At 33.3% G+C, this 72,089-nt stretch overlaps 3 protein-coding genes across 3 annotated transcripts; all 3 read right to left on the bottom strand.

Annotated features, from left to right (window-relative positions):
• Window positions 1–21,806: 21,806 nt before the first annotated feature.
• Window positions 21,807–38,449, bottom strand: LOC139481668 (tissue alpha-L-fucosidase-like). Its single transcript, XM_071265122.1, has 8 exons — window positions 37,092–38,449; window positions 33,733–33,839; window positions 32,811–32,941; window positions 26,350–26,483; window positions 25,759–25,856; window positions 24,683–24,815; window positions 23,690–23,860; window positions 21,807–22,437 (listed from the first exon to the last, which is right to left on the bottom strand). The coding sequence occupies exons 1-8, from the start codon at window positions 37,442–37,444 to the stop codon at window positions 22,161–22,163; spliced, it is 1,404 nt and encodes a 467-aa protein (XP_071121223.1). The 5' UTR covers window positions 37,445–38,449; the 3' UTR covers window positions 21,807–22,160.
• A 751-nt stretch (window positions 38,450–39,200) lies between these two features.
• LOC139482896 (glycoprotein-N-acetylgalactosamine 3-beta-galactosyltransferase 1-like) lies at window positions 39,201–46,940 on the bottom strand. The gene is made up of 3 exons (XM_071266926.1): window positions 46,556–46,940; window positions 41,765–42,417; window positions 39,201–39,556 (listed from the first exon to the last, which is right to left on the bottom strand). Exons 1-3 carry the CDS (start codon window positions 46,860–46,862, stop codon window positions 39,440–39,442), a joined length of 1,077 nt encoding a protein of 358 aa, XP_071123027.1. The 5' UTR covers window positions 46,863–46,940; the 3' UTR covers window positions 39,201–39,439.
• A 9,314-nt stretch (window positions 46,941–56,254) lies between these two features.
• On the bottom strand, window positions 56,255–63,651 carry LOC139481667 (glycoprotein-N-acetylgalactosamine 3-beta-galactosyltransferase 1-like). The gene is made up of 3 exons (XM_071265121.1): window positions 63,321–63,651; window positions 56,972–57,630; window positions 56,255–56,685 (listed from the first exon to the last, which is right to left on the bottom strand). The coding sequence occupies exons 1-3, from the start codon at window positions 63,586–63,588 to the stop codon at window positions 56,545–56,547; spliced, it is 1,068 nt and encodes a 355-aa protein (XP_071121222.1). The 5' UTR covers window positions 63,589–63,651; the 3' UTR covers window positions 56,255–56,544.
• Between the last annotated feature and the right edge of the window lie 8,438 nt (window positions 63,652–72,089).

Here is a 72,089-nt window from a genome sequence, read left to right as displayed (position 1 = left end):
TCTTTAATTACCTTTTCTGATATCGAATTGGCACTACTATTTTACTGAGTGCTAAATGTAAGTATTGTTGTGTGTTGATTTATACCACATCAGCTAAAGAAATAGTGGTGGATTGAGATCTCACAAAACCATGTTTATCCCCACAGCATTTTTGCGCCTGTCCCAAGTCATGAACATCTGGCTTTTGGTAGTCGTGTATTTTTTTACCGTTTTGTTCATTTTTATTTTTATTTTTCTTAATATGTTCATTCGTATTTTCATATGAATCCGAGTTTCCTCAGACACTTGTCAAAAACAAGAAGATCAAAGAAGTCAGATTATTTAATTTCACTTTCAGATATAATGATGATGTTCTTTTCGTTAACAATCCGAACTTTTCTGATTAGGTTCCATTAATATATCCTCAGGAACTAGAGAAACAACAGACACGGCTTCCTCCGCCTCATTTTTAGACTTATATCTCGAATTTGACATACACAGTCATCTCAGTACCAGAATCCATGACAAACGAGACGATTTTGATTTTGAAATTATAAATTTTTCCCACCTTAGTAGCAATATACCAACTTCACCTGCATATGGGATATACTTTTCCCAACTTTTTCGATATTCAAGAGCTTGCAGCTACTACTCAGACTTTGTAAAACGTCACCAGTGTCTGAGCAGAAAAGTAAATGAACCAGGGGTATGCCAAAGAACATATCGTCCTTTTTCTAAAAAAAAAGTTCATCGGAAGGTACCAAGACCTTGTTGATAAATATTCTGTATCAACTTCACATATAATACATAATGGTCTTGGTGTATAGATTCTGTGTACTGACGTTGTTTATAATGTTAACTACGTATTATAGTGTTCTTTTATTTGTCTTTGTTCTATTATTAATATATCTTTTACTGTTTTGTCTGTGTTATATGATATCAATTTGACGTGGCTCGATACTTTTATAATTTGTTTGTATTATCTTTCATTTTTGCTGGTGTGTTTTGTACATGTATATGCGACCTTTTGTGTTTCCGTGTTTCTTATAACGTGACTCTATATTTTTAAAGAGTTCGCATTATGTTATTGTTCTATTATATGTCATTATGTTATTGTTCTATTATATGTCATTATGTTATTGTTCTATTATATGTCATTATGTTATTGTTCTATTATATGTCATTATGTTATTGTTCTATTATAAATTTGATAATACTTTGAACGACAAACGACAAAATTATTTCATTAGCGTAGTAGTATTAACCATATATGCTTTCTTAAAAATTCTAAAGAAGTGCTGGATAATGTTTAACCTCTGTCTGTTTCTGTAATAATTTATAGCATAACTTTTGATTTTATAACCTTGCATACCACCATTCTCCATGCGAAATTATAAATTTTCTTATTAGACATTGTACGAAAAAAAATCTTTTTTGTGACGTTTGCATTTTCTGACGCCCAACACACGAAACAAGAAATGTGTTTTTTTAATTTAATAGACGCTTTTTGTGTTTTTGTATATGTTTGTTTGTCTTAAGATTGTAACACAGTGATGACTGCTGTAACCATATTATGACTATTTTACCGATTATGTCTGTTTTGTTTACGCATCGTCGTAAAAATAACGGAATTTGATGCGACTGTCATTACAGTGGGGGGTTTAGTGCTATAAAACCAGGTTTAATCCACCATTTTCTAAATTTGAAAATGCCTGTAACAAGTCAGAAATATGACAACTGTTGTCTATTCGTTTGATGTGTTTTATCCCTTGATTTTGCCATTTGATTTGACTTTTCGTTTAGAATTTTCCTCGGAGTTCAGTATTTTTGTGATTTATCTTTTTATATGTTTCGAAGTTTAGTGTGTTTAACATTTTCGCTAATATAGTATACATTATGATAGGTGTCAAATGAAGTCTGCTTCCGTTTTCATTAATTTCTCCTTGTGTTCAAGACCCACTGGTTGCCATTGGATGGTATTTGCTCTTTGGTGGAATTGTTGTCTAATTTGCATATTTCGTTAACATTCTTTAATTTAACGTCAACTAGTTTTAACAGACATTGTAGTTTTCGAATCGTGAACACGCAAATGATATGCTTAGAAAAAAGGAGGCATAATATGTACGTTGGGTGCCAAAGCTCTAAAATATTTGTCAGATTTAAATTTTCATTGAAAAGATAGTCACCTTCAAGATTTAGGACAATGCACTTAAATCAATTTAAGTCGAACTATATTTTATTTTGATTTCGTAGACAGCTAACATCAAGTGCATGAATATTAACCTATTACTTTGTAACTAAAGAAATATGTTACGTTGCAATTCAGTTACAAAAATATGTCAAATATTTATATGCACTTAACCATTACTCAAAATCTGCAGATGCATTAACCTATAACAAGACAAATGTCAACCTCTACTTAACTACCCACATCATTTGCTTTGCAGATTGGAAATTATTAGTTTTGAATCATGATATCATTTCAGTAAAATAAATTGGTATAATTTAAGCTCTTTCCTATCGTATTTTATATTTTCAATGTATTGAATATTATTACGTTTCATTTGCAAGAAAAGATCAGCACTGTACATTTGATTATAAATACATCGCTATTCTAACAACGAAAAGGAATACGAAAGATTTATTTGGTTCCGTTCATTTATAACAATAAACACATATTAAGCTTTTGGAAGCTTTTTACCGATTACAAATAACATATACATAACATTAAAATACAGAACATGCAGATACGATTATTTTAAATTCATAGATACAGCACAGGCATAGTGAAATACATGCAAAGCTACAAAACACGCTAAACTGCATAAATAAACATTTCAAAAACTTAGGCACAACTTAAATTGAAACGCAACTAAACTTCAAGTACTTCAAGTACGAAAAAGCACAAATAGAAAATAAAGCACACATGAAAAATTTGAGGCTTTATGCAAACATTTAGATCTCTTACTAAGATAGATATGAAAGGCGTATCTAAACACGCAGAACAACGGCATTCTGCTCCATGTCAGGACGGTATAAGGCTCATAAATTGAAAAAAAACACGATTTTGAAATGGTCAGGTAGACTGTTACACAGAGTAGCAGCTGCAAATCTATATCCTTTCTTACAAAACTATCTTATACTTACATGTGGAATATACCAGTATATATAACTTTATCTAAACGATAATGTAAAAAGACGGGTGCCAATTTATTAACTATATTGGCAGTTTCAATTGCCATTGATCATGTTGATTGTTTTCTATGCAGTGAAGGCAAATAGTATCCCCAAGCAACTGTTGATAGGAGCTTGTATGATCTCCATAGACGGTTTTTTTTTCTCTGTACAAAATGCCATGCCAAAGGACAGAAATCGAAATCGCTAAAACAAAAATGTACATAATATAGTTAGTTTACTAAGCTTTTCGAAATAAGTTCCTAAACGTTTCAAAATATTTAGTTGCTGAGACATCTTCCTGTATATTTTATAAATATAAGAATGACAATACAGTTGATAGTATATGTCGATGCTGTGAAGTTTGACAGTTAACTCTCACGAACAATCAGCACTTTGAATACGTATACATTGATTTGTATAGTACTTGTTCAAAATTGAGATGAGGTGTGTGTCAAAGAGACAACGACCCGATTAAAGAGCAGAAAACAGCAGAAGGCCACCCATGGGTCTTCAATACAGTGTATGTCTTTTTCCTAACATTTAAAACCTGAAATAAGTCAGGCTGTGTAGGATGGAGACAAACGTTATTGACTCTAGCGGCTCATTCAAAGATTTTCTTTAAGCGTTCCTTAACGAGTATACGCAATATCATGCTGCCTAGTCGACACATTGTTTACTGTTTAATATCGTATATTGTCACCTGAATGATATTGTGTCGTTTAATTGATGTCGCATTTACGAATGCTATACATTTTTTTACAATATAGATTAGCTATTTTGATTATGTTCAATTACTTCAGTAGTAAATACAAGTAAGACTTCTCAGATCCAAACTCTGGCCCTAAGAATACTCTGACATTTGATTATCAAAACCAGTTTGAACCATTATGACAGTTTATACTTTCAAAAAGAAGCAGGTTAATAGTGCGACCAATATCTTACCATGGTGATCGAAATGGAAAAGAAAGAAAATGACCTATTCAGTCAACTTCCAAAAGATTATTCAACCTCATTTTACACAAACCTGTATTTGCTGCAATAACACATGTACATCACAATCACTCACAAATAAAACACCAGACATATATTGTAGGTGGGATTATAGTGACCTCTTTCACAAGTTCTTGTGAACATTGGCAAATTGTTTAACACTCTTCCAAACAAAAAGGCAACAAACCTTTCATCTTATCTTATCTACGTATTTGGATAAACAAATTTCGTCTTAACTTGAAACATGCTCATTATAACACATAAATAAATAATACAAGTGATAAACACATTTAATTATCATTACATAATATAAATCATCTCTCTACTTTATGAAAGGTGTACTATTGACCACATACAATGTAGAAAATAAGTGCATCTGTATCGAAGGAAAATGGTGATAACAACAATTGAAACATATTCGATCAACTTCTGTAACCTTCTCAGACTTAAAAACGGATTTTGATAGTTTGGTAACCACAAATTATCGAATTTGTATCTTCCTTAGAGTGTTAAATGGTCTCTATGAAAATGCCATAAATGCTGTCGTAAGTTCAAGGGAAGTGTTCGTTGAGTTTCTGCGGTTACATGTTGTAATGCAATATTTATTTATATATTTCTCTGTACTTAGTGTTCTTGCGATTGTTTGTATTGTAATCCTGATATGTAGAGTTGTAATGTTTAGAGGGATATTTAGCGATGCCATATATAAGTAGAAGTTGAGCTAGCCATAAAACCAGGTTCAACCCACCATTGTTTTTTAAATGTCCTGAATCTGGCAGTTAGTTCAAATAAACCATTCCTTATTTTGTTTTTTGTGTGTGTTTTGCAGTTTAAAAGTGTTTCTGTTGTTCTGGTGTTTCCCTCTTATAACTGCTTTGTTTCCTCGGGTTTAGTCTGTAACTCAGATTCGTTTACGCTTAATTGATTTATGACTTTACCATTGATATTTTTATTTATATAACTAAATTGTTGTGTTGTCAATTTAGAATTTAACTTGCAAACAAAAAGCTGCCAAATTAAGCTTTTTTCGAAATAACCGACACATACACACTTAGGATAGTGATTGTTGACTTGTATAGGTTCATATTTTTGTGACGAGATTAAACTGGTAACATGTATTAAGGTTACGAAATCAATAAAATGTGAAACGAGAGAGAAAAAAACTGAAAAAAAATTACACGAAATTATACCATAGTTACTAGCATAAGATAAATGAAGCTTTACAACTCAGTAACATTGAATTAAATTATGTCTTTGTATTTTTGTTTTCATTTAAAAAGTCAATAAATTGTTATGTAGCATTGAAAAATCTGACACATAAAACTACAATAACACATGTCGATTGGAAAGCATGCACCATTTTCAAGGTTAAGATGAAAATATATTCATGTCATGGCCTCGAGTACAGTTATATACGTTTCAGATTGACACGTTTGTCTACTTCGTTTCCTTTTTGGTATTTTTAAATTTCAAAATAGTTTGATTTTAACTGATGAAACATTACGTGTCAAATTGATACTTTTATATGGTTTCGACATAATTTTCTCCTGACATTGCATGCCTTTGAATTTTTAGATGAGCTTCCTATGTTGATTTCAGTGCAGCAAATAAACAATAAAGATATTGTTACGTTGAAAAAATAAATTGAACCAAAAAAAATTTCACTGCAAACATGCACACGAGCTATTTAATTGGGTAATATTTTCATTATCAAATTGTATGGGATACCAAATGGAGAGATGACCCTATAACAAGCACCGGAAAATACTACCAGTACACATCTTTCTAGCGTTGGATAGTCTTTGAAATTGCACCTAAAAATGCGGTTTACTTGAATGAGGAAAATGGCCATTGTTATGTTATAGTTAGTTTCTGTGTGTGTGACATTTTAATGTTGTTTTCTATTCGGTTATATATAGTTCTCTTATATTTGATGCGTTTTCCTCAGTTAGTTTGTAACCCGGATTTGTTTTGTTTTTTTCTCAATCGATTTATGAATTTCGAACAGCAGTATATAACTGTTGCCTTTAGTTATACTTGACTCAGGAACAATTTTCAACTGTAAAACCTTTGATGAGACACCACAAAAGACCAAGTCCATGCAAACAAAATACTGCGAAACAGTCACAGTATTTAGGATTAAAATTGCACTACAAGAGCAATATCGTTACTTTTATAAAATCATAATTGTACTGTTAAACTACGCTCTTCAGGTACACAAAGGGAGAGGATTTTACGCCAACAAACAAGACAAATGCTGCAACTTTTGTATGTAAATGTCCCAATTCTGAAGTCTGTAATTCAGTGGTTGTTGTTTGTTTTTGGGTAACATATTTGTTTTCCGTTCATTATTTTGTGCATAAATTATTCCCTCTCGTTTGGTTTGTTTTACATTTGTAATTTCGGAGGCTTTTATCGCTAACAATACGGTATTGGTTTTGCCCATTGCTGACCTATAGTTGTTAGTTTTTGTGTAATTTGGTCTTTTGTGGTTAGCTATTTCCCTGGCAATTAAACCACTTTTTCTCATTTTCATATAATTGCTCAGGAAAATTAAACCTAACAAATATTTTTTTTTAAAAGCATATACATGTACCTATGAAAGTGTTATATTAAATAAGCACAATTTGTATATTTCAAGCCAGTTATTGTGACATGTATTTAGAGGTTGCTCAAAAAGTTAGATGTAAATAATCTCATACACACAAATTGAAACTTTTCAGGAATTACCTCACTATTCGCTATAGTGTTGGGTCTGTTTGTTTGTGGTTTTTTTTTGTTCATTAGCTGCTTTTTAATTTTATATTTGAATTCAAATATTCAACTGTGTCATTTTCGTACAGCTTCATGACTGCTGCTCATTTAGAATTGCTTAATCTTATCAACTAAATCAATGTTTCTGAAAAGCAAAATATGAAGAACAGAAAGTACAAATATTTGATATTCCATAATCATAAGCATTGTCATGTCATTTGATAACCTTCATTTTAATTCAATCAAGAAATTATATAACTATTACATATTATAGAAGGATGTTTTCGAATAAATGTCTTCAATATAACGGTAAATTGTGTCAGAGTTTAACAAATGTATTACAGTAGACAACGCACATGTTCCCGCATCATGTTGAGTTTTGTCATAAATCAATAAAAGTCATACATTCAGTTATACTTTCTAATAATCGTGTCGTGACCGTATTTAGTTTTGAATGAAGTTTACCATGAACTTTCTGCTTCATTTTTAAACAAGGCAACATCTAAGTCGCACCAAGGCACGTCGCCAACTAAATTCTTCAATGCACATAACTCTTTTGTGATACAAGCTGACGAACTATTCATGTATGAAGTAGTGCTAGAAAACGTTCCCCACTGAACCGTAATATTAAAGTTTAAACAAGAAATCTTATTTTGATTATATAAAAACTTATTTCAAATTAAAATTGAAGAAACTTAGACCACACATTTGAGAAAAAAGACAAGACTAATAAGTGATTGAATTTATAAAAAAGGCAGTAGTATAACGGTTTTCAAATGTCATAAATCGACAAAGAAAGAAAACCAAATCCGGGTACCAACTTAAACCGAGGGAAACACATTAACTATAAGAGTTACAAGAAACAACTAGGAACACTGAAGTGCAAAAAACACCAATATACATGGAAACAATTTGATAACAACTGCTATATTCCTGAGTTGAACAGAATGGTGGATTGAACCTGGGTTAATGGCTAATCAAACCCCTCGCTTTATGACAGTGTTGAAAATATTGCTCACATGACAACACTGAGTACATTTGGTAACAGAAAAACAGCACAGACACAAATACTATTACTGTAGTATTGTTGAATAGTTTTTTTCTATTGACTGCGTTTGTCAAAGCATTAACACACATTTTCCCGGCTTTTAATGTACGAATCAAAGGAACATGTGACCATATCATAACGGTTTTGTAAATAAGTTAATGCAATGCATTTCTTGTTTGAAGGAATACAAAAAATATTATACATGTTTGTTCCTAATTGCTTATACAACAAACCCGGAGTGAGTACTCAGAAGTATAGTATATTTGTTATTTACTCGAAACGCATCACAATGCATTACCATGTAAGTTATAACTAAATCTGCTCTAGCTCATTACTCCAAATCGGTTAAAACGATTTCGATCTACATTGTGAAATATGTCAACCTCTTCTTTATTACAAACATCATTTGATTTTCCCATCTGATATATTTAAATTAAATTATAATGTCAATTCAGAAAATAAGTAGAGCCTCTTGTCTGTCTTTTTCATAGCCTGCGTGTACTGAATATTATTGCGTTTTTAACAATTAGCTAAATTTAGAACCTGACCATGGTACATGTTGATTGTTTGATGCTTTCTAAAAGATCTGTGACAAATATTTAAGTCAAATTCAGATCACAAAAATAAAATTAAATTGAATTTGAATTCAATAGGAATGTTGACTGCAAATGTGTAATGGTTTTTTTTAGATTAGAGATGTGGTATTATTGTCAATGAGATAACCACCTGTCAAAGCTAAGGGTGCTATAAACAGTTCCGTATAAAAAAAACTAGGGGTTATTCCCCGACTAAAAATAACCATGGAGGGAAACCCCTGTTTATTTACTCAATTGGTGAAAAAGTATCATGTTTGTTGTATTTGATTGTAAAAATTAGTTAATTAGCTTTCAATTAAAACAGGTTGAATGATTGAAATAATTTTAAAAATTATATTAACTTCACAGAAAGGCCTAGTAAAAACCTACAAATTTCATACAGTTTTGATTATGTAAAATGTGCTTGGATCATGTCTTCATGGGTGTGCACATGACCTGGTTTCAAGTTTTTTATGTTCAAATTAGACATTTTTTTCCCCATGTTCATTGGATGGAATATTTTTAATATATTAAAAGTACACATTATTTTTATTTCATTATACACTAGAAAACATTCTGATTCCAGTGATATCTAGTTTTATACAAGTATCTTTATTAATCAGTCCACCACTAAGGGTCACTTATGCATGGTCCCTCAAAATGAGACGTCATAGAAAAAACTGTTGATTGCACCCGAACATGAAGAAAGAAATAGCAATTATAGGCAAGCTATGACCTTCAAAAATTAGTAAAAAACAATACCGTAAAGTCGGCTATAAAATACTCCAACATAAACAGTATGAAACAATTAAACTGAGGAAACTAACGGTCATATGTATGTGGGATACGATCTGAAAAAAAGCTATCTATGGACCACTGAAAGAGTTCAGGTGTATTTTAAAAACCATTCATATCGTTAAAAAGGTGATACACTTATGTAATATTGTTAGTAAACATGTTGTGTTGTTGATGGCATTGACTTCTTGTCGTTTTTCGCGTTTCTTATACTAGCGTAGGCTTTACATGACTTTACAAGTATGAAACACAATGCACTTGAATAAACCTATCTTTCTATTTGACACGTTTTTAACCAAGTCTTAAATCATCTTAGATGATAATAGACTGTTTCATTTATTTGAAAATTGCCATGATTGCAGTCTTTTCTTTATTTAATGTCGTTGAGTATTAATAGGATTGTCTAGCTGTGAAGAAGAAGAAGAAGAAGAAGAAGAAGAAGAAGAAGAAGAAGAAGAAGAAGAAGAAGAAGAAGAAGAAGAAGAAGAAGAAGAAGAAGAAGAAGAAGAAGAAGAAGAAGAAGAAGAAGAAGAAGAAGAAGAAGAAGAAGAATTGTATATTATAGTGCAACCTGAATATAAAGTATATCGTTACATTAAATACATAATATAAAACTTCAGCCAGCCAAATAGGCTTATGATGCACTGTTTGAATCGTTATTTAACATACATATAATTAAGAGACTTTATCATTGTTCATAAAATTTAGTGTCATGTTATATATATATATAAGCTGTGTCTAAGTAAATTTTCAGGGTATGTATACGATTGGTTTATTATTCCAACACACTTGTTAATCTTCATTTGTAAAAAGGCTGTTCGATTTTATTTGCGACTCAATCAAAGTTTAATTAAAATCCATGAAATGTGCCCTTTCTGATACGTCTGGCAAATCGATAATTTAAATTTAATCATACTGTTTGTGATTGGTCCTATTAAAATATATTGGATCAATTTATATTAGCGAAATTTAAATTGTCTTAATCTATATGACCTCAGTTCATGTTTGTATTCAATTAATGTCTTTGAAAATAGATTCGGTGTTCCTAGAGTGGAAGTCTAGACGTCTATAAAGTGAGTCACTTAATTATTGTTTTATAGGTCTACACAGTTGGAACATTTGCAAGGACTACTAAAATCATATCACAAGTAATGCACAAATAATTTATACTTAATTATAACAATGTCAGTTAATTTATACTACCACACAGTGTGATAAGCCCACTGTTTACAAGTGACATTTGTAACTTATATGCACTTCCTTTAACGGATAAAATGAAAATTCATTTGAAGATTTTCTGAGCATAAATTTGTGCACACAAATCATACAATTGAAGGAAATTTTAAGTATACACTTTTGTGTTGGATTTGTGTGATTTTTATTATTTTTTTATTCGATGGCAGCTTTATTATTTCATATTTGCATTGAATTATTCAACAGTATCCTTTTCGAGCGTTTATTATGACTGCTACTCATTAAAGGTTGCTTTATCTTATCAATAAATCAACGTTTTTTTCCAAAGACAATACGAAATTCTAAAAGTTCAAATGTTTAACATTACAAGATCATGAGTCTTGGCAAATCATTTAATCACCATCATTTCAATTCAATTAAGGAATAATATTGATATTACACAGGTCGGGACCACTACCTTATATGGAAATGCATAAATTAGCATACTTATGTTCTCGCACATGTAATTGTTTATTTACATGTGACGCAATTTATTTTTACCTAGGTTTTTGACCAATCCAATAAATGAGTCACAATGCATGATGGACTACTACGTGTTTACAATCAACCAAGAGCACGTGTTATTTACTGAAATACAACACATTTTTTCGTGCAATGCGGGATTCACAATTTCGCTTAGTTTTTCATTTTGTGTATCCTCATTATAGTTCGTGATATAAAGTATTACTTCCATGCTCAGATTAACGAAGAGTTGTTTCTATGCGACGAAAAAAGGGTTTGAATTACTCGATATATAGCCATTAACATGTTTGATGATGGCACAGAGATTTCATGTATTTGTCCACCAGAAGCAACGAAACAACAGCGAAAAAAACACAATTACCCATGAGACAAACTTACTGGTGTAAAGTAAGCCGTCGATAACAGCCGCTGCTGATATTCAAGAGTACAGCAATGTTCGTATAGATAATTAAAGGCAAATGTGGGATCCTTGAATTTTGTGTTCGTAAAAAAGGCGAAGAAATATTTACATGCATGGCAGTGTTAACAAAATCTATAAGTATTTTTGTTGGTCACATTTCAGTATATGGGACTTCCAAACTGTTCCCTTTTTTTAAGGTAGTGAAGTCAGCAACTGTAGTTTCAGTTTGTTCGTTTTTTAACGGGCTCGGACATTTGCCAAACTGAATAAAATCATTACAGCTGATTTCTTAAACCTGCAAAGTAAAACTTTGGTTGGCTTGCTTGCTTTGTTTGTATAGTTGTTTATACAAGCTTTGAAAATAAGATTGACATCTTTAAACAATATATATATAGGCATAGTTTAACTTGTATATTTTATATTTTGTACAATATACAAACAAAGCAAGCAAGCTAACCAAAGTTTTGCTCCACATGCATAAGGAAATAAGCTGTAATGATTTAATCCATATGTATGTGCGACAAGGTGGAAAATTTGATATGTTTTGCAAAAATTGCAGCGTTGGATCTATAATAAAAAAAGAAGTTGTGGTATAATTGCCAGTGAGACAGCTGTCCACAAGAGACCAAAATGACACAGAAATTAACATTTATAGGTCACCGTACGACCTTCAACAATGAGCAAAGCCCATACCGCATAGTCAGCTATAAAAGTCCCCGATATGACAATGTAAAACAATTCAAACGAGAAAACTAACGACCTTAATTATATAAAAAAAAAAAATGAACGAAAAACAAATATGTAACACATAAACAAACGACAACCACTGAAATACAGGCTCCTATACAATATATTTTTTGTTGATGGGATAGATTTCTTGTCCTATTATATATTTAATTGGGCCGGGTTTTTTTTTTTTTTTTTTTTTTTTTTATTTGGATTGTTTTACACAAGTAGTTTTTTGGGTCATTGATAGCTTACTTTTCAGCATTGGACCTATGACTGCTTACTTTACTAAATTATGTCTTTATTGGAAAGATGTCTCATTTGGCACTCATACCTCATCTTCTTATTTCTTTATACAAAGCACGTTTTAGAAATAGGTAATATGGCACCCACTATGCCCCAGAGACTTTTAATATTGGAGATATTTCACATATTTCAACAGGACAGCAGCCGAACGTTAAAAAAACCTCTGAGGTATATTTTGTGATAAAATTAGCAACAAACGGATAATATCGATGGATGAAACTATAAAAAAAAATGTATTGAGCTATATACCGTCCCCGCTCAGTGACGGATCCAGGGGACGGGGGTTCAAGGGGATGGACCCCCTTTTTTGGACGATCACTGCATTTAGATGGGGACATGTAGTTGGAACCCCCTCCCCTTTTGTCCAGGGTTAGGACCCCCCTTTTTAAAATGGCTGGACCCGCCCTTGCCGCTTTCATAACACTTCTTTTTAGCATACTGAATATTATGATGTTCTTACTATTAGTTCAGGTCCTGATAAAAAAAAATACACATTCAGTACAGAAAGAAGAGTTCAAAGAAAGTTTCTTGTTTTTCTAGGCAGAAATGATTTTGCAATGACATTATACAGGTTTAAAAGAGCTCAAATAATTTTCTTACTGGACAGTGGTCACTTCATTGGATATTTCACTGTGTCATGTCGTGAAATTAATGCAGGTTCAATTCATAACAATGCACAAAACCGGTTCAACTACTTTTGCAAGGCGAAAAAGAAAGTCGAATCGTGAAGCCAATAAACAATATTTTTTTAATCTGAGCATGCAAATTGAAGATTACGTTATATATTTTACATTATATATATTTGCAGAATAAAAACTTTGGTAATGAGAGTCCCAGACAATATATTAATTGACTGTTTTCCCGCTAATTCCACGTGTTTTAAGTAGTAGTTTACTCGTAGTAGCCCACAATGCATTGTAGTTCATTGAGTCGATTAGTCAGTTTTTCAAGGCCAAATTGGCCTTGTGTTTTGGAAATTACTATGCAAATATATTCTGACGTCAGAAAATCTAGAGTTCTCGACCTGTTACATATTATGGAAGGATAGGTTGAGGTCAAGAAAAAATATAACTATTCAATATTATAAAAAGATAAGTTTGTTAAAATTTCTATAATATAACGGAAATTTTATCAGAATATAACAAATATTTTTCAGTAGATATAGCACAGTTTCTGCATCATGTGGATCTTTTTTCTTATCTCATTACAGTCATTTATTCAATTATACCTCTATTAATCAGACTAGTGAAGGTATCGAATATGGGTGGAGTTTACAAGGAGCTCTAGGCTTCATTTTCAAACACGCAGACTCCGAGTACGCTCTAAAGGCACGTCCCAAACTACATCATTCGTTGCACATATTTCTGGCTTGTGATACAATCTTATGATATTGTAGTTAATATTTGCTTAGGCTTTACATGCCTATAAAAGTAAAAGAAACAGTGCATTTGAGTAACCTGTGTTTGAATAAATGCATTTGATATGTTTGATACATCAAGTCTAAAATCATTTTAGATGATACTAGGTTGTTTTATTTATCTGAAAATTGCCGTCTTTTTTTTTTTTTTTTTTTTTATTTAACGTCGTTGAGTATTAATTTGATTGTCTAGCTGTATCTAAGTAAATTTACATTTTATGTATACGTTTTATTTATTATTCCGACACACTCATTAATCTTCATTTGTAAAAGACAGTCCATGCTTGGAGAAGACAGACGTTATTTGCAATTCAATCTAATTAAAATCAAATTTTTCTGATACGACAATTAAAATATTTCATTTTAATTACACTGTTTGCGACTAGTCAAATTGACGAAATACTAGATCAATTTGTGTAAGTAAATTTTAAATTGTCTTAATGTATATGACCTCATTTCATGTTGCGTATCTATAATTGTTGTCTTTGGAAATAGGTTCATATTTCCTAGCTACGACGGCTAGACGTCTAGAAGGTCTGTCAGTAATGATTTTTCAATAGATAACATAGTTCAAACATATGTAAGATCTCCATAAATCTTGTCACAAATAATAAGGAAATAATTTATACTTAATTATAACAATGCAATTTATAAAACACAGTTATACATACTACCACACAATGTAATTAACTCATCATAAACAAAGGATGAGTACATTTTTACCTTATTTGCACTTGGTTTCATAGACAAAATGTCAATCGGATTTCGGTTGATAAACCTCTGTTTATGAGATTTTGTAGGGAATGCATAGTTTACTTAGTTAACATTGAACGTCGTGGATTCGTTCCCAGCCAGGTCACATCAACATTCTTACATCTAAAGATTATCTTAAAATTTCCGTCTTCTGTTTTTCAATTTAATGTCGTTGAGTATTAATATAATTGGCTGCCTGTATCTTAGTAAAATTTACATGGTATGTTTCTTATTCTGACACACACATTAATCTTCATTTGCAAAAGACAGTACATGCTTGGAGAAGGCAGACTCTATTTGCAATTCAATCTAATTAAATTCAAATCCTTTAATTGCTCCATTTCTGATACGCTTTGCAGGTCAATGATTTAATTTTAATCATACTGTTTGTGACTTATATGACCTCCTTTTATGTTGCGTAAATCATTGTTTCCTTTTGGAAAATGATTTGTCCTTCCTAGCTACGACGGCTAGACGTTTAGAATGTGAGTCAGTAATGATTTTTCAATAGGATAACACACTTATAACATACGTAAAATATCCTACACATGAACAAGTGATGAAGACATATTACCTTATGTGCACTTGGTTTCATAGACAAAATGTCAATTTGGATTTTGGTTGATAAACCTCTGTTTATTAGCTTTTGTAGGAATTATATACTTAGTTGACATTGAACTTCGTGGATTCGTTCCCAGTAAGGTTGCACCAACATTTTTACATCTAATGATTCTCCACTTAATCCGCGGCACTTAGGAGCAAGAGCAAAACTGGTCTGATAAAAGTTCGGACAGTATGGAATGTTTTCATGTGGACTCTTTAGTACGTTAAAACTTCGCCTGAGCGTTTTGGTCTAGAATTATTGATATTCGTACTCCATCAACGATAATCAACAGGTTATCGTCCTGAATATGCGTCCATGAATATACGTCCTTTTAAAATGAACTCTAGGCAGACATTTAACGGCATCATCTTCATAAATGAAATGTCATTTCGGCATTATTTCGATTGAAAAACTTCTTTTCATGAGATTTATTATTTTTGAAAATTGTATCTACCTTAATTCAAGCCAATGACACTTGATATACATCGAGAAAAAATAATCAAAGAGTATTTGTCGTGGACATATTGCTATCTTATCGACATATCGTCAATATCTTTATTTTAAAAAAAATACCTCTATTACAATCTATCCTATGTTAAATGCTATCAATAAATGTCATTTAAGTGATATATTGTTTTACGCAGAGATCAGAACAATAACGTTATGACGTTCAGAATTGTTTTAACAACGAGCAAACCTGTCAATAAGTTCGATATAAAAAGGAAGATGTGGTATGATTGCCACTGAGACAACTCTCCACAAGAGACTGATGTCGAGTACCAATTGATTTTTTCTTTAGATCTCCTTCATACCAGCACTTGCGGATATCACTTTCAAGATATAAATAAACAATCGATTGGGTAGGTAAAATCAACGTTATCGACAGTTGTGGAGAACCGGCGATGCGCACATCCACACAATACAAGATGATGTTTTGGTTAAGACAAAGCATCTACCGAAATCACTATGCGGTGTTTTATAAATAGATATCAATTAAAAGCAATAGTATGCGGCTGTTGTACAGGTGAGAATTTGAGTTCACTATTTAACCCGGTTGTAATCCACTATCTTCTACTTCATGAAACGCCTTTACTAAGTCGGGTATATGGCAGGTTTTTTTTCCATTTGTTTGATGTGTTTGAGCTTTTGTTTTTGTCATTTTACAAAGGATTTTTCACTGAAGTTCGGTATTTTGTTAGTTTACATTTTTCCGGTATTGTTGTATGTGCAAATCATTTTCTTCATAATTAGACATCGGCTTTAAAAGTGGGGCGAAAGATACCAGAGGGATAGTCAAACTCATAGATTGAAAATAAACTGACAACGTCATGGATAATAATAAAAAGACAAACAGACAAACAGTACAGAAGACATTACATAGAACACTAAAGACTAAACAACACGAACCCCACCAAAATTTGGAGATGATCTGAGGTGTTCCGGAAGGGTAATCAGATATTGTTCCACATGTGGCACCCATCGTGTGGCTTATGTTATTACAAATCTGGCAAATAGTCTAATTCGGTAGGTCACATTCGTGATAAGGGAAGAGAAGGTTATTGTAGTTTTGACATAAAGAACATATCCGATATCATCTGTGAAACAGTTATTCCATAATGGTAAACCAACTCGTGATAGCGTCCGTAAAATTTACGAAGGAATGATTTCAACTTCACCATTTGGAACTTTTGGTTTAATAGTTTCCTTGTTAGCAGCAATCCACTATCAATGAAATCATGACAAGAAACACAAGCCCAGGAATATTGTATCAATTGGGAGATAATTACTCCGTATGAAGGCGCTGCTGGAATGTTGCTACATTTAAATCACATTAAGAAAGAAAAACAAACGGACCTTTAAGAAACGTAGTGATATTTTTGTAACCCTGTTCAATTTAGTGGTCATTTAAATGATGATTTGCTTTGAAAGATCCTTAGTTGCATTGTTAATATGAAAAGTAAAAGTTAGTTTTCCTTGGTTAAATCATTTGTTGTTAATCAAGTAACGAAATATTAAAAATATATATATATTAACTACTAGTTCGTTTTAGCATTTATCAATTGAATTGCGTTATAATCAACTGTTGTCGGCATCATGGACATACGCTATCGTAAAAATGAAATTAAATTTATAACCTAACAAAAGGCAACCTGGATTTTCACTGGTATCTGTCAATAAGAACCATTTCTTATTGTACTTCTAGTATCCTTAAAAAACGACAGGGCAATTAAATTTAATTAATGTAGATAATGCAGATATTAAGTCAAGTTGACTTATCAAGAGGTTTTGTACACTGAGTGTTCGATATTACACGTTCAGTATGCACGATACATGAAATATAGTGTCTTTCGGAAAAAGCATTTAGTTTAGGTTTATAATTTGAATATCAAAGTTCAAATGCCCTAACCAGAACAACATTAAACCATTTTGTCTGTTACTTGGTTAATTGAAAAGAAGATATATTTAAAATTTTCAATCCTTTTTCAAACAGTGTTCGGAAATTACAGAATGTTCTCCGTGTGAAATAACCAAATTGATAAGTTAAAACGTAATAATAAAGCCAATAGGAAATAATCTGAAAATGTATTTGAATTTTATTTATTGAAATGTCTCCTTTGAAGTGTAATATCAGATAGGAAAAGTTCAAATGAATTACGGAACGTGCTGAATCAGGTGTTGGCGTACTTAATATGATATTAACTGTATAGTGACTGTTACACACTCAGTGGGTATGATCGTCGCAATTGTTTCGTTAGAAAATGGAACAGTTTGTAACCATTAACAAGAGGCCATTAATTGCTATAGTGAAGGCATATAGGTCATCGATATAGATATTGTTCCAAAACATAGTCTATCACATTTAATTAATAAAGATTAAAGCAATGTTTTGTATTTTACTTTTGATCTTTTTAGTGACAATTTTTCAAATCATGCTATTAGCTTGTGATGAAAATCATGACAAAAAACTACGACCGAACATTTTCATACGACCGAACATTTTCAATGTAAATATAAACAACGTCAAAGGCAGAAAAGCGATAAATAGATTATCAATGGTCTGTCATAGTCGCATCTCTAACTTGTCGCCATTCGACCAGATTGAAGCTAAGATCTATATTGTCCACTACTGCATCAAGTGTGTTTATGATATGTTTTCACTATAAACAGTTCAATGTCAATATTAAAGTTCAAATATTGTCGAGATTTTTGTATAATCAGAATATTACTGTTTAGAGTGGATAAATATCCTACTATACGTCAAGCTATAACGGTAGCACTTGTTTCTCAAATGATTTTTGGACGATATGTTAAACAGGTTTATTCTTTCCTCTCCAAGATATACTGAAATTTGTGAACTTCAGATGTGATGTCAAAAAAGGGGACAAAAATACCAGAGGAACATTCATATGTCGAAAATAAACAGACAACGCCATGGCTAAAACTAAAAAGACTATGCCATAGACGAATAAAAGTACGCAAAACAAAACAAAGAAAACTAAACACTGAGCAACACGAATCCCACCAAAACATTGGAATGATCTCAGGTGCTCCTGAAGGGTAGGCAGATTATGTTCCATATGTGGCACCCGTCGTGTTACTCATGTTATTACAAACCGGGTAATAAGTCCAATTGGTAGGTAATATTTTGGCAAAGACAAGACAAAACAATTTATTACAACTTAGGCACACGTGGTTGTAGTTATTACATTACGAACATATGTAATTATACATTACGTAATCATCTGTGATACGGATATTCCATAACCTTCAACAAATATTCATAACGTCCATAAAACTTGTAAAGGGAACTCTTCAACTTCACAAACTCTTGGTTCATTTGAATTCTTGTGAGCACAAATTCCCTATTAAGGAAGTTATGATAGAAAAAAATGGTACTACCACTGGAGCATCGTATTAACTGGCGCTGTTGAAATGTTGCTACATAGAAAGTTGATCGTGATCATAAATGTCATACAATACTGTTTTGATACCATTGAGTTATTTGACGAAAAGTTGCAAACAAACCTTTTTACTTAATTTATTTTAATCTTTAACGAAAAAATAAGCATCCATGTGTTAAATTATGAGCTAAATGGGTTCAAAGCTTTCGGTTTCTTGGACATTCCTATTCTTTTGACATGCATACTTAACTTTTTTTCAACAGATAAACACATGCCGATAATGTTGTGTGTTAAATAATTTTGCATTATCTTCTTCATTAAAGTGTGCACTTAATTTGTGTCATAACTCTTGTAAAATGATCCGTCTTTGCTGCATATTTATCTAACTGTAAACAAAATGAGAAAACTAAAAAAATCCCCATACAGTATCACGTCATTTGTCCATTTAAAAATAGGGGTTTCTGTAATTATTTTTAAGCTTATTATAAAAATCCCTTAAAAAAACTGAATCGTTTCCAGATATGTCGCTGTTTGATGGATGGTTTATTACGTTATTAACGTTTTTACCTTGCCTAGGCCTGTAACTTTATCGCATGTCTGTAAGGTTAAACTTTTAGAACAGCATCTACATTGTTTCGTTGGAATAATCAACCATTATAAATATCTGTACAAAATATCACGAACCTCGGAGTGACAATTAAAAAGTTATGCTAAATATGTATATATTAGGTGGCCTGGGTGGGGTTTTACAGAATAGAAGACAATGTTCAAAACGTTGTTGAATAGGACACAATTTTACAAAAAACTAAAAAATAGAGAATCCTTTAGTCAAAAGTATAAAGAATAACTGTGGAAAATTATAGTTCTAGTCAATATAATTCTGACGAGAAATGAAGGCTGCCCAGAAAACAAAACAAGTGTTGTAACAGATACATTTGTCTATTAAGAAATCTGTAAGAGAGAATGATAGATAATTTTAATGATAAAAATAATTGTTAAACATATAGTGATATAAAAAGGATCTGTATGCGACGTCAATACAATCTAGATGCACTATATAAAGGATTGAACAATCTTATTGCTCAAAACCATAATTTGAAATATGTATACATTGAAGACCTGTTGGTGACCTTCTGCTGTTTTCTGTTCTATGCATGGTCGGGTTGTTATCTCTTTGACACATTCCCCATTTCCATTCTCAATTTTATAGTTCATATACCTCTTTTTCTCGTGTACCCGTTTATCAGATTATATATTTTGTTGTGTTCGTTCGTGAATTTTTGTGTAGATTCCAATTTGTTTTCCGTTGTCAAGGTTTGGATACGCCCACTACTCTCTTGTTAAACAATTTAGCTTTTACATCTTGTGAATATATCATTTAAATTATAAAGGAAACGTCCATTGTATGTTTGGTTTAAAGAAACAATTTTATTAGATGAGCGGAACCGGACTTTCACCAAAGAATTAGTTTTTCAACAATGGAAGTTTCTGCTGTTTGCACTTGTTAGACAGTTCAATTATCAACAACAAAAACTCAGTGACATTGTCGAAAGTATGAATTAATGGATAAAGTCATAGTTCCGATGGCGAACAACAGATCTCCGGCAGACATACTGACAATCCTTATCAAATATGATCATAGTCGATCACATCGTGCAACGAGCAGTCTAGTGATTACTTTATACAACTTTCAAACTTTCCAGCATAGCCATGATACTCTTAACCTGATGTTATATTTTCAGTGGCATTGTTAAACGCAATGTACACAGCTTCACCTGTGCGTCATATATTTTTACAGACTAATCGTTATCTTTGAACTTCACTTTACAGTTCCACATGAACATGAAAGTATTGTATCAAATTGACTGCTTGCATAACAAGAGTGATTTGTATGGAAATGCATGCATGTCAATGAGTTCAAACGGATTCTATATCAACATATTCACCGTTATAAACCTTGTTGTTGTTAGATTATACTAAAACAAATTAACATTACATATTAAAATCTCTTATTATTTGCATTTTCAGTTATTTGATTAGCATCTACAGTTCCTTTTTATTATATAACTGGCTTAACTTGACGCCAAAACAACTCTACTTTGTACGTTTCATTTAAAAATCTTATTTTTTCGTTAGCGTTAGTTGAATTTCAAAGTGAAATCATTTTAATCTAAGATAAACCCTTGTTAGTCTGTGTTTGACCTACAAAATATGCAAATCTTTCTGACAAAAGGCCAATGTTAGGTCTTAGAGATAAGTATTTGTAATGTTAGGTCTTCATGGTCTTAGAGATAAGTATTTTTTATTCTTTATTGTTATTTAGTGATTAGTATGGTGATATTAATTTGTATTTAAGAGTACTTTCCAAGTGCCTGATTTTTAGTCAAACTTACTTTGCTACAAATTGTATGTTAAAAATCATGGGAAATACAGTTCTTTAAGCTAAATTGTATCTTAACTAGATGTTTGAGTCGGATTTACTACAAAAGACATTGTCTTATTTCATGACAAGTTTGTGTTTATTATTATATTACATTTTTTACTATGGTATTCCTTTTAAGATTTTAGTATGATTTCTTTTAGACACAATTCAATTTAAAAGACAGCGTACACAAGCAATTTCCTGACTGCATGATTTGTTTCTGCGAAGAAAAAAAAGTCAAATGAATTTATTTTAATTTTATTATAATAATTGTCATTATATGAAGGCAGTGGCAAAAATGCACATGCATGACACAATTATTTATTTTGCTTATAAGACAATTTATGTAAGTCTTAGATATTGAATTAAGAAATAAATACAAACACACATTTGTATTATGCTTTTTTAAGACAAGAGTGGTCCTAATATTACCATGATTACATCATAGAAAAGTATGAAAATAAGTGTGACAATATAAAATACAACATAAACAATTTTTTTCAAAAAAATAACAAGCACTATAAAAATATGAGATTCAAAAGTTCAGAAATCAATCAGTACAAAAAGTATAGCTGTAAAAAAATTAAGGAACACATTTAGTTACGTTTAGAAACGTTTTTCAGTCCTGATATTTTCAGTACCCATGCGTCAACACTAGGCATCAAGTTGAAAGGTATTGGTGGTATGGTAACGTCGATTCCTCCATATGCGTTTGGTCTCCAGGAAAAGTTACCCTTGTATCCTAACATGCTAACGACTGTTGTACTTGTTGTCATGATTGTTGATCCAAGTGATACCGTGTTGTTGTTCCTTGGCCATGATAACAGGATTGCATACACAAACACATCTTGTTCGACCATATTGGAGGTGTACCTGTAAATATATTGACACGTATATATGCGACAGTACTGGAGATGTACCTAGAAAGTAATTGTCATACTACACTTTGCAACTATTTTGTTACATTAACTTATCAAATTGACTAGTTACCAGTGTATTCTGATTATATAGTTAATGGTTGAACGAAAGATATCTCTAAAAATTCTGAACTCAAAGTTTATCGTGAATATATTTTCGAGTACACCGTTAATCTTGGATCCTAGCTCCAGTTCAGTAGTTGAGTACCGATTAGCTTCCCGAAATCCGACATAGATTGAAACGAATACTTATAATCAACTGACATTGTATTGCGATGTTACCGGTTGTCTTTCTTTGTTGTAAAAAAACCATAAAAATTCGATATAATGTTTGTACCATAGTCAGTTTGCTTATTTTCTTCTGTTACGTATTCTAACATCGGACTTCTTTTAAACTGTATATTATTGTGCGTATAATATTGCAGTGTGTTTGGGTATCCTACATTTAAGATAGAGGTACAATGTATAGGAAAGGGTTCAAGGCTCAGAAAACATGTTTGACCCTGCCACATTTTGGATCGGTCATAGTTCAGAAGCCTCTGGCCTTTATTAGTCTTATATAGTTTACTTAAACTTTGTTTCATATATATGTTCCAGAGTTAAGTGTTATGTCCATTTTTGCTGAACTAATTACAATTTTTAGTTAATAGGTCAACTTAAACCAATCTCTGGGTGTGGGGTTTTCTTACTGTGCTGATGACCAATTGGTGACATTGATGCGATTTCTGTTTTTGTCGGGTTTCCCATTTCCACTCAATTTTATTTAGCAGTTGTAGCGTGTGTACCATGCATCAGTTTACATTTAGTTTGTTCATGTATACTAGTACTGTAAATGAAATGGTCATGTCAATGGGATTTGGTCATAGATGAAGACCGTACGGTGACCTATAATAGTTGTTAATGTTTGTATGATATGGTCTCTTGTGGAGAGTTGTCTTATTGGCAATCAGACCATATCCTCGTTTTCATATGTCAGATTGTTTGAACTCATGACTCATGTTTATAGTGTTTTTAAAATAAAAAGAGCATCATGGAGAAAAGAATAAACAACAAGAAGATCTGATAAAAATGAAAACAGAAATCGGGAATGACTGTCAAAGTAACAACAACCCGACCAACGACAAGAAAACAGACGAGGGTCAACATGGGTCTTCAACACAGAGAGATATGATAGTGTTTACAGGGAAAGAGAAAATTGATTGTCTTACCAAACGTCTGTTGTTACATTGTCACTTTGATATAACCAGGGTCTGGAACCATAAATAGCTTCTCCATTGACTTCAAGCCATCCACCGAGTTTTAGCAATATATTCTGAAACACTGGAGTGATTGTCCCTTCTTTGGTGATTCCAACATTAATCAATATATTTCCTCCACAACTGTCAATCAAATAATATTTTATTAGTTTTAAAATCATTGTAAAATTTAGTTATTTCTTCAAATATTGCAAATCATTTTGATGATAGTCATCTTATAGCAAAAATAAAACAAGAGTACACACACTCACATGTGGCGTAACTGGCCATTGGTTTTATGTTGAAAGTCTTAGTTTTAAAAATATACAATTAACATGATAAATCTGTTTTGTTTTTCATACAGTAACAATGGACTTATAAACGACGGTAACTTCGTAACATAAAATATCTGTGTCAAATGAATGAAAGAAAAAAACTTTATACAGATAGTAATCTCTACATCGCGCATACTACGATGAACTAATGCGATTTTGACTGCGGCAAAGACAAAATCAATGCAGTAAACTGTTTACATGGAGTTGCAGGATGTCCTAGAAAACATACTATCCGATGATATATAGAGTTTTATAACTTAGAATTGGTTTATAATTTTATGAAGTCTTATACAGTGCGTCCACCCATTTGTACTGAGTCCAGTTTTGCACGACAGGTGATGCATCCTGCTAAGCGTGCGAGATAGTTACTGGAAACCTTGTCTAGTACATGTATGTATTATATTGTTTGATTGTGCACTAAGCTGTGGTCCAGACCGTGTATTTAGAAAGTAACATGTGTATATTCGTTGCAAACCAAAATGTTTAGAATTAACAGAATTGTATGAACCATGGTGACAATATGGTTATATTGTATCCAAGAATAATCATATCTTGCTTAGTATTACAATAACTATATTGGGTGTAAACATGTTAAAACAAAACACAAACTACAAAAAATGTTAATACACACCTGACAGTTTGAGCGACCTCTGTCAGCAGTTCATGCACAGAAAAGTAGTCTGCAAGTTTAGCATTCCTTCTGTATCCAGCGGAATAACGATCCAGTGTCATTACATTCTCCCATTTTCTCTTATGTAGTACCTCTGTTAAAAAGAGTTGAATTAATACGTTGATATGCATATTAATGAATAATCAGTCTCATCAGAGTTAAGTTATCGTATATTATTTGAAAACTAATTAAAATATGGCAAACAAGAATGTGTCCAAAGTACAAAATATCATGGTAAACAAGAATGTGTCCAAAGTACACGGATGCTCCATTATTTTGCATGTTCAATGGACTGTGAAATTGGGTAAAACTCTAATTAGAAACATCATACATGTACCATAGGCAACATGTGTATTAAGTTTCAAGTTGATTGGACTTTAACTTCATCAGAAACTTTCAAAATTACCAAAAATTTTAACCTGAAGCGGGACAGACGGACGAACGAACGGACGCACAGACAAGAAAACATAATGCCCTCTACTATCGTAGGTGGGGCATAAAAGGATACATTTATCTATATAATGTAAATGTTTGAATGATTGGTTTGTCCTGTTATACTTTCATAAGAAAATATTATTGTAGAAATACTACTAATTCATATATTTAAAATTTTCATTTATGGTGTAATGGATGTTTAAGTACATGCCCCTGTCCTCTACCAAAAACAAAAAAAGCAGTGGCAAATATTTTATGCATATTAAAATCAAGACTATATTTTTTCGTTAAGAATCATCAGTTTGGTCTGTCAATGTGCAGTTTACACTTATTCTAGTAATTCAGGAAGACAAGTCAATCAAGTAAAGTGTATATACAACAGGCTGTTCGTCCCTTAAACTGATAATGATTTATTCCTTGTACAAACGGCCAAAAGCGAGGCGGACTAAATCATCTTTTAAATTAATTTATTTTTTTGGTTGACCAGACAAGATTTTTTTCAACCAACTTGTCTGCTGGCTAGAACGTGTACAACACGAAGTTGCAATTTTCATATGTCACTGCAAGAAACTTAATAATTATGATAAAAATCTACCACTCACTTGGGTTGAACCTGTCCCCACAATTGACGAATCCACCATGTATACAGTTGTCATTGACACCCCATCGGTCATTGGTCACAACATAATCTTTAACAGGACTGTATTCATACAAGAAAATAATCATGTTGGTACAAATAATAAATGTCGTTTACTGTGGATTCATTTATTTTCGTGGGTATCAATTTTCGTGGATTGCTGAAAACTTGCATATTCGTGGATATTTGATTTGGTGGTTTTGCCAATTTCTGTAAAAACTCCTATTGAAAATATATTATTCGTTGTACATTTGAATTCGTGGTTCATCTGTACCCAAGAAACCCACGAAAATTGGTATCCAAAGAATAATAATGAATTCACAGTATATTTTCTCAACTTTCAGTCAAACTCTAAATTGCGAAAGTCTGAAAAAAGGAATCAATCTAAAAGGTTTTCAAAGAGAACCCAATGATATATCATGTTTACTGACAGTTGACATTATAATGTAAATGATGGTCTGTGCCGTGCCAGGACCATGTACTTTTTTCTGACGATTACCTCAAAGATCCATGAAAAAAGTGTTAAAAATATTAATTTATTTTACATTCTTCTTACCTATCGTTGTAGAGCCAAGCAAGAAAGTTTGTAGCATTCCAGTAGTCGTCCTTGGCAGCATGTGACCCATCAGACCATATTATTTCCGGTTTGTACTTATTGACAATTTCGTACAGTTCTGGCATTGTCTTCATCTAGAATGATGGAATATAATAGATTTATAATTGTATTTGACCGTCCTTGTTTAGTAATATCATCTGACTATTTTAGCACAACATCTAATATATAATATAACGAATAGGATCGCATTGATTACTTTTAAGTTTTAACATGCATTAACTTGCATGATTAATTTTGCGTGGTTAGTTTTAGCGTGCCAATAACTATAATAGTAATAGTACTATAAGTTCTGTAATCAATTTCGATTAAATGAAGGGCGGAAAATTGGACACATAGCGGAAACAGTGGGTCCCATACTCCTGTCTTACCCTTATGTAAGACAGGGTGAGATATCCCTTATGAAAAGAGAAACATTGCTGCAACCTTGCGGTAAGGTTGCAGCAACCTTGCGGCAATCTTTTTAGTTCGCCAGAAGACCTGAAAGTTGTTCACCAGTGTTCGCCGCTAGCAGCGACCTTTTGGCAAACATATGTAAAAGTTTGCCGCAAGGTTGCCGCAAACTCTTAACTTTCTTAAATTTGAAAGAACTTTGTAAACAAACTTTAAAGGAGTCCTAAAGTTTGCTGGAACTTCGCCGCAAACTTTATAGCATACTGAGCATGCTCCCTGCACTAAAATCAGACTTCCTGCTTCTTTGAATTTGAAATAGGAGGGAGTTTTTAATGTTGGTGTTTTCATGTTATAAGTAAATGGATGTTTTATATGATAGATGTCTGAGTTATATATGATTCAATTAGTTCCTGGAACAGGCCATGCATCATTGATCATCTCTTTGTAAGTTAATTTAAACAGTTTTTGCATGTTAATTTGCTTTTATTGGTACAAAAATTATGTCAAAGAACCCCCATTTTGAAATAACGATTGTGTTACACTCTTATTGCCCCTAGAGAAATATCATTACAGTTGTAATCTTAAACTTTGTGGATATTAATGATATTTTGCAGGAAAGGTCTTCAAAACAATTTGCAATTCTATATTGTTTAATCACATTTGTCAGATTTATATTTTAGATATGATATTTTATGCTTAATGTTGTAATGCCTTAATCATGTTAATCCCAGTTTCTTTATAATTGGAATTATAAAGACAGATCTGTTCTTGATTTTTTCATACATATGAATCTGTTAAGAAATTAATCAGCTCATTCTGAATTATGCACTGAGTAAATTAATAAATATACATGTACATGTACCTACATTGTTTTTATTGTGGTCACAACTTTTATTTCTCTCTTCACATTTCTTTAAAAATGTTATTTGATCAGAAGGTGAGCAGGTAAATATCAGTTATTGGTCATAATAATTAATTTTGATCCACATGCATGACATGTGCATCATTTTGAATAAGACGTACAGTTTTGAAAACAAATTAAATGTAAAGGTAGTCATAGGGCATCATTATCACTTGATTTGCCAGAAGATCACCGCAAACTATATAAGGCTTTCAAAGTTTGCCGGAAGCTCACCGCAAAAATTACCAGAAGTTCGCCACAAACTATATAAGGCTATCAGAGTTCGCCAGAGGTTCACCACAAATATTCGCCAGAAGTTCACCACAAACTATATAAGGCTATCAAACTTTGCGGCAAGTCTGCCGCAACCTTCATTTGCATGGTAAAAAGTCGCGGTGAAGTTGCCGCAAACTATTTGCAGCAACCTTACCGCAGTGTTTGCGGCAGATCTGCCGCAACAGTTCGCCAGAAGGCTGATTTTTCAGTAAGGGATTTTACCTATTATCAGGCCACCAAGTGATTCAAATAACTTGTAGTAATTTCTGTAATTGTACAGTGGTGTACAAGGAGAGCGAAACACTCCGTATAATAGTTCTCGATTTTCACATTCCCTTCTGACTGGATGTTGCTGTGTATTGGTTCACCAAGCGCAGCTGAATAGACACTGATGATGATGGCGATTGAGACAGTTCATAAGGTACATGTATAACTATGACAACCGCCATATCACCCTACCCGGGTAATTTATTACGACGCCTGGTAGACCAGATTTAAATCTTAAATATTACATACAAGTTTATTTACAGAGCTCTAGATAAGCTGCGTATGTGCGTGATTTACGCAATAAAAATAATTAAAAACCCAATGATATTGCCCATTGCAGCGTTAAGAAACCCAATTAATACAAAGGAAACCCCAATTATATGCCAACACCTAAGAGTTCTTAACGCTTTTATTCGCTATCGTGTGCGCTATTTACCAGTACATATTACATAGTCGTCGTGTATATCTAATTGTATAATATTAAATTTTATATTTGGAAATGTCCTTTCGTTTTTAAAACAGAACGTTGCATCAAGTAGTTGAAATCGGTCCCTGTTGGAATTTTTCATTGCTTAAAGGTACACGTGTTTATTATTTCATCTTCTTTTTTATAGCTGAGGGATAACTATGTTGATAACAAGACTCAGCTATTGTTTAAGGAAGCGTCAATCGAACGCACGGGCGAGTGTGTGTACCTTAACGAGAAAATTCTGTCTGAGGAAATATACAGATGATCCACCATAAATAGCGTACCCCGAATAGACAACGTTGAAAACGTATGAAAATTGTACGGTGGAAAAACTTGCAAGACATTTCATTTCTTTGAAAACGAAGTCATTTTGACTAGGCAAATTATTAAAAACTATGTAGCTGTTTTGCAAAGTTAAAGCACAATTACGGAAAAGCACTACATGTATGTAGCATGCAACTAATCTAATTTTTCAATGAATAGCGTCGCAAATGCAAATTTATTTGTAAAAAGCAGCAAAATCCGACATTGGACATCTTGCAAGACATTTGCCAGAAGCCTTTGCATTTTTATAGGAAGTGCGAGTGCTGCAAAAATTCGATTCTGATATGGTCTATGTACATGTATATACTTTTGTGAGCATAATTTACACAAACGAAATATCATATGATCTTATATTTTAAAACCTATACATTTTGATAACTTAACATTTTCCAAATCTGACCATAATGACCACTATTTGTTTTTACCAAAAAATAGCGTTGATCGTTACAGGAACGCATATTCAGTATTATTGTAATATAAAGCATATCATTCATTCGAATTTTCCTGGATATAACACTGTTTTGAAGAACACAAACACCCCTGCTAAAGTTATTATGCGTATAGTCGGTTACGTCTGACACGCATATTTTTGACGTTCTGTCAATATGTTGTCTTTATTTTAGACTATAGTAATGTATGATAAAACAATTTGCACTTTTTTTCGAAATAGTATTTACATGTCTAGTCTATGGATATAAGTTTTATATATCTTAACTGTTATGATTTTATAGAAAAGCTGTTTACTAGTGTGGACTTGTTGAATACACAGTATTGACGCAATAACGTGCGTAACGTCTTTGTGAACGCTATAACTCCCGAAACTTTTTATGCAGCTAAGAAATTTCCATCCAGCTCAAGCGTGTGTCAAGTGTATACCTTAATGTTACACGCACGTAAAACATACGCTACAAGCACGGTGAAAACGCTACAGATAATTTTGAGACAAGTTTAGGGCATGTTGTTTACGCTTCAAGATCGTTCGATTTTAATAAACATGTATGCGGGTGTGTTTGTAACAAACACCCTATAATTAAACGTCCCAGACACGCACGGTGTATCCCGATACGACCGGTACGCGTCTCAAATACGTTCAAGAAACTTGTTTTCCTTCGTAGCGTGTATTCAATTTACGTTAGACAAACGCCAGAAATACACCAAAATACGTTACTTGAACGCCCGATAAACGCTTAGGTTTGCTTTTCGTACGCCCAATACAAGCTTACAGCTGGTTGTGCACACAATACAGATATATGATTGACAGGTTGAATGCATCCAGAATTACTAGTGTATTGGCAGCATTCATGATTTTTTACCACGCCCGGCGTACGTCGGAGCTATAGGCTGATGTGTGACGCCAGTATAAGACAAAACTGGCAGAACAGTTGAAACTGGACACAAATTAAACGTACAATTGTTCATCAGTGTATAAACTAAATAAAACCGTTATCACATACAAACTAGAGGCTCTAAAGAGCCTGTGTCGCTCACCTTGGTCTATGTGACTATTAAACAAAGGAAGCAGATGGATTCATGACAAAATTGTATTTTGGTGATGGTGATGTGTTTGTACATCTTACTTTACTGAACATCCTTGCTGCTTACAATTATCTCTATCTATAATGAACTTGGCCCAGTAGTTTCAGTGGAAAATGTTAGTAAAAATTTACAAATTTTATAAAAATTGTTGAAAATTGACTATAAAGGACAATAACTCCTTAGGGGGTCAACTGACCATTTCGTTCATGTTGACTTATTTGTAAATCTTACTTTGCTGAACATTATTGCTGTTTACAGTTTATCTCTATCTATAATATATATTCAAGACAATAACCAAAAACAGCAAAATTTCCTTAAAATTACCAATTCAGGGGCAGCAACCCAACAACGGGTTGTCCGATTCATCTGGGCAGATAGATCTTGACCTGATAAATAGTTTAACCCCATGTCAGATTTGCTCTTAATGCTTTGGTTTTTGAGTTATAAGCCAAAAACTGCATTTTACCCCTATGTTCTATTTTTAGCCATGGTGGCCATCTTGGTTGAATGGCCAGGTCATCGGACACATTTTTTAAACTAGATACCCCAAAGATGATTGTGGATAAGTTTGGATTAATTTAGCCCAGTAGTTTCAGAGGAGAAGATTTTTGTAAAAGATTACTAAGATTTACGAAAAATGGTTAAAAATTGACTATAAAGAGCAATAACTCCTAAAGGGGTCAACTGACCATTTCGGTCATGTTGACTTATTTGTAAATCTTACTTTGTTGAACATAATGGCTGTTTACAGTTTATCTCTATCTATAATAATATACAAGATAATAACCAAAAACAGTAAAATTTCCTTAAAATTACCAATTCAGGGGCAGCAACCCAACAACAGGTTGTCAGATTCATCTGAAAATTTCAGGGTAGATAGATCTTGACCTGATAAACAATTTTACCAATGTCAGATTTGCTCTAAATGCTTTGGTTTTTAAGTTATAAGCCAAAAACTGCATTTTACCCCTATGTTCTATTTTTAGCTGTGGCGGCCATCTTGGTTGGTTGGCCGGGTCACCGGGCACATTTTTGAAACAAAATACTCCAAAGATAATTGTGGCCAAGTTTGGATAAATTTGGCCCAGTAGTTTCAGAGGAGAAGATTTTTGTAAAAGATTACTAAGATTTACGAAAAATGGTTAAAAATTGACTATAAAGGGCAATAACTCCTAAAGTGGTCAATTGACCATTTCGGTCATGTTGACTTATTTGCAAATCTTACTTTGATGAACATTATTGCTGTTTACAGTTTATCTCTATCTATAATAATATTCAAGATAATAAGCAAAAACTGCAAAATTTCCATAAAATAACTAATTCAGGGGCAGCAACCCAACAACGGGTTGTCCGATTTGTCTGAAAATTTCAGGGCAGATAGATCTTGACCTGATAAACAGTTTTACCCCTTGTCAGATTTGCTCTAGATGCTTTGGTTTTTGAGTTATAAGCCAAAAACTGCATTTTACCCCTATGTTCTATTTTTAGCCATGGCGGCCATCTTGGTTGGTTGGCCGGGTCACCGGACACAATTTTTAAACTAGATACCCCAATGATGATTGTGACCAAGTTTGGTTGAAATTAGCCCAGTAGTTTCAGAGGAGAAGATTTTTGTAAAAGTTAACGACGGACGACGACGACGACGGACGACGGACGACGGACGACGGACGCCGGACGCCAAGTGATGAGAAAAGCTCACTTGGCCCTTCGGGCCAGGTGAGCTAAAAAAGAACGATATTCAAGATGGATGAACATCTTGGTTTGATTTACTACATGTACTAGTTATGTGGTTATAACATGCCTACATTTTCAATATTGTGTTGATGGAAAAAAAAACATACATTGTGGAGCTTGGTGGTGAAAAACCAAATTGGATTTTTGCTTCAGTGGTGAATTTGAATTGATAATGCAATTAAAAAACTTTTTCACTCAATTACCAAAAAAAAAATGGTGGGTAAAAAATATTTGAACAGAGGACCTCCAACACTCGAGGCTAACACTCTAACCCGAGACTTCTGATAGCATAAGATAACAGGACGGTAAATAGAGCAGGAGAATACTGCATATTTCAGACAAATAAATATACGACTTCAGACAAAGGATAAAAAAGCTAGGGCAATCAAAATACCTAAAATCAAAGAAAAACAGACGAGACAAGACATGTGAGGACATACAGAACTAATATGCTGCGAGGCGAAATGTGCATAACATGTCAAATAAGCTTTCAAAGCTACTTACTGAAACAAAATCTTGTGTTTTGAAACCATTAGCTCTATCTTGCTCAAATATTGGATTGAACCATTCAAACAGGGAGTGGTAGAGTCCAAAATGCATGTCTGTATTCTTCCTTATGGCGTCTGCAACCTCACCTGAAATAAAGAAAAGCACAACAAAAATGAAATTAACTGATTTTACATTTTCTTTTCAGATAGAAGTTTGAATTGCTATAGCAAATAAATTTGTAACATGTTGCAGATGATGCATGCTTGACTTGACTCGCATTCTAATGACACGTACGCCATCAACATGTTTGTTCATTTCTTGAAACAGTTTATATATAACATCAAGTCACGTTTTGCAGCCCTCCTCACAATGAATTTGTATTTGACCAGCTATCACGATGCTACATGTATTGTACCTCAATCGCATCAATATATCGAGCATAGTTACATCGTATTAATAGAAAGAGATTAAAACGGTGTTATTAATTTTGATTATCTTTTTGACAGAAACCAAATGTCAATGAATGTTATGATATAAAATAAAAACCCATTTACCGCATGGCAATTAGACATACTCCTCATATCCTTTTATCACGTGCAATAAATTTCAGCACATTGAGTTTTGTTGTATTGCTGCTACATGTATATATATGCAGATTCAGTGAAAACTGTCAAGATAATCATTTTTAATTAATAGTTATTATGCAACATCGAGTTGTTGGAATTTAACATTAAAAACCCATTCATCCTTTCTTAGATATATTGCATGTGCAACAGTAGCGGTTCATTTGAGTTTCTGTAAATTTTGGGGGAAACATAGCAATCGGTAGGTAACAAAATAGCAATCGCTACGTAACACAATGAATTGTACATTTTTTTAAGATTCTGCTATAATTCAATGATGATTAAAAATATATTTTCAAATTGGCAAACCATACCAACAATATCTCTTTTAGGACCGACATCCATGCTGTTCCAGTTCCAGGAATAGTTGGACGGCCACATGGTATAACCTTCATGGTGCTTGGCAACTAATACTACATACCTACAATATAAATGTTGTAAATATTCAACTAATAGACACGATGTATATTGAATGAGTGTATTCCCGTTCAAATACACTAAATATGTATTTTTCCCGAGTCTCAAATAATTGCGGTTAGATATCTTAAAAAAGAAGAAGGAAACAGTTTATTACTTTCGACTTTTGATTGATGAGAGATTTTTATTGTTGCTAAATGCTCCCTTTTAGAACTTTTGCCCATACATATGTAATGACGAATATAGTTATTGGTTCGGGAAGCCGGAGCACCGATAGAAGCACAGGACTTCATAGAAACTACGATTTATAAGAGTCGAACCTGCAACGACCGGGATTCAAACTCACTTCCTCGAGAGTCTGAATTTCAGTTCACAAAGGAAATGACTAAGTTCTACATATGGCCCTCTCCAATCCCCATCCATGTCATTGGTTTGTCATTGCAAAATTTATAATGCTATTGAATTTTGGTTTTCAATTTATACAAAAACGCAATCACGCGTACTATAGTTGACCATGTCCTTGAGGTTTGTTTATATTATAAAACCTGTGGTCTTTCTTATACCGTCTGTAATATACTGAGTGCCAATGAAAACGCAACACTTTTGTTTTTCCAAAAAATCTTATAATTTTTATTTTATTTATATTAGAACTTTGTATAGTTGGTTGAAAATGACTTTTAAAACAATTTTCGACAACTTTACGGTTGAGTGATTTTTGGAACAAATGCGAAGTAAGGGTTATTTGAACGAACATAAACCGAGTTCACCGCTTTTCAACATACACACCATTTTCACGATTTTGTCATTTAAAGCTTGGCTTATGTCATGAGTAAATGCCAGGACTTTTCGACAACCAGCGACATGCGCGCAGTTTTGGGCATGATCCAATGAAGCCTTTCACAGCATACAATTACGAGAAGACTGAAGTTATAGTCTCTATAATAACCCAAAGCATCCACAAATTCAACCAAAATGGATCATTTAATGATAAGCCACATCCCAGGGTACAAAAAGCAAGAAACGCTCAGCAAGACCGATACATTTGGTCTTTCACATATATCCGATATCGACTATGATGGCTGTCCAAATGTCACAAGAGTTCAATGGTGGTCACGGTCAAACCTTTGGAGTAATTTCAGTTAAGCACCATTTGCTCAGAAATTGTTAAAGAGCACCACAGTGTTTCCTTAGTGACATCTAAACGGCCGTCTGGCGTAAATATCGAATTATGTAGACCAAAAATCATTCATTATGTACCAAAAACGTCAATGGTGGTTACATAGACATTTGGCACCCGCCTTGGCTAAAAGTCATGGTTTTCGCCGGATTTTGGTCCGATTGACCAAATTTTGCATCAGATTTGACATGTTTTAGACGATGAAAACCACCTCCAATATCATAAAGTCAGCTTGAGTTGGCTTTGCGGGACAAGTGTAATAACATTCTTCGGGATCACATTAAACGTCCGGGATGATCAATTCCACGGCGCTGTCGAGATTGCGATGCACTACGGGGTTGTAACATTTTTTGTTAGGACTGTTAGTTGATGATTATCATTTCTTATATAAATTTTATTTTTGAAAAACCAAGTGTTGCGTTTTCATTGGCACTCGGTATATATTCAAAACAAACAATGACGAATATATCTACCTAATATATATTAAAAATGCTAAAAGAAAACCCGTTTAATCATGCATGAAGTTTAAAAGCCGGTACATTATTATAGACAGGAAGTATATGATTTATTTAAGGTTCAAAGGTATTTTGAATATACAATAACTGAGAAACGTAGTTGTGTTTGTACACCGCATTTTTTTGTAGAATGAAACAAAAAAGACATTGCATATGGAAAGGTTTTAACTTTTAAGATATGGCAAGACCTAGATAACTTATTGATTGTAAAGAATCATACACAATGAATGATTTAAACATGTAACTGAACATGCTGAATACTAGACTATTGTCTGAGTGTATCAACTTTCATCTAGGTGTATGTTTTATATATCTAAATGCATGTATGGGCTTTGTTCATTGTTGAAGGCCGTACAGTTATCTATAGTTGTTATAATTGGTCTCTGGTGGAAAGTTGTCTCATTTGCAATCATACCACATCTTCTTTTTCATTAATCCCCCTAGTTTCACAAATAATAAATCTGAAAAATCACCAATAGATTAAAATTTGTAAAATGTATAATACGTACGTTAACAATGGTTAACCGTGATTAGGGGCGGTGGTACAAATCCCATCCCCACCCGAGGGACACACTATATCACTAACTCTTTGGCAGGCACAAGACGGATTAGACAGGTTGGGAACAAACCCCCTGTATGGTGATTATACCTGTATAGAGGGATAATCCTTCTTTAGAGGGATAAAATTATCCCTCTATAGAGGGGCATTTTTGTTTGCACTGGATTTAAAGCAAATTAGGGCAGAACGGCATTTTCTAGTTATATTGGCTATAATCTCTAGCATTATATTCATCAACATATGCACTTTTCTAAAAATTGGGATAACCAGTTTTCTGCTAAAGTTACAAAACTTGCAATCTATTGTATACCTATCTGAACACCTGATGAACAACAAAAGGAATAGTTGACCTTTAAATTTCATGTTAAATCTAACAATAGAAATTCTGTTCAGTGAGGCATAAGTGAAAAGAATTTACCTGATCATCACAGCTGTCAATCATGGTGAACAATAGATTTAAAATTTATTCAGATAAGCATCAAACTTGGCATGTGCATATTAAATTAAGTACATCAATTGGTGCATCAACTGTTCCAGGTTACTGCCATAATAAGTAGAGAATGCCATTCTGCCCTATTTTGATTTAAATCCAGTCTAAACAAAAATAACCCTCTAGAGAAGGATTATCCCTCTATACACATGATACAGGTATAATCACCATATAGAGGGTTTGTTCCCAACCTATTAGATTGACAATGTGAACGGAAGAAAACACTGATTTGCCTCAAGACTATAAAATACATAGATGTTAAATTGCATTTGTTTTGCTCGTCTTTAAAAAAAGAGGGGCGAAAGATACCAGACATCTTAGAGGGACAGTCAAACTCGTACATCGAAAAAAAAACCGACAACGCCATGTCAAATCATGGGCACACATGACAAGTTGGCCAGGTTGAAATATCAAATTACTTGTTTTTGCACAAATGTATTATAAACTTTGACGAATATTGATTTTCTATATACCTGTACATGTTTAGTACCCTGTAAAGTATTAATTTTACTTACTTGGCTCCTGAAAGCTTCAACAAATTCGCCCATTCTTCTGCATTGAAAAATTCTGCTGTTAATTGTGGTGCAAAGTCTGGGTAGGTGAAATCAGGTCGATAATTCTCTTTCATGAAATCAACCAGAACGGGAGTCTTTGTCTTCCATTGGTACCAGAACCATTCTGACAAAATCGAAGGCACGGAAAACACACCCCAATGAATCAAAATGCCGACTTTGGAATCATCAAACCAGCCAGGCAAAGGTCGTGAGTCTATAGACTCCCAGTTTGGTTCATATTTTTTACTTGAAGTCTGGACAATGCAAACGAGAAGCAAAATCGAAGTTACGTAAATTCCAATATTTACATGCATGTCTTAGCAAATGGCGTTGTCAATGTTGCTTAGCAATATCTACACTAACATCAGCTTCTCAAACGAACAAAATTATCCTTGGCGGATTAGACTGTAAGTGTTATTTTCCAAATCATACAATGATGAATTTCCACAACAGTACAATGAATTAGCGGACATATATATGACTAAATATAGATCTAGTCATATGAACCGAACTCACTAATAAAAACTGAAAATCAACTAACCATAAACATTATTGGAACCTGATATTTAAATCTAAAAATAACTGTTCGAATCGATTGTTGTTATTTGTAAAATGAAATCGATGACATTATTAAGAATCATTATATTGTAAATTAAGCTTCTAGTACAGTATTTATGTATGATTCTGTATGTTATTTATACATGTATGAAAAAAGACATAATTTTTATATTACCAAACAAGGAAGAAATATACACAACTGATATTATGCGCATTACAAAAATGTCTCTTCCTATATTAAATATATGTAAAACATATGTTCATATGTATACAAAAAAAATGATTACTACATGTAGTACTAGAATTGCTGATATTGGAATATTGGGATATTAATATCTATTTCAGAATGTTCTCTCTCAAAACTGAAAAGTGTATTTACTGAATCGACTTTTATTTGTGTATCATGACTGTCGCATAAATATACTCCCAAAAAGGGGGAGCTTTATTGACATACATGATGTATGCTTTCTAAGTATAAATGCATGCAGCATTCCCGGAATATATAAGAACATACAACGATATCGTCTTTCGAGGTCTTATAATTCTGGTCGTGATCAACATAACTTTATACAGTGAAACAAAAGAAATTACTAACCATTGGCTTTTCTGTTGACTTTTAAATAATATTGATTTTGTTACTTATCATTAGCTAAAAAAAGAAACAGGGAGTACATAACATGCAAGTGCACCCAAATAGATATAGGACGCTTTGGTACGAGTGCTAATGAGACAACTCTCCATCTAAGTCACAAATTATAAACGTAAACCATTATAGGTCAAGGTACAACCTTCAACACGGAGCCTAGGCTCACACCGAACAACCTATAAAGGGCCCCAAAAACTACTAGTGTAAAACCATTCAAACAGGAGAACCAATAGTCTAATCTATACAACAACAACAAATCGAGAAACCCTTATGAACCACATAAACAGACGACAACACTGAACATCAGATTCCTGACTTAGGATCATAAACAAAGGCTTAGTTTCATATTAGGATAACACGATCGGGATTGCAAATGTGTAAGTCTGTGCATCCAATCATATATTCGAAATGACAAGAATCTGTGTTAACGATAAGTTCACCAAATATGGAATGTAAAAAAACTATTTCTAAAATTGTCTTACGAGTTTTAGAATTCATGGATCCATGTTATAGACTTAAAAATAAGATTATGCAGAGATAATTAAACATAAACGTTGGTTATCTCGTTTAGATTGTTTTACTCTGTCATTTCGGGGCTTTTAATAATAGCTGACTATGCGGTATGGACTTTGCTCATTGTTGAAGGCTGTACGGTAACCTATAATTGTTAATTTCTGTGTCATTTTGGTCTCTTGTGGAGATATTTTCTCATTAGGCAATCGTACCACATCTTCTTTTTTATATATTAAACAAAATGTAAAAGTTCATCGACATAGTTTTCGTTAGAAATATCAAATATACAGTGGCAAATATTTCACTCATGTTAGGGATGTCAAAAAATTAATGAATTACTTTAAAATACCGGGTTTTTAATAACAAGATGTCAACATTAAATTGGTACAAAACGAACATAATAATAACGTATGACAGATAATAAACACAAGTATTGAGCTATACAGTTACACAAGAGATCATTTGACAAAATGTTCATCAAATAAAAACAGTCCTTTAATATTCTGGTGAATATTTGATATTTGACTATAAATAATATAAACATTATAAAACAGAACGAAATAATGACGTTTGAGTATTGTCCTAAAGACTATCAGCTCGAGCGGACGTTGTATATTTTCATATGATATATGAAAAAATCTATGATATGCATCAAATCTGGTTTAACATAGTGAAACGATATAACATATTCACTCATACTGTCTGGGCCCTGTAATGAGAAAGATGACTGTTATTGTAAGTTTTAAAAATTGAAATCGAATTTAAAAAGTCGCGTCACACATTGGTTGTTAAAACCTTTGTAAAATCAATTTAGAACTTGATGTCTAGGCTGCATGTCTCTTTTTTCTTGACCGCTAGGCCGTTTTCAGTCATGCTAGCGGTTTTCATGTTGCTAATTTGTGACGGCCACATATTACACTTTACATGAGGTATAAGAGTTTTAACTTTGTTATCTGCAATGTATGTATGGTATTTCAATTTAAGATTGGATATTCAAATTCAAAATGATGTTTTAATAAGGGATCATCTAAGGATAGAATTATGGTCACTTTGGTCTTCTTCCGACCGGCAGTAAAATGCTTTTCATAGCTCAGCGTCGCTGTTGGTTGAGTGGGGTGTACGTAGCCATGTCCAGTCAAAATGTTGGATGCTAATTCCAATGCCTCGACTAACGAGTGTGTGGAACCATTGCAAATGCTATTTGACGGATAGAAAGTTCGCCTTTTGCAGTGGCAGTCCACATTACCTTAAACGTTGTTCCAGATTGTCTCATTTACCGGAATAACAGTGTACATGTTGTTTTGAAAGTTAATTTGTTCTCGTCCACAACTTGCATAAGATACTTGCCACTGAACATCAATAAACCAACGATCAACCAATTATTCAAAGTTATGATAACGTGTTTAATGACAATTTTGACATACATAGCAATCCGAATAGTTTTGCTACTCAATTTACCGAGACTACTGTTTCACAAATATCCTTGATACATTTACGGCCGATTCTATTGAGTGTGTAGGCAAAGGTTATATCTTTAGTTAGCTTGTTTGCAAGCTGAACCGTGAAGCCATTTTTAGGTTAGACAAACTACCCTCCTTTAAGAGTAGACTAGTCCGACAGGTAATCAATCTATCTATCGGAAGGACTAACCTACTTCGAAAGGAGGGTAGTATACCTTACCTAATAATGACTTTGAACACGGTTAAGCTAGCAAGCAAGCTAACCAAAAGAACTTACCTTTGTCTACACACTTAATGAAATCAGCTGTATGAGATCAAATTGCATCAGAAGATCCAACATTTTGAGAAGGTTTTTATAGTTTTAGTGCATAGGCACTTGTTTTTTATTTTATTTTTGCTCTTTCATATTCCTTTAAAAAGATATATATGATATCTTTTTTTTCTGAGACAAGTGCCTGTATTATGAAGACCAAATGAGTTAGAAGGTTACAGCTATACAATTAAGGTCACCATAAGGCCTTCAACAATAAACAAAATATATACCCATAAATAATACCTCCACCTAGAGAGCTTCAATAAAAAAAAATACCGTATTTGTCCTACAAGAATCGAAATAATTCATTGGGGCTTGAATATATCGCGATTTTATGGTAAAATATTTGTCTAAAGTGCCAAGCCCCTATGAATTATTTCTTAATAAGAAGTCAAATTCTGTAAGTAATTTTCAATAATTATTTTAATGTTTACCAATTGTTTGTTTCATTGTCAATCATATCAAATGTTCCTATTTTTATATAGAATACAAATGTATAATCCATATCAAAAATCACTTTATTGTATTGCAGATCATGTTTTAATTCAATGTTCCCGAGCTAGTGCAGCGGCTAAAAACATATTTCAGACGAATTGTGCACATCCTGCTACAAGCATGAAAATTTGCATAGACCTTTCTCAACTATTCATCTTTTATATCAGATAGGAAGGTATTTGAAATAAATGTCTCACTTCCGGTAACATCCAAAATGGCGGACATCATACTTAAATCTGCCCAATATCGATGGCTAGTATGTGAAAAGGTCTTATTATCATGCTACTATCATAATATCAGTCACAAACCTTTGTTATGTGCTACTTTTGGATATATTATATAGATTAGATGTCTTCAAAAACACTACTTCCGGTAAAATCCAACATGGTGGACACTGTACTTAATTTCTAAAAAAGCGGACATAGAAATAGCAGGATGTGCACAATTTTTCACAAAGCCGCCGTACTACTCTTTTTCCTTTATTTTTATGTTCAAATAACAAAAGAAAATCCACCCTTCACATTCAAGTGATACAAGGCCTTTTTTTTACTTGGTGGGTTTGTTCAATATTATTATTTTAAGCTATTGTCTCTCTTTTGTGATGATTCTACATCTACCTATTGTTTTAATTTACCAATATATGAGTTACCTTGCGCGGCGTCTTTGTGTTGTATTTATAATACCACGTAGGATATTTCCCAAATAGGTAGTTGTCTATAGGCAAATGATGAAATTTCGTCCGATGTTGCTTATCTAATGTATTTCCAATTTTAACTCCGAATTTAAGTAAGCATTTGGAAACGTTAACATCTTCAAAGTGCCCATCTTGTTTACATGCTTCACTACTGTTTCCTTTTGTTCCAAGTCTTATTAATGCCTCTTTACTCAAAACATAGCCCGGTCCTCCTGAGTTGAAAGGTTGTTTTATATCAGGTTCAACTAAGCTTTGTCCAAAGAAAATAGGTTCACTTGTAATATAATCTTTCAATAAGTATTTCAGATTTTCTACAATGACGTAAGTGTCATCGTCTGCCTTAAGGAACCAATCGGCTTTATCTCTGTAATGTTCATACACATACCGCCATGCGTGCATGGCTTTAGCAGTCAAATGATCACGTCCTTCTTGTGTATCAAGACCTATCGCTGGGAAATCCGCATCCTGCTTCGAACTCATAAATAACAAAATGTCACAGCGTTTTCCCCAAGTATTTTTAACGTGGATAGCAAATAAGTGTAAATTATTTGGACAGGTCATTATCCAGCACAAAATGCGTATATGCACGCTCTTAGGTCCATCAGTTTCTGGAAAATTAGTTCAGATTTCACTAAGGAAAATAGATACATGTATAATAACATTATAACCATTATAAAGTATAGAAATTCATGGATGTGAAGTTAACAGCCGGTTCGTTATTCAATATTCGATATTCAATATCCAATCGGCTGCTAGCTGTCGGTTCGATATTAAAATTCAGTTGAAATCATAAAAAAATATAATATTTGATAACATTAAAAGCATGATTTTCTTAGTTGAAAGTAGTGAAAAGATACGCAGGAAATCGTTTTATGACCCCTTCCAGTTGTCTAAACTCTCGTTGTCCTCGAATTTAAACCCTTATATAATATGGAAAGCCCCCAAAAAAGAAACGTATAGTAAAAACCTACATGTACCTGAGACTGCTTAAATGACGGTGAGACCCAGGGGTAGGCTTTATTTTTTATTTTTATATTTTTTTCCATTAATATTTCTATTTTATATATTTCTAAATTTTTCTACAGTTATAGGTTTTTCTTTTTGTTTTATGAAATATCATATATAAAATTACATGTTTGAAGTCTCTTGATCGATAACAATCTGTATTACATTAAGACAAATATGCAACTTATATTCGAGGACAACGAGAATTTACGACAGCTTGAAGGGGTCATTAAAAGATTTTTTTACGTATTTCATCAGTCCTCTTAACAAAGAAAATTATGCTTTTTTAAAATGTTATCCAGGGTTGTTTTTTTTTTTTAAATTATGATTTTTAATTAAATTTGAATATCGAACCGACTGCAAGCATCTTCGCTAGCCAAGAGTTACGATCCACTCCCGCTCTCTTCACCCTTGGCAGATTGAGCAAACATTTGGGATGGCAATGTTGTGCCATCTATCGGAAGATTGAAGAGAGCGGGAGTGGATCGTAACCCTTGGCTAGCGAAGATGACTGCAAGCAACCAGTTGGATATTGAATATCGAATAACGAACCGGCTGCTAACTTCGCATATATTAGACATTCAAAGTTAAAAGTAGGGTTTAGGCTAGAAATCATTGAAAAAGGGTACGTTTAATTTTACTTTTATCAAGTCCTTACATGAAGGTTTATAAAATTAATGTCTTTTGATGTTTTTTTCGTTTTTAGTTTGTTGTCTCATTGACGGTTTTATCCCTATCTCCATTTGTGGATATTTTTGTCATATATGTACATGTATGTTAAAATTTCGACATGTTTGTGACACCATAAATTAGTTAAAAAAAAGTATGCATATTACTGCCCAGATTATATGCAATAAAGTAAACATTGTATATAGATATAGGAAGATGTGGTATGAGTGCCAATGAGACAACTATCCATCCAAATAACAATTTATAAAAGTAAACCATTATAGGTCAAGGTATGGCCTTCAACACGGAGCATTGTATGTATATTTGTTATTTCTACATTGGCTAGAAGTATAGGGGAAGGTAACTGGTTTAGGTCTCACAACACCTTTTCTGTCTCGCCATTGGCTAAAAGTATAGGGGGAGGATTGAGGTCTCCAACACTAAAGTCTTGTTCTGTTCCGTCATTGGCTAGAAGTATAGGGAGAGGGCTAAGGTCTCACAACACTTGTTCTGTCTCGCCATTGGCTAGAAGTATAGGGGGAGGGTTGAGGTCTAACAACACTTTTTCTGTTCCGCCATTGGCTAGAATTATAGGGGGAGGGTTGAGGTCTCACAACACTTTTTCTGTTCGAGGGTAGAGGTCTCACAACACTTGTTCTGTTCCGTAATTGGCTAGAAGTATAGGGGAGGGTTGAGGTCTCACAACACCTGATGAAGGTAATTCCAGAAAAGCGCTTCGGACGCAATAAATTATTAAACGTGTTGTTTTATATTTTGACATCACTGCGTCGATACCTCTGCTGGTGGACTATCAGTCCCCGAGGGTATCATCAGCTCAGTAGTCAGTGCTTCGGTACTGACATGATTAAACAAACTTTACTAAAATTGTCCGTTTATAAATTTTGAAATTATTATAAAACTAAGGTTTCAGCTCCCTCAGGCAAAGTTGGCTTTAGATGAATTTGGCTATTTATTTTAGGTATTTTTAACATATAGGTCTTCAACGATTTTCGGTACTTATACATCTTCGGATTTCAAATGTTTGGCTTTGAGCGTTCCTGATGAAGGTAAATCCAGAATAGCGCTTCGGACGCAATAAATTATTAAACGTGTTGTTTTATATTTTGACATCACTGGGTCGATACCACTAGATCTGCTGGTGGACTATCAGTCCCCGAGGGTATCATCAGCTCAGTAGTCAGTGCTTCGTTATTGACATGATTAAACAAACTTTACTAAAATTGTCCGTTTATAAATTTTGAAATTATTATAAAACTAAGGTTTCAACTCCCTCAGGCAAAGTTGGCTTTAGATGAATTTGGCTATTTATTTTAGGTATTTTTAACATATAGCTCTTCAACGATTTTCGGTACTTATACATCTTCGGATTTCAAATGTTTGGCTTTGAGCGTTCCTGATGAAGGTAAATCCAGAAAAGCGCTTCGGACGCAATAAATTATTAAACGTGTTGTTTTATATTTTGACATCACTGGGTCGATACCTCTGATGGTGGACTATCAGTCCCCGAGGGTATCATCAGCTCAGTAGTCAGTGCTTCGTTACTGACATGATTAAACAAACTTTACTAAAATTGTCCGTTTATAAATTTTGAAATTATTATAAAACTAAGGTTTCAACTCCCTCAGGCAAAGTTGGCTTTAGATGAATTTGGCTATTTATTTAAGGTATTTTTAACATATAGCTCTTCAACGATTTTCGGTACTTATACATCTTCGGATTTCAAATGTTTGACTTTGAGCGTTCCTGTTAAGGTAAATCCAGAAAAGCGCTTCGGACGCAATAAATTATTAAACGTGTTGTTTTATATTTTGTTCTGTTCCGCCATTGGCTAGAAGTATAGGGGGAGGGTTGGGGTCTCACAACACTTGTTCTGTCTCGCCATCGGCTAGAAGTATAGGGGAGGGTTGAGGTCTCACAACACTTGTTCTGTTCCGCAATTGACTAGAAGTATAGGGGGAGGGTTGAAGTCTCACAACACTTGTTCTGTTCCGCAATTGGCTAGAAGTATAGGGAGAGGGTTGAGGTCTCACAACACCTGTTCTGTCTCGCCATTGGCTAGAAGTATAGGGGGAGGGTTAAGGTCTCACAACACTTGTTCTGTTCCGCCATTGGCTAGAAGTATAGGGGGAGGGTTGAGGTCACATAACACTTGTTCTGTCTCGCCATTGGCTGGAAGTATAGGGGGAGGGTTGAGGTCTCACAACACCTGTTCTGTCTCGCCGTATTGTTTGCGCATGTTCCACGTCAGAGACAACTCGTCTTTGTAAGTCAGGTACATATATTTTTAATTTAAGTTTATTCCTGTTTAGGTGTTTAATGTGACGCTGAACAAGTACACTTTTTTGTTAAGAGGCCAGTTGATGTCCGCAATCAGGTGCGGGGGTTTTCTCGCTGCAATGAAGACCTATTATTGGTCATATGCTTTTTCTGCCCTTTGGTCGGGCTCTTGTGTCTTTGACACATTCCCTATTTCCATTCTCAATTTTAGTATTTCAATTTGAAAGACAGGCACTGTTTTAGTATTTCTTATTTTAGGTTCAGGGATAAAAAAAAAAAAGAACTCGTTTCATACATGGACATCTGGTTTATGCAGACATTCGAAGATAATCATTTTACTAGACTGCAAGTAATATTCATAATTAAGCATATTTCATCTCTTTCGTTCAAGTCTTTTATTGATAGCTATCGTTAAATTTCTATATTTATTCATCCTTTAAGTTGTGTTGCTTCAGTTTACATTATTTCACTAATCACAGAATTTTGAATGTATCAGTTCTTGACTCTATGTTTATGGAAGTATTAACCTCTTTTTAGTTTTATTTCAGACGCAGAGACAGTCAAACATAAGGCCATAAGTGAGGCATTATAATTGTATTGACACTACATGGATAAATCATGTATACCGAATTTTAGCCAAAAAGTCAAAAACAATATCAGTGAAATTATTAAAACTAATCTTATGACGGCAACTTGGCATTTACTCGGTTTTTTTTTTTTGGTTTTTTTTTTTTATCTTGTTGTCCTTTAGAAAATAATATATGGTGTACTTACTTTCAGGTTTTAAAGTTGAACTGGTGATATCCACTGAATTTCTATGTGTTTTTATGAGTCTTGTCTCATTACTTTCCGTGAATATCCAGCTATTGTTTGCTGTGAAATCTTTGCTTTTCCTGACAAGTACTCTAGCTCTGAGTTTTCTTTGGGAAGTAGGTGTATACATCATCGTGTAAGATATTGCACAGAAAACGACACACAAAAGAGAAATCAAACCTATGACCTTCAAGTTAAGTTCAGGTAGAATGGAGTTGTTCGTAAAATAATGACAATTCTGGTTTCCACATTTATTTTGAGATACCATGACGTCTTCTAGGGAATTGAAAGATATAAGTCTTATATTATATTATATTATATTAAATTATATCGTCAGATGTTTCAATAAATTGTATTTTGACCAGATGTTACTGTTTATAATCTTTTGAACTAAGATTTTCGCTTTTATGTATGTATTAATATCTACAATGAAAATCAATGATCTCTTTTAACTGAAGTGGTCAAGGAAAAATAATAAAGACTCGGTTTATATATTAAGAACAAATCATTTTTATTAAATTGATTACAGCAACATGCATTGAGTGTGTAGGTAAATGTTTTAAGAAAAAAAAATATCGTTTGTTAGTTTGCTTGCCGTGAAGTAATTATTATGTTAGGTATACTAGTACCCTTCTTCCGGAGTAGTCTAGTCCTACAGACAGATAGATTGGTTATCTGCCGGACTAGCTATATATAGTCTACTCTTGAAGAAGGGTAGTATTCCTAGTAATATAATAATGACTTCATGGTTTAGATAGTAAGCAATCTAACCAAAGATGATACAATTACCCACACACTTAATGCTGTCACAATAGAACTTATATGATATGTAATCAGTTATACTTTTTTTTTTATTGAAACTCTATTTTGTATTTGTATGAAACTTGTTAATAATAATCGTCATGACATAGCACAATAGCACAATAGTGCTGAACTTGTACCTAACACCAGTCAATAAATCTATAACTATATATATTATAATACTTTCATGTACAATGTATTAATTTAAGGTTTATTTGGATTGACTTTTACAGCTGTTTTAATCAAATTGGGAGGATCCGCGATGGTGACGATCGTAGTATGATCGTGTAGATCGCAGTGAGGCCGTATTACGGTCGTGGTGAGGTCTTCACGATCGTGTTGAGCGTGGCCAACTTTGAACATGTTCAAAAGAATGTTGGTGCGGTCGTGGCGAAATCGGGGCGTAGTAGAAGCGTAGTGAGAGCGCACAAAGATCGTGACAAAATCGCAAAGGTCGCTGTATCATCGTAGCGGGAGCGTGGAGATAGAGTGATTCTATTCGGAGAGACTGTGCTACGATCTCACAGCGACGTTATTACGACCTCACTACGACCATCACGTTCTCACCGCGACCCAACTACACTTCCACTACGAGTCCAACACGTTTACATCACGCTGTTCAAGACCATAGTACGATTTTAGCATGCCATTCCCGCCCTTATTGCGCTCTTCTTACGACCTGACTACGTTCATACTACGACCATCGATCATTCTCACTGTCATTATCACTTAAAATATATTAAATCTCGCCCAGGTTTAGTTTGTCTGTATGTAATTATGGCTTCTTTTCTCTAACGGCTCATTCATGCTTCACACATCTGTGTCATCTCTGTTATCGTTCACTAAAACATCGTGATTTGAGCTTGATGGACCAGCAATAAGTTGTAATTTAGGTTGGATTGGTCGGTCCGACATCTCTGCTTGATCAGTATTCGTAACTATCGGAGCTCCCTCTGCCTCTACATTGTACATCAACCCCTTCCACCACGCCCACGTGTTCTAGTAGATATTGGTGGCATGACTGGATCGTTTCCGTATTACGTATCTATGTATTAATCAGAAATAGAAGGAATGGAATTGTATTGATATGGAACACGATGTTGACGTTATTGCTGAGAACGTAGTAAGATCTGTATAAACGTAGTATAATTGTGGTAAGAACGTGTTATTATCGCAGAAGTTTGGTAAAATCGTGTTGCAATCAGATACATGTAACTCATGGTATGGTCTTAGTGAGGACGTGAACGTAGAAAGATCTTGCCGCTCATAATGCGACCTCACCACGATCTGCATATATTTTAGATCGCGGTGAGCGTGATGCGATCGTGGTCTAGTGGTCCTGGGGTTTAATAATTACATACATTTATTCTTTGTACATATTTGCTCTCAGTTTGTGCTCTTATTTATATTGTTGGACCCCTTTATGTCATATTTTTCTTTCCTAAAAAAATTAATTTACTTTGATGAACCAAAAAGGGTATGATTTAACACCGATCAAAAAGTCATTTTTTTCTCAATAAATCATTCTCCATTTTTTTTCTTTTTTTTTTATTATTAGTATAAAGAACAAATGTTACAATGGTAACATCTGTTACTTCAATACTAACACTAAATTACAAAATATAACAAAATGAACAAATTGAAAACAACCTTAATTATTCCATATTGATAAAAAATTTAGTAGGTTTTTCTATATGAATGGGTTTTTGAATAAATAATCATATTCACCTGCATGCGGAAAAAGAGTATTCACCGCGCAAAACGTCGCGTGCTTTTACGTGCATATAATTTTGGTAAACAACGTTTGATGTACAATTGGTTAATATGGTAAATAATTGCCATAACATACATTTCTCTTGGAATCATGATGGAAAAAAAAACAATTACTGTCTTTTGTGTTAATAAATATGTGGTTTAATTGACTTTTGAAAAACTGCCGTTGGCCTCAGTGAATATCAGTTTTTCAAAAGTCAATAAAACTACTTAACACATGGCAAAAATATTAATTTAAAACTTACCAAAGTCGTATTTCCCCCTTTCTTTACCCTATAAAAAACTTTCCTAGGATCCATGGATTGTGGAATAACGTCCACATTTCTAAAACGTTCACGTAAATTGATTGCGCCATGTGTTAAAACAGTTATTGACCAATTAAATCGGTATATGTCATACCTACGTCGTTCGGGTTATTGGGTCATCTCGTGCTGTGCAGATTAAATGACATATACCGACTTGCTTGGTCAATAACTATAACATATTTACCTCATCAAAAGACAGTAATTGTATAATATTAACGTCTGAATGCATTTATTGAAATATAAAATTATTCTAATTTATTTATTTAAAAATTGAATGCTTCTTTTTGTAACTTCATTGGGGTGTAATTTAAGCGTTGACCGAAGTGAATTTAGTATGAGGCGCGAAAGCGCTTCATTCTAAAAATGTACGCACGCTCAACGCTTTTACAAACCTATAACGTTACAAAAAGAAGCATTCAATACTTATAACTACATTTTTTAGCTATGATCATGAGAACACGAATTTTTATATTTTTTTTATTTAATTCACCTGTGCACTTTATTGTGGGACCACGTGTTATCATGAATGAAAAGTTTTATTGAGTAATGCAATTGCTCCAGGAATAACATGTGATGTGCAGTTACCAAATCAGAATAAATTATTATAATGAAACATACATCTAATGTAACTATTTGTTGTTTCCACTTCGAGGAACTATCAAACATTTATTTTATATTGTCATAAAGCTAATTTGATTTTCTCCCCTTGACTCTCACTTGACGTTTAGAGAGCTACCATGTGAGTTCTATTGGACAGGAAAAAAGGGGAGGGGGGTGGGGGGCTAGGATGAATTTGAAAAAAAAGACGGATCAGGAGTTTTAAGTTAAAAAAAAAATGGCAGGATGAGCAACTTTGCTAAAATAATCAGACTGACAATTTATGCGATTTTTATTGCGAAACAAAGTCAGGAAACTCAAAAAAAAAAAGGAAGGACCAAAAAGTTAGAACAAAAGACAGAACTATTTTTTCAATCTAGCTCCCCCTGATTTAGCACCCACCATGCCCAATTAATTTCATATCATTATTTGTTTTTTCTCTATTCTGTAACATAACTTATTAATGACAGCACATATTTTGTTTTATCTCTTCAATTTAATATCTTCATGTTTTTTAAGTGTGCCTGTGATATCGCTTTATATTTAAAGTTGTAAATAACATTTGCTGAAAAAGACAAAAAAATGTAACAAAATACTCCAAATCACCAATGTACTTCGGTGAAATTGAACATGTCCAGTTTTGGACTTTTCCCTAAAGGATTATATATATTTGTGGTTAAGGATAGAAACAAAAACAATAATTGATAGATATATTTACATGTATTCATTTGCTTTCTATACCCAATATCATAACAATCAAGGAGTCAATAATAAATTTAGATGAATGTTTTATTTCAATATATGACATATGTTACCTCTAAAGATATCGTCAATATTAATCAATTTCGTCGAAATACACATTTTATAAAATTGATTAGCCATCTTTTGTTACGCAAGTTATCATACAAGGTACATGTACTGCATCAGGTGCATGGGTTTAAGCACGCACCTTTATAAAAAATATGCCTTTTAACTAATTTGATCCTTTTATTGTGTGTGAATTTTGCTTTTTGTTTTTAAAATGTGGCATTTTCTTCCTTTTATAATTTTTTTTTTCTAAATATATATAATTGATTTTTCTGTAAAATACCCTTTACTTATTTGTTTTGGCTTTCTCTTGTGGAGAGAGGGTAGGCGGTTCTCCGATGCATGCAAACTTTAATTTCGTTCTCTTTATGCGCTGGTGTGTTTTCAATTTGTATAGTGGAATACGTTAGTGTGTGTTTGTAATTTATATGTAAATAGTATTATCATTAAAAATATCAGTTACTGTACACCGAAATGAGTATGTAAAAACAAGGCAAATCAAATCCTAGTGTGCCATTTGAAAATGTCTTCCGACCTCTTCCACCTTCCATAAAATCAATGCTTTAAATGTAAACTGTGAAGTGCTATCAACATAACGGCTAATTTTCAATCATATGGCCCAATTTTAAATGACCCAAATACATCTGAATCCTCTGATTATAATAAAGATATTGATATACATGTATATTTACAATATGCAAAATTCTATGAAATGCGCAATCCTAAAATTCTTTTGGAAGAAATTTTATTTACGTTTTGGCTGTATGGAATTATGAAGAAATGCTAAATACAAGTTTTAAGCATGTTGCATAAAGACTCGTTTCGTGACATTGTTAAGCTTATATGCTGTATTGGATTTGCTCATTTCGTTTGGAGGTCTATAGTTTTTAACTTCTATATCAGTTGATTTCTGAAAGGGAGATGTCTCATTGTCAATCATACCACATCTTAATTTTAACATTCACATATAAATGTAGCATAGATTTGTAGCATTGATAACTATTGTGTCTATTATTTAATAATGTAATGACAATGTTAGTAAAACCAATTAAAGGAACATTGTGCATATTCAATGCCTCCTTGGAGACCGTGAGTCCAAAAAATATATTCAGCTCAGCATTCATTTCTAAAAGGAAATCCCGTATATTCAATTTAGATAATACAGTCGAACCTGCTAAAGAGACCACCTGTATTAAGCAAAAACCTGTGTTAAAAGACCATTAATTTTAGATCACTCTGTACTATATTTCATATAAATTATACCACCTGTAAAATGAAATTGAGAATGGAAATGGGGAATGTGTCAAAGCGACAACAACCCGACCATAAAGCAGACAACAGCTGAAGGACACCAATGGGTCTTCAATGTAGCTAAAAACTCCTGCACCCGGAGGCGTCCTTCCGTTGTCCCCTAAACAAATAAGTATACCAGTTCAGTGATAATGGACGTAAAAGATCACTTGTCTTAAAAGACCACTGTTTTGCTCTCCCATAAGTAGTCTCTTAAATCAGGTTTGACCGTATTTAGAAAAACTAAGAGGCCAACTCTCACAAGTTGAGTTGACCTTCGATCAATTTCGCTATTCATTGGTTGGTCAGTGTTGTTCATCCAAAGTTCCTTCAGTTTGCAGATACTTTTATTTTATCGTTATATTTATGAAAAGTTTGCAATATATTTCGTTTTTGGCGTTCCTGATAAAGTCAGATGTTTTACACTGTACCGTCATTTATATATCGTCAGCGCTTGACCTTCATCTCCAGCGTTGAATGAACATCCTGGACTTTAAGTTGTCAGAATTTACGCCAGATTCTATGGACCACAACTCGTTATATATAAGACCAATATGTCTCAGTTCATATGGACTACTTTAGTTCTTTTGTCCTTCCAAACGGTTGTATTTATTTCTAAAACAGAAACACATACTCGCATACCTGAATTCGTCGTCATTGCATCAAAGGAAGTTCAACACTATTAGATAGATAAAGAAGATATGGTATGATTATGAGTGCCAATGAGACAACTGTCCATCCAAGTCACAATTTGTTAAGGTAAACCATTATACATTGTAGGTCAAAGTACTGGTCTTCAACATGGAGCCTTGGCACACTCAGAACAAAACAGATAAACCATGGTATGTTATTACATTTTTAATCATTGACATCAGTCTCATTTTCTATTCGTACAATGTACTTGTTCACTTATAATACATACATAGGTAATAAAAGTCACCTCGAAACACTTTTTACGAATTACTAATTAACAGTTTTACATGTACATGTACAAATGTGCCATTAAACTCAGTTATAAATGAATGTTGACGGCCGTACGGTGACGACCTAAAATTGTTAAGTTCTCTGTCATTTGGTATCCCGTGGATAGTTGTCTAATCACATCTTTTTTATTGTATATGTAACAATGGATAATATCATGTATGTGTGTTCGCTACAGTGAAAGTCGCCATTCCCAACCGAGATTTTGCAATAATTTCTAATCTAAAATATGCATGACTGTTACTAATGACTCCTTGCTTGCTGTTTCTACAAACATGTTAGAAAAAAGAAAAGTCAGTATAGTGTTTTACGCATTTATTTAGTATAACCATAAAGCAATCTAGTACATAGTACTATTACAGTTTGGCGTGCTGGTGGTCTCTTGTACAAATTGATGAGGGATGATATCGAGAGAAAAAAGCTGCGGAGACATACGTAGTCTAGAGCGATGGACACAGTGCAGGCAATGTTGTCTCGGCGATATCCCAAAGAGCATGAGTTCGAATCCCGGCTAGTGGAAGAACATAATTATAAATGAAGCCTAGGTGGTCGTGTGGTCTAGCGGGACGGCTACAGTGCAGGCGATTTGGTGTCACGATATCTCAGTAGCATGGGTTCAAATCCCGGCGAGGGAAGAACGAACAATTTGCTAAATATAAACCCAACAATGTTAGATCTGTAAATTTGCTTTCGCAAATTGTTTGTTCTTTCCTCGCCGGGATTCGAACCCATGCTACTGCGATATCGTGACACCAAATCGCCTGCACTGTAGCCGTCCCGCTAGACCACACGACCACCTGGGCTTCATAAAAATGAAGCTTTCGGTGGCCGGCTGTTACCTTTCAACGTCAGTTTTAATCTAGCGTCGTACTACAGTACATTTTGTACATGATATAGAAGGCATGGAGATGTATATATATATAAGTACGTCTGAGCCAGTGACAACTCTACAACAGATTTATCCATCGGATCACCAGCATGGTGGTGATACATGGCTGTGTACATTATGTATATATATATAGTGTACGCCGCTAGATTAAAACTGACGTGGAAAGGTAACACATGGCCAGCGAAAGCTCTTTTTTTTGGGAGCCCAGGTGGTCGTGTGGTCTAGCGGGACGGCTGCAGTGCAGGCGATTTGGTGTCACGATATCACAGTAGCATGGGTTCGAATCCCGGCGAGTGAAGAACCAAAAATTTGCGAAAGCAAATTTACAGATCTAATATTGTTGGGTTGATGTTTAGACGAGTTGTATATACATTGTGTACACAGCCATGTATCACCATCATTGATGGCGATCCGATGGATACATCTGTTGTAGGGTTGTCACTGACTCAGACGTACTTATGAATATACTTATTTTCTGTGACTGTATCTTACATTAATTTGTAGGATCCTTTACTATAGATAATTTAGCTGATCTGTAACAATAACATCTTCATGCCTTATATATCATGTACTGTAGTACGCCGCTAGATTAAAACTGACGTGGAAAGGTAACACATGGCCAGCGAAAGCTCTTCTTTTTAGAGCCCAGGTGGTCGTGTGGTCTAGCGGGACGGCTGCAGTGCAGGCGATTTGGTGTCACGATATCACAGTAGCATGGGTTCGAATCCCGGCGAGGGAAGAACCGAAAATTTGCGAAAGTAAATTTACAGATCTAACATTGTTGGGTTGATGTTTAGACGAGTTGTATATACATTATGTACACAGCCATGTATCACCATCATTGATGGCGATCCGATGGATACATCTGTTGTAGGGTTGTCACTGACTCAGACGTACTTATGAATATAATTATTTTCTGTGACTGTATCCTACATTAATTTGTAGGATCCTTTACTATAGATAATTTAGCTGATCTGTAACAATAACATCTTCATGCCTTATATATCATGTACTGTAGTACGCCGCTAGATTAAAACTGACGTGGAAAGGTAACACTTGGCCAGCGAAAGCTCTTTTTTTGAGAGCCCAGGTGGTCGTGTGGTCTAGCGGGACGGCTGCAGTGCAGGCGATTTGGTGTCACGATATCACAGTAGCATGGGTTCGAATCCCAGCGAGGGAAGAACCAAAAATTTGCGAAAGCAAATTTACCGATCTAACATTGTTGGGTTGATGTTTAGACGAGTTATATATAAATATAAATACTCTTAATATATTGAGCACATCAATGTTAATGCAGAAGAATTTTTTGTTCTTCCCTCCCCGGGATTCCAACTCGTGCTATTTAGATTCGAGACAACACCGTCTGCACTGTGTCCATATATTTATATTAGTGAATCTTCAGTAAAAATATATAATTCTCAAAGCTCTAACTTTTAAAATATAAAATTATGAGTCTAACAATGGGATAGATTGGCCCCTTCCCTTATTTATATAGATTTTTTGAACGCCGTGAAAAATCAAGTTCTTCAGGACAATATTACAAAAACGAACACTGTCCCTGACAATATTCCACTGTAAAATTTTCTTTATGACAACATCTGTCTTCCCTGAGTAATCCTATTTTACGAAGTTGTAAGAGTACTTCCCTTTACGAGAATGTGACCGTATACATGTACTTATGAAATGTTGCTTCTAATAATTCTCATATATACAGTACAACTGCATGAATCATGCAACTTCTTTATATTTATAATTGAAAATACTTAATATTTATTATTTATAAAAAGACATCAAGGCCGTACGGTAAACCATTATAATAGTTGTTAATTTCTGTTTCATTTGGTCTCTTGGGGAGAGTTGTCTCATTGGCAGTCATACCACATCTTCTGTTTATATGTTTATATGTTTTTGATATACTAGTATCAAAAAGATATCTTCAATTATAACCTAATTTCAAATTTGCTTTTATAAATATGTTAAGTCAAATATGTTAATTGTACTATATCCGCATGTTTATAGTAAAGTATTATGTCCATCACTTAGTTATAATATATATTTGTTATTATCAACACAGTCTATAAAATACTTTAACTGTATCATGTATACTTGTAAAAAATCTGATTTGTTTTATAATCTTCCTTTCTTGACACAAATTGTCATGATTCTATCTTTACAATACTGTCTGACTTAATAAAAACAAAATATAACGTTCACTTTGGATAACATCACTTTAACTAGTCACAATGATCACTAAATCAATGAAATATATTGACATGTAGACAAAATTTCATTTGGGACCTGAGACATTTCTTCATAAATAGGGACACCACAGCATAATACATAACAATGAAAAATTATCTCGGAGGACACTATTTCAAAGAACAATAGTAGCTTTACATATTTACGGAGTTTGATATACACAATAGTCTCTGTAACTCCTTAAATAAATAAATAATTCGCTTGCACCCACATGCATAACATATTTTATATTCGTTGTTGTTTGCATTTTATTTATTTTTATTCAGTTGCTGCTCGCCAGAATATATACCATACGGTCTCAAATGGTAGATAAAAAAATCCATTACATGCATTTGTTCAGGTGAGATATAGTGGAAAGTTATTGCATAGTCACTCACACTCTCTGTACCCTTTAAAATAAATATATACATACATAAACAAATAAACAAAACAAATAGCCAATCACAGCTTCCAAAATAAGCAGAATGATTACAATCTAACTTTCAAAACATATAATATGATCCATTGTGTGTGACTCTGGACCCTTTATTGGATATGTCAAAGAGAAGAACATATTGTATGACCAATTGATAAAGTAACTTTTCCGAACTATAATTTGTTTGATTTAAGCATGAAGGATTTTAGTTGCTTTATATATTTTGTATTATTTTGTGCCTCTCTTTTAAGATACATTACCTTTTGAGGGTCATTCACAGAAAAACTGTAATACCATTTTGGATAATTTCCTTTCAAATGATATTCTGGGATAAAACAGTGGAATCTACTTCGACCTAGTGCATCAGTAGAGTTGCCAATCTTAACACCAACTTTTCCCATACATTCACCCATAGTGACATCCTCATTCGGTCCATGTTGCTTGCATACTGTAGAATCATTTCCTTTCATGACATATCTTGTTAATGCTTCCTTACTTAAAACGTATCCCGCCCCACCACTCATATATTCCTGTTTAGTGGGATAGGTAAAATGTTTACCGAAATAAACAGGATCACTTGTATTATAGTCTTTCAGAAAATATCTTAAATTTTCTAGAATAACGTAAGTGTCATCATCCGCTTTCATAAACCAATCTGCTTTATCCCTATAATGTTCATATACGTATTTAAACGCAAGAATTGTCTTCTCAGTGAGATGTTTTCTACCTTCTGAAACATTCAGACCAATGGCTGGGAAAGTTAAATTTGATACTGAGCTCATAAAAAGTAATATATTACATCTTTTCCCCCATGTATTTTTTACATGAAGGGCTTTTTTCTCTAGGTTCCGAGGACTTGTCATTACCCAACATAATACCCGAATTCTTCTTTCTAGATCTTTTGCTGTTATTTCATTATCTAAAAATAAAATAAATGGCAAAACTGTCAGACATTTTTGGTTCTCAATTATCTTCAACTTTGTACTTATTTGGCCTTTTTAAACATTTTTTTATTCAAGCTTCACTGATGAGTCTTTTGTAGACGAAACGCGCGTCTGGTGTAATGTATAATTTCAATTTGGTATCTATGATGAGTTTATTTGTATATAACATTTTGCTTGTTTTATTCTGATAAGTATATTTGGGATATAATCATAAAGGTAAGGCATTGTTTTCGAATGAATATTTTCTGTTCAATATTTGAAAGAACTGTTGGTTTTAAATGCTTCCCAACAACGTATATGATTTCGTATTTCTAATTTTTAAAATCGTCCCTAACTGATGAGTTTTATATAGATAAAACAGAATAGGCCGGATATCTTTGCTGAGTTTAAATAACAACTGGTCCGGGTATCTTTGCTGAGTTGGAATAACTAAATAAGCCACTACTTGTTGACCTTTCGTTATTGAGAGTATCAGCTGTCCATTATTTATCCGGTTTGTATTGACAATACATATCACTGATACATTGTGTTCTTTTTCTGTGAGTTTACTGTGAATCAAATGCTGACTGTTGAAAACATCAAGGTTTTCCGTAAGTTGCACAACTTCTGGATTTTTGGTTTTCGAATGGTCTTTCACTTTGAATTTGTTTTGGCCTTTTTATGGTTTTGATTTGAGCACAACTGCTAAGTCTTACAAAATGTATGTAGACAAATGTGCATCTGACGTAACACATTATAATAAAAATAAGGAGAAGGGGTTTGAATGCAATTGAGACAATATCCACCAAAGTTCAAATGAACTGAACGTCAGCAATTATAGACAATCGTACGGCCTTCAACACTAAGAAAACTCATACCATATATACAATGATATAGTCAGCTTTGGAAGGCCAACACATGAAGAATTTTGTTTAGGAAAACCTTTAATCATATCTAGAAATTAATGAGAATAAATTGAAATGATATTATTTTGATAGTTCTGCATTTATTGTCGAGCCTGCGAATATGATAACTATAGTAGGTATGTTCATACTTTGCAAGGTCATCATACCCGTCAGACATTTTTAACTTGTCATCGACCTCATTTAATGAACCAGTGAACAAAGTTAAGTTGTGGTGTTCTAGTCCATATCTCGGATACTACAAGCAATAATAGGTTTACTATGCGTGGTGTATGGAATGATCATATTATGTACATGTCCAACTGGTAGGTGTCATCTGAGCTAAACCTATTTTTCATGGTTCAGTGGTTATAGTTAAGATACAGTGTTTCGGTATGTTTATCTTACACTATATATAATATGCAATAGGTCCACTATTTTTTAGTGTATGGAATGATAGCAGTGTCATCTGACCTTGACTTCATTTTCATGGTTCAGTAGTCAAAGTTAGATTTTTGAGTCAGCTATATTTGGTGTATGGAAATATTTTATCATGTACATGTCAGTCAGGTTTTATTTGACCTTGATCTCATTTTCACGGTTCATTGCTCAGTGTTAAGTATTTGTCTTTTGATCTGCTTTTCTTTAACTATAACTGTATAAGTAATAGGTCAACAAGATTTATTGTATGGAAGGATTGTGAACTGTACATATCTCCCTGGAATGGTTTACTTGACCTTGATCTTATTTGCATGGTTCATTTGTCAGGTGTATTTTATTTGATTAAGTCTGTGAAACTTTAAGCATGATAAGCAATAGGACAACTTTTTTTGATTAATTGAATCATTGGAAGGTGTACATATATTTCACTTTAACTTTATATGACCTTGACCTCATTTTCTTGGATCATATTTAGTATATGTGACAGTTGTAGTAAATCTTTATATTTAGGACTATCAACATAATATCAATGGTTAATAAAGAAGGCGAGACATTTTAACGTGTGCACTCGTGTGCATTTGGTTCAAACAGTTAAAAGTTTACTATATCTATCATATTTAACCAGGAAGACCAATCAAGAGAGGTTGTCATTGCGTCTTTGTAATGATTGCTTTAGATTATTGAGTGGACAGGAAATGTTTGATAGTCAGCACTTCGGTGTTGACATGAATATCAATTATATGGTCATTTTTATAAATTTTCTGTTTAAAAAACATTGAATTTTTCGAAAAACTAAGGATTTTCTTACCCCAGGAGTAGATTACCTTAGCCGTATTTGGCACAACTTTTTGGAATTTTAGGTCCTCAATGCTCTTCAACTTTGTATTTATTTGGCTTTTTTAACTATTTTGATATGAGCGTCCCTGATGAGTCTTATGTAGACGAAACACGCGTCTGGCGTATAAAATTATAATCCTGGTACTTTTGATAACTATTTACACCACTGGGTCGATACCACTGCTGGTGGACGTTTCGTCCCCGAGGGTATCACCAGCCCAGTAGTCAGCACTTCGGTGTTGACATGAATATCAATTATATGGTCATTTTTATAAATTTTCTGTTTAAAAAACATTGAATTTTTCGAAAAACTAAGGATTTTCTTACCCCAGGAGTAGATTACCTTAGCCGTATTTGGCACAACTTTTTGAAATTTTAGGTCCTCAATGCTCTTCAACTTTGTATTTATTTGACTTTTTTAACTATTTTGATATGAGCGTCCCTGATGAGTCTTATGTAGACGAAACGCGCGTCTGGCGTATAAAATTATAATCCTGGTACTTTTGATAACTATTTACACCACTGGGTCGATACCACTGCTGGTGGACGTTTCGTCCCCGAGGGTATCACCAGCCCAGTAGTCAGCACTTCGGTGTTGACATGAATATCAATTATATGGTCATTTTTATAAATTTTCTGTTTAAAAAACATTGAATTTTTCGAAAAACTAAGGATTTTCTTACCCCAGGAGTAGATTACCTTAGCCGTATTTGGCACAACTTTTTGGAATTTTAGGTCCTCAATGCTCTTCAACTTTGTATTTATTTGGCTTTTTTAACTATTTTGATATGAGCGTCACTGATGAGTCTTATGTAGACGAAACGCTCGTCTGTCGTATAAAATTATAATCCTGGTACTTTTGATAACTATTTACACCACTGGGTCGATACCACTGCTGGTGGACGTTTCGTCCCCGAGGGTATCACCAGCCCAGTAGTCAGCACTTCGGTGTTGACATGAATATCAATTATATGGTCATTTTTATAAATTTTCTATTTAAAAAACATTGAATTTTTCGAAAAACTAAGGATTTTCTTACCCCAGGAGTAGATTACCTTAGCCGTATTTGGCACAACTTTTTGGAATTTTAGGTCCTCAATGCTCTTCAACTTTGTATTTATTTGGCTTTTTTAACTATTTTGATATGAGCGTCACTGATGAGTCTTATGTAGACGAAACGCGCGTCTGGCGTATAAAATTATAATCCTGGTACTTTTGATAACTATTTACACCACTGGGTCGATACCACTGCTGGTGGACGTTTCGTCCCCGAGGGTATCACCAGCCCAGTAGTCAGCACTTCGGTGTTGACATGAATATCAATTATATGGTCATTTTTATAAATTTTCTGTTTAAAAAACATTGAATTTTTCGAAAAACTAAGGATTTTCTTACCCCAGGAGTAGATTACCTTAGCCGTATTTGGCACAACTTTTTGGAATTTTAGGTCCTCAATGCTCTTCAACTTTGTATTTATTTGGCTTTTTTAACTATTTTGATATGAGAGTCACTGATGAGTCTTATGTAGACGAAACGCGCGTCTGGCGTATAAAATTATAATCCTGGTACTTTTGATAACTATTTACACCACTGGGTCGATACCACTGCTGGTGGACGTTTCGTCCCCGAGGGTATCACCAGCCCAGTAGTCAGCACTTCGGTGTTGACATGAATATCAATTATATGGTCATTTTTATAAATTTTCTGTTTAAAAAACATTGAATTTTTCGAAAAACTAAGGATTTTCTTACCCCAGGAGTAGATTACCTTAGCCGTATTTGGCACAACTTTTTGGAATTTTAGGTCCTCAATGCTCTTCAACTTTGTATTTATTTGGCTTTTTTAACTATTTTGATATGAGCGTCACTGATGAGTCTTATGTAGACGAAACGCGCGTCTGGCGTATAAAATTATAATCCTGGTACTTTTGATAACTATTTACACCACTGGGTCGATACCACTGCTGGTGGACGTTTCGTCCCCGAGGGTATCACCAGCCCAGTAGTCAGCACTTCGGTGTTGACATGAATATCAATTATATGGTCATTTTTATAAATTTTCTGTTTAAAAAACATTGAATTTTTCGAAAAACTAAGGATTTTCTTACCCCAGGAGTAGATTACCTTAGCCGTATTTGGCACAACTTTTTGGAATTTTAGGTCCTCAATGCTCTTCAACTTTGTATTTATTTGGCTTTTTTTAACTATTTTGATATGAGCGTCACTGATGAGTCTTATGTAGACGAAACGCGCGTCTGGCGTATAAAATTATAATCCTGGTACTTTTGATAACTATTTACACCACTGGGTCGATACCACTGCTGGTGGACGTTTCGTCCCCGAGGGTATCACCAGCCCAGTAGTCAGCACTTCGGTGTTGACATGAATATCAATTATATGGTCATTTTTATAAATTTTCTGTTTAAAAAACATTGAATTTTTCGAAAAACTAAGGATTTTCTTACCCCAGGAGTAGATTACCTTAGCCGTATTTGGCACAACTTTTTGGAATTTTAGGTCCTCAATGCTCTTCAACTTTGTATTTATTTGGCTTTTTTAACTATTTTGATATGAGCGTCACTGATGAGTCTTATGTAGACGAAACGCGCGTCTGGCGTATAAAATTATAATCCTGGTACTTTTGATAACTATTTACACCACTGGGTCGATACCACTGCTGGTGGACGTTTCGTCCCCGAGGGTATCACCAGCCCAGTAGTCAGCACTTCGGTGTTGACATGAATATCAATTATATGGTCATTTTTATAAATTTTCTGTTTAAAAAACATTGAATTTTTCGAAAAACTAAGGATTTTCTTACCCCAGGAGTAGATTACCTTAGCCGTATTTGGCACAACTTTTTGGAATTTTAGGTCCTCAATGCTCTTCATCTTTGTATTTATTTGGCTTTTTTAACTATTTTGATATGAGCGTCACTGATGAGTCTTATGTAGACGAAACGCGCGTCTGGCGTATACAATTATAATCCTGGTACTTTTGATAACTATTGATATGATTTATCGTTACAATCGAGGCTTGGTGATTTTATTTTGTTAAACCGATAGTGTTGACAGTTGATGTTCAATTGTAATCAAGCGAACACTAAGTATATCGCTACGATTGAGGCCTTGTGTTGTTTTATTTAATATTTAGGTAACAGTGGATTTCACATGTTACAGTCGTGATCAATCGCATACATTGTTATGAAATATGGTTCGCAATTTGTGTTTGATTTTTTTAGTTGATTGAGTAGACAGGTCTTTAACTCATCCATGGATTGCACATGTACATATGTATCAAGCGATTGTGAAATACTTTTATTATATTCTTTCTAGGTACGATCTCTTCATGGTTACCGTTTACCCGGTATCCCTAACCAAGTTTGAAAATGATCACTGAAAACAATTGCGTTGGAAGTTTAAGGCATCACATTTTAAACTGATATAATATATCAAACATTATATATATATCAGGAACGGCACATTTTCATAATAGGAGGACGCTTACCTTGATGCATATGTCTGTCGTCGATGTTGGTTGCGGTTTGACCGGATGTCCTGTTTGAGTTGTCATACTTTACAAAATCAGACAATCTACCTGATATTTTCGCCATAGTCCCTAATTCAAAGAATGAATCATGTGTTTTAAACGCTGAAAATTTTGTATGTTGATAACGAGGATGTAAGAAAAGCATTATTGTTAAGAAAGCTGTCATAATCCCGATGACCAATCCAAGAAGAAAATGTATTTTGCAAATATAACTATATTGATTCATTTTACGTACAAAATATACAGACGATTCTAATACATATCAATGTGTCCAAAATATAACTGATCGGCAGATTTCCTTTCATTTAGTCTGTTTGATAAAAACGTATATAAATAAATAAAACAAAAATATTATCGATTGAAAACAGACTGTTGTTTGAAATTATTATATTACCTAATCAAAATTTCTAAACAGATCTTATATATAACATAAAGAAGAACAGCTTGCTAAAAATATACAATAAAAAATTATATTGCAATTTATTGGGTAATGTAAAGTGAGATCATTGATTGACATGAACGACATGATATCCATCGAACATTGACGATAATTTTTTGTCACTTTAGAAAATTTCACATTTCTCACATTTATGACTTTAAGTTGACATTACTCACATCTAAATTGATGTTAGTCACTTTTAACGTTAACATTGATCAACATGACATTTCTTAGTCTCACTATAGCATTTTCTCAGTTCCTAGTGGATTTTTTCTGTCCCTTTTTAACCTTTTCTTAGTTTCTTTTTTTTCATTTATTAGTGTTAAGTTGATATTTTTTTATTTCCAATTTGACGTTTTTGTAATTCCGATATTTCTCATTTCAACTTGTCAAGGTTTTTTTTTATCCCATTTTAAAGTAAGAACCTCAAACTTAAAACTAATAGATGTCAGGTTTAAAATAATGATAAATACTTATTTTCATACACCCTAGCTGTAAAATTTAAACACTTTGTGTATTTAAGGTGTGATAATTTCCTTCTATAACAATTTGAAACGCTTTGCTAAAATTAAAAATTCAGATTTTAGGATTTTTAGGGGTAGAGAATAGTATTACATCTTGCTGCTCCATCGGTTAGCAATTAAAATAATTGAGAATGGAAATGGGGAATGTGTCAAAGAGACAACAACCCGACCAAATAAAAAAACAACAGCAGAGGGTCACCAACAGGTCTTCAATGTAGCGAGAAATTCCCGCACCCGGAGGCGTCCTTCAGCTGGCCCCTAAACAAATATATACAAGTCCAGTGATAATGAACGCCATACTAATTTCCAAATTGTACACACGAAACTAAAATTAAAATAATACAAGACTAACAAAGGCCAGAGGCTCCTGACTTGGGACAGGCGCAAAAATGCGGCGGGGTTAAACATGTTTGTGAGATCTCAACCCTCCCCCTATACCTCTAACCAATGTAGAAAAGTAAACGCATAACAATACGCACATTAAAATTCAGTTTAAGAGAAGTCCGAGTCTGATGTCAGAAGATGTAACCAAAGAAAATAAACAAAATGACAATAATACATACATAACAACAGACTACTAGCAGTTAACTGACATACCAGCTCCAGACTTCAATTAAACTGACTAAAAGATTATGATTTCATCATATGAACATCAGGCACAATCCTTCGTGTTAGGGGTTTAGTATCATACCATCATAACAAATATGAGAAGAACATAGCCCGTGTCATGCCAACAACTGTTTTTAGAATAAATGTGTTTAGTTCCGATGCAAAGACCTTATCAGTGACTCAATATTAACGCCAAAATATGCAATCTTTAATGACTTGACAACAGTATCGTAATTATATCCCTTCTTAATAAGTCTATTCAAAGGTTTTGTAAGTTTCTGAGGTGAATACTGACACCTTTGTGCTTTATAAAGAATATTTCCATAAAAAAATTGGATGTGAAATACCTGAACGTATTAGAAGTCTGCATGTTGAGCTATATTTACGAATGATGTCTTTATACCGATGATAAAATTTAGTAAATGTTTTGACTAGTTTGTGATATCGAAAACCCTGGTGTAATAATTTTTGAGTAATACATAAATTTCTCTCGTTAAAATCTAAAACATTATTACATACACGAGCGAGTCGTACAAGTTGAGATATATAAACACCGTAAGATGGTGACAAGGGAACGTCGCCATCTAAAAACGGATAATTAACGATAGGAAATGAAAAATCATTCCTTTTATCATAAATTTTAGTATTCAGCTTTCCATTAGTGATATAGATATCAAGATCGAGAAAAGGGCAGTGGTCATTGTTAGTATTAGCTTTATTTAAAGTAGGTTCAACAGGATAAATTTCATTAATATACATACTGAAGTCGTCATTATTGAGAGCCAAAATATCATCCAAATATCTAAAAGTATTATTAAATTTGTTTATCAGATGTTGTTTCGATGGGTCTTTGCTTATTTTTGTCATAAATTGTAACTCATAACAATACAAAAACAGGTCCGCAATAAGTGGTGCACAGTTAGTCCCCATTGAAATTCCGATAATCTGACGATATACGGAATCCCCAAAGCGAACAAAAATGTTATCTAGTAAAAATTCAAGGGCATATATAGTATCAAAGCATGTCCAATTAACATAGTTTTTTTGTTTATTGCTACTAAAAAATGACCTAAAAGAGTTTGAACATATATATTTACATTCTGATTTTTTGAATGCCCATTTAATTAGGTGTGTGAATTTTTTCTTAATGAGAATGTGAGGCAATGTGGTATACAGGGTAGAAAAATCAAAACTTTGAACAGATTCAAAACCACGAATATAAGCATGTAATTTATCAAGTACTTCCAACGAGTTCTTGACACTCCAAAAGTAATTTATTCCACTATTTTCGAAGGCCTTATTTGAACTATTTATTATCAGGTTTTTAATTGTACCAAGTGTGCTGGTAAGAAGAATTATTATAGACAATTTAGTAGTTGAACAATGGCTTGAAGACGAAATAAATCTATATTTGTAAGGGGTTTTGTGTAGCTTCGGAAGCCAATACATAGTTGGGACATAATTGACCATAAGTAATTGAATTGGGGACAGGACAATTTGTTTTTATAAATAAAATGTAAACCTGCTCATGTTAGTTTATACTTTTTACTGTTATTATCTATTATCGTACATTATTTAAATCAATAGAAAACCAATTTAAACATAAAATCACATTTTGGAAAAAAAGTAGAGGGCAACAAATAAATTGTCCTGTCCCCAAGTACCTACGCAATTGACATGTACAGTTCATATGATCTGGATGAGAGTTAATTCAATAAATCAAGCTATAGTTAAAGTAATATGAAACGAGTGACTGTGCATGGTGAAAAATAATGTTTATCCAATTCTTGATCCTATATATGCATGTATATATCATAAACTTAGTCACCAAAGCACGATTTTATCATTTTTTACGCAAATATATCGTATAATCGTCAATTTATTTTCTCTTTGTCTGTTATGATTTAACTAATATGGCAGCTCATTAAATGCCGTGATTTGACTCCGAAGTTTACCGATTGTCACCTTATAGTAGACAATCAACAAAAAAGCAGGGACAGATTTTGCGTATTGAGATCACCGGATTTACACGAGAGAGTTCACGCTAAGGTCACTTTGCGTACGGAAAATATGTTGGCGAATTGCAAGCAATTAAAAAAAGTAAACTTCTTCTAAATGTGGACAAATTAAAGAATTTTCTTCAGAAAAAAGTATATGTACATTAGTTTAATAATGAAAACTATGCATTTTGTTATAAAAAAAACATATACATCATTTTTTTTTAATTTGAGGTTTCATATGACTTAAATTCATACTGCATGTTTTCATATCTTTGCTCGGCGAAAAGATTGCCTACATGTGGACGACAACTTATCTCCCATTATTTGTAAATTTCGTAGTGTTGGTCAGATATGTTTTGCAGGCTTTCCAACATTAAACTATTCCCTCATTGTCTTCCATAGTCATAGCAAATAACGATGATCAGAAAATAATTGTTAACACCGACTAAATAGTCTTCATTCATTCTCATTTTTTGCTTTTTTGGTATAGTATAAAATTGAGAATGGAAATGGGGAATGTGTCAAAGAGACAAAAACCCGACATTCAGAACAACCAGTTATATAACCTGACCAGTTTACCTTGGAACAAACAATGTAATAAATGATTGTTAACGATGGCGATATTCACTAAAGTCGAGATCGACATTGTTTAGATAATTTTACACTTGCATTTGCACTGACACAATGTATTAAGTAAAATCACAAAAATACCAAACTCCGAGGAAAATTCAAAATATAAAGTCCCCATTCAAATGGCAAAATCACAAAAATACCGATATCCGAGGAAAATTCAAAACATAAAGTCCCCAATCAAATGGCAAAATCACTAAAATACCGAAATCCGAGGAAAATTCAAAACATAAAGTCCTCAACCAAATGGCAAAATCACCAAAAATACCGAAATCAGAGGAAAATTCAAAACATAAAGTCCTAATCGAATGGCAAAATCATACACAAACGATATCCGAGGAACATTCAAAACATAAAGTCCGCAATCGAATTGCAAAATCATATAAATACCGATATCCGAAGAAAATTCTACACATAAAGTCCCAATCGAATGGCAAAATCACAACAAAAAAACCGATATCCAAGGAAAATTCAAAACATAAAGTTCCCATCGAATGGCAAAATCACAAAAAAAACCCGATATCCAAGGAAAATTCAAAACATAAAGTTCCCAATCGAATGGCCAAATCAAAAGACCAAACACATCAAATGAATGGATAACAACTGTCATATTCCTGATTTGGTACTGGTATTTCCTTATGTAAAAAAATGTATCACGTATAAAGCAATCAATGCACTTTTTTTTTTATTAAAAAATTTTTTTTATTAAAAAAAAAAAGAAATCTTGTAGTGAAAAGCAATGTTTTGTTTGATCGTCATTGATTATGACAAGCGTCTAGTACATATTGTTAGTTATATATTTTTCATTAGGATAACAATGAACGTCCAGTGGAGTGTAAAAAAAAATGATGCAGCATCTGGAATAGAAATTGACGACAGTTTTTTTTTTATAAATGTTTTAGAATGATATTGTCAACAACTATGTTCATGTTTTATTTTACTTCATAAATTGAATGAAACACATTCGTAAATAATCGAAAATGATTACTACATATATATACACCGAGCGCTAGATCAACAGGAAACTCTTTCACGAAACAATGTGGGAAGAGTTTTTTTGTTCTTACATATTAACATTGAAAGTTGTGATTAATTGATGGTTGTTTTTAACGCCACTTTCAACACTAGTGTCATATTTTGTGGCGGTCAGTGTCTATTGGATGAGGAAGCCAAAGTCCCCCAAGGAAAACCACCGTAAATTAGTAGGAAACATCACACTCCTAGTCGATTAAGATCGAACTCGAGTGTGCCAACACAAGTTGGGTTCGAACTAACAACTTTAGTATTTACTGGCTAGTGATTACAGTAGAAAAACTTCTTTTTTTAGACCACTCGGCCCCCCTCTTTATCTAAAATTGTGAAGTTTTCATCTATTATTGGTTCTGCCATTTTTTCCTTTTTTCAAATTTAATAGATTTATAAAAGTAATAGAAATATTCAGGAAACAGAAAATAGAACATCAGCGGAACTGAAACATGGGGTACATGTATGAAATATCTATGTTTAAGTTTGTGTGATATATCAACTATGAAGTAATGAATAGAAACTGCTGACAAAAATGCAGTATAAGTGTGCTACATACACGGAGGTACAGAAGTTTAAACTTGTATAGCTCTTTATTAGGTAAATCAGAGTAAAACGCAGAGTCTTCTCTTGGTTACATGCCCAGTATTAGTGATTCCGTCATCGCCTTTTCTTATAAACCTTAATCATGGAATTGATGGTGCAGTGATAGTGTTTCCTAATCATGCTAATGAAATTTAACCAGCATACAAATTGGTATGCTAAACGGAATTTAATAGAAAGGTCATTTTAAATTCTAATCTTAAAGTCTTCAAAATGATCTGGCTGTTGATTGGAGTGCAACTAAAGCGAAATGCGACCATACTAGACCATCGAAGAGGTTATATTAGTATATTTGAACATAAAAAACCGTCTTACAAAAACAAACAAAAATCAAAATCAAAATTAAAAAAAGATGCAAAGTTAAACAGCTTTGTTCATTGAAATCTCCTGAACATCATTGGATTATTCCGCTTTTATTACGATAATACGAAAGCCGAGAAGGCTCACCTAAAATTCAGAATTCAGCATTCAGAATTCGGCATTCAGAATTCGGAATTCAGAATTCGGAAATCATTTTTATCAAATTTTATAACATACATATTGTAATAATTGATATATGTTGCAATTGTGATATGAACATTATAAAATTATGCCTGTTAACGAAGCACTTAGTTTTTTCGTATTTGTTATCTTTTACTCTTGTTTCTCGGTTTGTTTGTATAAGAAGAAGAAGATGACATGGAGATAGTTATTAAATTTGCATATCACAAAGAAAACAAATAGTAATTATTACAATAATAACTAAGATTATAACATTAGAAAGAATAGTATTTCCCAATTCTGAATTCCGAATTCTGAATTCTGAATGCTGAATTCTGAATGTTGAATTCTGAATTATAGGTGAGCCTTCTCGGCTTTCGTACGATAACGAGACAAGTAAATTGTAGATATGAGAGAGCATCTATCAAACAATTACAGGAATATTATAAGACGCAGTAATTCAAAACTCATATTTTTCGCAGGTTTGTCATCTGACATTTAGTCTATGGCAATCTATGTATTACTGGTAAATGATTAAACCAGGGATATCGTTACCATAAATTACTTAAAATCTTGACTAAATTTTTCCATTGATATAAAGATTTGGTTTTGAAGTTTGGTTGTACCTGTAGAAAACTTATTTGAAACGGGATAACACATCCTCATTTTTACGGAAATGTTGTTAACCGTGCCCGGAAATTTAGAAATGATCCTTGTAAACTTATCGCTCCTTTAAATAAACAAACTTATTCTAAAAGGTAACCAATTCAACACTGTAATACGATCATTGAATATTGTTTTTATTGGTATAAATATTGATTTTGTTATTAGTCAATTAAAAGCAAACTAGATATAACTAGTATGTTATATACATATACACATGCATGGATCTACAATCTGTCGATACCTGTAAATGGCATTGTACAATTTCATGTTTTCTATGACTGTTTATGACGTCTTTACACTAAATCCATTGGATTTTCTATGTGTACGGATTGCTAGTTTTGTCTTAGATGCATTATTTTTTTTTTCGTTAGTTGTTAGATGCTTTGAACTAGCTGTCATATAACTGCGAGTACTCTCAGATCTGTTCCTAGTGTCTTTTTGTTGTCGGGATGTACAAGTACCCGGCCACGTCCACTTGTATTTTTGTCCATCTGACGAGTTAAGCTTTTTTCAACTGATTTTTATAGTTCGTTCTTATGTTGTACTGTTATACCACTGTCACAGGTTTTGGAGAGGTTGGGATCCCGCTAACATGTTAAACCCCGACACATTATTTATGTATTTGCCTGTCCCAAGTCAGGAGCCTGTAATTCAGTGGTTGTCGTTTGTTTATGTGTTACATATTTGCTTTTCGTTCATTTTCCATATAAATAAAGCCGTTAGTTTTCTCGTTTGGATTGTTTTACATTGTCATATCGGGGCCTTTTATAGTTGACTATGCGATATGGGTTTTGTTCATGGTTGAAGGCCGTACGGTGAGCTATAGTTGTTAATGTCTCATTGGCAATCATTCCACATCTTCTATATTACATGTAAACGTTTGAAAAAAAAACTTAAACATTAATTATGTGATCATTTCAGAGCCAAATATATATTGCATGCATGGATAACCAGAGCACAAATCTTATAAAAACTATCTTCATTTGAATAACATGTTAAACTGTTTAACATCAGAAACAATCGCATTCTGTTCACACTTTTGCTCTGTCTATCTTAAATAGATCTTAGTTGCCCGTTCTTTGATTGTTAAAAAAATTAATTAATATGAAAGCAATTACATGTATACAATTGAACATGTTATATTTGCCCAACTTTATGTATTACATTATTCGTAAATATATAATAGTAATCAATAAATTATCTATTTGATATACACAGCTACTTTTGCATAGGTACTACTTCAGTACCAAACATCTGAAGTACTGGACATCTACTTTTAATATTCTGTACTATTTTGTTACTTTAAAATTATTGTAGCAATTACATTAGGTACATGTACTTGTATTTTACAGAACTTGATTTGTACTTGAAATTTAAATACTACATATTTTTGGTTACAAGGTTACATTTTCAGCATTTTGAAAGTTTGTCTTTTTCAAATCACAAAAAGTTCCCACATGGAATACTGTGATCATTGTTGGTATTATTTTTGTATCAATATTTTATGTACAAATCAAGTACTGAAAAATACAAGTTCCTAAATATTACAATAAATCTAAAGGCAAAGTAATAGTACTAAATATTAAAAGTAAATTTCCAGTACTACAGAAATAGTACCAATGCAAAAGTAGCTGTGTAGGTGATATTTTAACACATGAGCTTTGTTTGTAAGTTTAGACAAAGCGTGGTCGACATTTGCCATATAATTCGACTTAAAATGGTGATGAGTACGGTTCTACTCTTGCAGTGAGAT

Source organism: Mytilus edulis, chromosome 7, assembly GCF_963676685.1.
Source record: "Mytilus edulis chromosome 7, xbMytEdul2.2, whole genome shotgun sequence".
Taxonomy (NCBI): domain Eukaryota; kingdom Metazoa; phylum Mollusca; class Bivalvia; order Mytilida; family Mytilidae; genus Mytilus; species Mytilus edulis.
The sequence above is the reverse complement of the archived record's forward strand: the minus strand, read 5'-3'. Positions and strand labels throughout refer to the sequence as shown.

What these genes read in the sequence shown, in the direction of transcription:
- LOC139481667 (XM_071265121.1), bottom strand. Translation starts at nt 63,588, where the DNA reads ATGAATCAATATAGTTATATTTGCAAAATACATTTTCTTCTTGGATTG. An exon ending in CGACAGACATATGCATCAAG is followed by an intron (nt 57,631 to 63,320) that starts GTAAGCGTCCTC and finishes TTTTATTTTTAG; the next exon opens with ATAATGAAATAACAGCAAAA. An exon ending in CTGTGAATGACCCTCAAAAG is followed by an intron (nt 56,686 to 56,971) that starts GTAATGTATCTT and finishes TTTATTTTAAAG; the next exon opens with GGTACAGAGAGTGTGAGTGA.
- LOC139481668 (XM_071265122.1), bottom strand. Translation starts at nt 37,444, where the DNA reads ATGCATGTAAATATTGGAATTTACGTAACTTCGATTTTGCTTCTCGTT. An exon ending in TCCTAAAAGAGATATTGTTG is followed by an intron (nt 32,942 to 33,732) that starts GTATGGTTTGCC and finishes TCTTTATTTCAG; the next exon opens with GTGAGGTTGCAGACGCCATA. An exon ending in AAACACAAGATTTTGTTTCA is followed by an intron (nt 26,484 to 32,810) that starts GTAAGTAGCTTT and finishes CCATCATTCTAG; the next exon opens with ATGAAGACAATGCCAGAACT.
- LOC139482896 (XM_071266926.1), bottom strand. Translation starts at nt 46,862, where the DNA reads ATGGTATCTCAAAATAAATGTGGAAACCAGAATTGTCATTATTTTACG. An exon ending in TTCAACTTTAAAACCTGAAA is followed by an intron (nt 42,418 to 46,555) that starts GTAAGTACACCA and finishes CTAATTTTCCAG; the next exon opens with AAACTGATGGACCTAAGAGC. An exon ending in ACACAAAGACGCCGCGCAAG is followed by an intron (nt 39,557 to 41,764) that starts GTAACTCATATA and finishes TTCTCATTACAG; the next exon opens with GGCCCAGACAGTATGAGTGA.